We start from the raw sequence: 72,089 nt of genomic DNA on the forward strand, positions 1-72,089 counted from the left end.
TCTTATAGAAGATTTAATAAGATAATATGCACATGAGAGTATTTATAAACACCTGCACATTGAATAAAGGATTGTTCAGTATTTGCTTATGGAGATTTGCATTTAATAAGAACTTTGAAACAAAAACAATGAAAAAAAGAGCTGTCATTCAGTTGTATGGATTAAAACTGTATTTAGAGAATATTCCAGATTTAACATTCTGGAACCATAATAACTTTAAAATTTGTTAAATAAAGGTAAAGAAAAATTAACTTAGTTTTGACAATATACAATAAACAATGCAATAAAACATGCAATAAACTATTTTTATATGGCTGTCATTTTATAAGTTTATTGTACCTGTCTAATGATGAAATACTAAGTGCTTCATTGAGAGTTGATAAACATTTCACACAAAAAGGTTATTTCTTAAACAAGTATGATAAGATAAACACTTTTGAAATATTTCCTTTGCTGTTAATATCAAGGGGTAGGAAAATGGGCTTACTGGAAAATTTCTATTTTAAGTAAGAAAGATAGCTCTCACCCATTCTCAGTAAGCCTGTTCTTTTGAATTGTTTTCTTCTTTCCTTATTTGAACAGCTTTATCCAAGTATTCTCAGGTGAAGAGACTAAAATGAGGCTCCCGATGTATTGGAATGTGAGGAAAGATTGACTCGACCTTGCAGGGTTTTTTTTTTTTTAAATCTTAGGTATGCTCTCCATTGCAGCAACATAGATGGAGCTAGAAGGGATCATGCTCAGCGAAATAAGTCAGAAAGAAAAAGAAAAATACCGGATGGTCTCACTCATAGCAGGAATTTAGAAAACCTAATTAAGAGACCAGGAAAAAGACTACTCAATACAAAGTAAAAATCAAAATCAACAAGCAACTATAAGCCAGAGACACACTGGTTGGGGGGGGGGTGCGGGAGGTGGGGAAAGGAAGAGCAGGGAAAGGAAGGACCAGAGTCAAAATAAGGGGGGAGGTGCAATTGTATGGGGAATATAACCAAAATGAAAATGCATACATTGTGCAAAGATGAAAAAAGATGTAAGAATTATATAAAATAAAATATTTAAATAAAAAAAAAACTTAGGTATGCTGATTTTTACTGGGACTTAAGAAAATTAAAGTAGGAACATTCTCATTCAATGTCTCAATGCTTCTCCATCTCAAAAGCTTTTTTATTATAGTAAAACAGCCAAAGAGACTCCTCATCTTTACATAACAGGCTAATTTTTCTTGTAAAGATACTCTTTGCTGCATGCCAGATTTTTTATTTATGGTAGTCTTGTTATTAAATTCAGAATATTTTCTAATTACACCATGATTCCTTCTTTCATTCATTAATTTTCAAACATGAAATTTCTAGTTAACAATCTGCAATTTTTCACCAAAGTTTTATTTCTGTCAAAATGTGTTTTTATTTAAATTATTTGATATTTATGTGCTAAAATTTGTTCAAATAATTGGTAAATTTTAAATGTTTTAAGCATGACTGAGAGTTGTTTGTTATGCTTTTGGGACTTCAATGTTCTCTATGTAGCCAATTAAAACAAATGTGTTATTCCTTTACTTCCATTATTCAAATCATTCTATTCACACTGAAATCTTGAATCCATTTTCTGTCATTTATTGAAAGAAAGCCATGTCTGTATCTTCCACTGTGAAAATGGAGTTTTTCATATCTTTGAGTAATTCTGTTAAGACCTACATTATATACTTTGAAATCATTTTATATACTGTAAAATGCTTACTATCATTTTGGCATAAAAGGAACATTTTATTTTATTACTATCTTTCTTCTAAAAGCATTCTATACCTTTTTAGGTATAATACTGGACTGTCTTGTTTTAAATTAATATAGTTATATCTGCCTTCTTTTGGTTAGAATTTTCTTGTTGCAGTTTGAGCCATTCCTTTGAATTCAAATTTTGTGCACATCCATATTTTATCTGTACTTCTTGTAAATAGTTTGTTTTTTAAAGGAATATACCAAATTTTTCCACTATTGGGACATTTAGTACATCAAATTAGAGTTATTATAATGGCTAGTACATACATTTGTTCCATTTATGTGTTATTTCATACTGTCTTCCTGTTTTATATATTTTTTTCATTCTTGCACTCATGTAAGTAAATTGTTTTTAGCAAAATCACTCAATTATTTTCACTATTCTTTTATAAGTTATGCTCTTTATTTCATTTATTTAGCAGATAGCTCAGTAATTATAGCAAATTTAACTAGCTTAATTCACTGTGGTGTTAATAATTATCTTTATTTTTCTCATGAGTAAAGCCTGTATCTGAATTCATCATTTTCTCAACATGTCTACCCTCAAATTGTTCTTTATTTTTGTTTAAGGTCCTCACTAAATTATTAGCATTCAATAAAGGGTATGCTTATTTAGATTTATCGATATATTTATCCCACTCTCTGTTCCATCTTCCTACTAGCAAGAGTCATTAAATGTGGTTCAAACTGAAAAAAAAAATGTAGGCAAGGACCACATTAGAAAATATCTTAGACAATAATTGTGTATTGCATATTTGTCAACTGCAAATAGATGAGTAGTCTTAAATTCTCTCCTAGACCATTAGAGGTGATAATAGACACGTTTATATAGTATAAGCTTTGATAAAATTTTATGATAAACAAAACTGTTTAGATTATTAATTTGCTGATAATTCTATTATGCCATATGGCTTGTAATCTGGAAATGATTAAAAGTACTTCCCAATAATTTTAAAAGGAAAGAAACAAGATTTATGTTAAAGAAAATTTAATCAGATCAAGACAGACCAGGTAAGTTTCAATTTTTAGGTCAAAAATAGGAAAAAAGTAGTCTTAATAATTTAACTGACCCTTCAATTAATATACACATGGTAGTCTACTTTTTATGGATATAGATTTGTTATATGAAGTAAAAAGTATTGAAAATGTGGATTATAAGGAGTGTTTTATTGCAGGGAAATAAAACATAAAGTAGAAACTTATGATTAGATTTATTGAACATCATTAATTACTTCTTGCCCAAAACAGTCATGACTCACAAAAACGAAAAATGTAAGAGGTCTCCTCAATGAACCTGACTGACTCCAAGTCAGAAAACTTTTTAACTTAGCCAAGGAGAAATCAAGTATCCTTCAATTTCTTTACATGTTTTCAAGTCAAGATGCCTTTGTTCTCTGCTTTCTTCCTATTTCTCTTATACCCAATTCATGTCTGCTTTACATAGAAAATACATATTTTATTACTGAGGTAGAACAAGGGTAACCATAGTTTGAGTAAAAGCTGTAGTATGCAATGTAAAGACACTATGATGTAGGGGAAAAAAAAGATGATACTCCTCCAAAACAAGGACTTTGAAATCTCACATTATAATACCCCACATGATCTCTTAAATGAAGGACTGAATTAGAATATATCCATTTCATTGCTAATTTTGCTGGTTTCATAAGTTCCTTCATATTGTTTTTGAAAATATTGTTACATTGCATGCTTAGAGTTAAAATGTGCAGCTTGTGAATAAGAAATACAATATAAGTTACTAAACAGGCATGGGATATGAAAATTCCCTTATAGTCTAAGATACTTCATCAGAAAACATAACCACTTGATTTATATATTTTTTTCTATCCATATTGCATTTTAAAAATAATATTTTTAAAAAAATTACTGACAATGTTTTAAAATTGGTTAGTAATTTTTTTATTTTTGTTTTCCATTAACAATGCACATGGTCTTTTTTAGTACTGACATGTCAATACTATTCATTTGTGTGAAGCTTTAATCATTTCTAATGCAATTTGGTGAATACATTTGTTTTCAATGATTCACTATTTGGGGCAATTTATAAATTTCATTCTTTTTCATAAACCCATAATTCTTACAAAACTCTTTAATAGGATTTTTGTTAAATGAAAAATTATTTGTCTAACCGGTAAATAAATATTTCTTCTATATTCTAGAACTATCTCAAATATTACCTTGCAGTAAGATAATTGAGATGAAATATTCAATTCAATGTCTTTTTTTAAAATGCAGGAATTTTTTTTGCATTCCAGGATTGCTATTTTTTTTTAAAGATTTATTTTTTATTTATACAAGAGCTGGGGTACAGGCCAGAGTTGTGGGAGGGTGAGAGGATTCACCAAAGACAGAGCGGGGAGCAGAACAGGCAGACTGACTGAAATACACTGCTGAGGGATGCAGCGGGGAGACAAGAGAGGTCTGCATGGCCATGTGGGATTCTCCCTGGCCGGCCGGGAATCAAACTGGTGCTACAGGGCGCAGACAGCTTCACAGCGCTACGCTCAACCCACTGTGCCACCAGGGAGGTCCCAGGATTGCTATATTATTAAAGACTTTTTCTTTATTCATGCCATTCTATTCTTTATGTGGATGCTATATTCTTTCCAAATTTTCTGAAGCTATACATTGTATTTTTCCAAAATTTAAACCACTTTGATAATGTAATTATTTCTATTTCTAGAAATAGAACATGTTCTCCCCATTGTTCATTTTTATTCTTATATTTTATGATCATGGGTTTGTACATATCTGAGAATTTTCACTATCCACTTACATTTGTGACTGAAAATTTGGGTCGACTCAGACTCATAAAGATAACTGGCATGTAGATTCATATGTAAGGTTAAATGATGAAGATGCACTATAGGGATAGTTTGGCAAATTGGATTCCTATATTTGCAAAATTACAGGAAGCTCTTACCTTATGCATTTCTTTTTTTTTTTTTTAGGATTTATTTATTTATTTATCTATTTATACAAGCACTGGGTACACTCAGAAGCGCAGGAGGGTGAGAGAATTCACCAGAGCCAGAGCGGGGAGCAGAACAGGCAGACTGATGAAATACATTGCTGAGGAGAGCAGCAGGCAGCAGGAGAGGTCTGCGTGCCATGTGGGACCCTCACCAGTGGCCAGGGATCGAACCGGCACTGCAGAGGCTGCGGGCAGCTTCGCAGCCCAACGCTCAACCGCTGTGCCACCAGGGGAGGCCCTTACCTTATGTATTTCTGATATATCTTGTGTCATTTCCTCTGGTCCCATTGTGAAGGCCTAACATTACATTATACTCTACCTCTTTCCCTAGTCCTAATAATTTAGCTTTATTTTAGTATATATACCAATTTATTTAAAACATTGCTAAAGAATTTAAACAGGAATTTAACAAATTCACACCTACCAACTCTTATATGTGGCTATAACACACTATGTCCATGGGACTTTGTTTAATATATTATTTATTCCATCCTTTTATCATCAACACAACATCCTATTCTTTTCATGTCTATCTTCTCCATATGTTGTTTTAGATTATAGGTTTCTCTTACACTGTTTTTCCACCAACCCAAGTCTACTGATTTATTAAAGAATGTCCTGTGATAAAAATAAGATATGTCAATGTAATGTTTTAGCCTTGAGAAGTCAATATAAGCACATGACAGATAGATGATAGATAGGTAAAAAAAAATAGATGGATTTCCAAAATAATGAATGATACAACGGCTGCATTTTTGACATCTCTTGCAGGATTGCTATATCTATATTTTAGAGCATGAAGCAGAATACTCTCAAGGTAGTTAGAATCTTTGCAGGAAGAGTTAAGTAGTCACATGAAAACATCAAAATTATCACAACTACCCTGCTGCATCACTGTCATGACACTATATATAAATATATGCACACACACACACACTTATGTGATTATATGCACACGCACACTCAATTTGGTTCACACACTATTATATAGACTTATGTTTCATACTTCATGTACTGTAATATAGAGAACAAAATGATTTCTGGATATCTGAATAGCTGAGCTATTTCAAAATCTTATTAATACAGTAATTTTTAAAAAAACAGTCTAGATCATGTACTGATATTTTAATCCTGAGTAAGTATATATATTTTTTTAGAATTAGTGTATTCCCTTTCCACAAAATTATGCTTTTGTTTCATTCTACTAAGTCAATGTTCAACTAGGTGATGAATTTTCAGTGTAGTTCAAGTCTGTTAACTTTAACAGGAGCTTACTGGAACAGTCATAGTGAATGATGTAAGAATTGTGCCACTGAGACTCAATTATAAGGTAGGATTCTGCTCAATCTTGATGGTTACAGCGCAACTGGGATTTTTTTTTTTCATCTTTCTTATGTAGTTCTATGTCTCAAGGTGGTGTTTTCATCTAGTCATGTAGATAAATTCACTTATCTTTAACGCTTATGATTTTAATCAATATTTCCATTTTATTTTATTCTTCCTTATCTCTAAAATATTACATGGAAATTGACTAATGGTTTCTTACTCAAACATTTCTAGAAATGCTCTGTTTAAAACATTTTTTTCTTATACTAGTAGGAAAAATTTCAAATGCAATAATAACATCTATTGACATTTTAGTTGCAAACTAAACAGTACCAATCTAGCAAGTTTCTTGCACTATTCATTCATTTGTTGATTCATTCATTCATTCATTTACTTATTTATTGTATTTTTATATTCTAATCAGTAAGATGCTGGATCTATTGTTTACATACTATTCCAAAAATTCTGTGTAAAAAAGACTGATGACTATGTAAGTTATGTTTGTATTTTCTTCACTAATATGGAAATAATAAGATAAATCTGGCTTATGTGACTTTTGAAGTTATAGGAGTAAATGGAATCTCAAAGAGAGAAGATAGAACGGCCTATAGAGAAACTCTAATACACAAATGTAATGAATAAAGTAATTATTGAATAATAATATGCAAAGTACTGATTATGTAATACTATAGGGGATTTTATCAGTGATTAAATATTATGAAATGATTATTATTTTTATATTTTATAATACTGTCACAGATATATAAAACAATAGTCCTATATAAAATATTAGGTGTATCTGAAAATATAAAAGAGTAGAAATAATATGACATCTTGGGTTTACTTTTAAATGATCTGAAATGGAGCACTGTATTAGATGACAATTTTAAAGATGATGGTTACATAGATGTTTGTTAAATTCACCAAAACTTTCATTTTAAATATACCTATTCTAAAATTTTCTAATATATATTTGTCATTCTCATTCCAGGTTTGCTAGTCAAAAGTAGGAAGGATAAAAGATAATGAAATTTAGAGTTAAGGATGAACTTTTCTAGCTAGCATTTGTGTGATGATTATGTAGGAATATTAAAATTTATCTATAAAATAGAAAAAATATAGCTACGTATACTTATATAAGTTTTATTTTTCAAGAGTGTGGTATACCCTATACACCTGCATAAAAGATCAATGAACACTGATGACACTAAATAATGATAAGGGTGTGGAAAAATAAGATTTTTAATTGTCAGTGGAAATGCAAAATAGTACAGTCATGATGGAAAACAGTTTGGCAGTTTTCTAAAAAAAAAAAAAATAAACATATTTCCACCATATGATTCAGCAACCGTGCACCTTGGTATTTATTCTAAGGGGATGAAAACATATCTGCACAACAACCTGCACACAGATATTTATAGAAGCTTTATTCATAACCTGCAAACTTGGAAGTAACCAAGATGTTTTTCAGTAGGCAAATGGATGAATAAGTTGTGTTACATTTAGAAAAAAGAATATTATTCAGTGCTAAAATGAAATGAGCTATCATAAGCTATGATAAGATATGGAGGAAACTTAAAAGCATATTACGAAGTGAAAGAAGTCAATCTGAAAAGGATTCATACTACATGATAGTCTGGAAGTGCAAAACTATGGAGACAGTAAAAAGATCAGTGGTTTCCAGTGGTACGATGGGGGGAAGATCAAGTCAGCAGAGAACAAGGAACTTTAGGCCAATGAAAATAGTCTATGGTATTGCAAAGATGGATATATGTTACGACACATTTGTTCAGACTCAAATTATATGCAACATCAAGAGTGAACTGTAAAGTAAAATATGTGCTAGCTAATAATGATCTATCAGAATAAGTTCATTAATTACAACAAATGCACTATTCTAGTGAGTGAGGTTGATAATGGGGGAGACTATACTTGGGTGGCAGAGGTATATGGAAAATCTAACTTTCAATTTTGATGTGAATCTGAAACTGCTGTAAAAATATATCTTAAATTAAAAAATGTGGACAGTGATATTATGGTTCCACTTAAAATAGAGTTATCACAACTATACCATCTCTTGCACAGAATATAGCTATAATTCCTGAACAGGATCTATAAAATCGATACTTGAGGAATTTGAAAAGTAAAGAGATGAGGAAAAAACCGTCATTCATATACCTCTAGACAATTGTTGAATTTACTAATTTTCCTGTCTTGGCATTCCCCATGTTAAACTTAATGGATCACAAGTTTCAGAGGAGACATTAACATGTATAAAAAGGGATCTAGGATAATACCAGTTGTTCTAGCCTAAGAAGCAAGAAAGGTCTGAGAAAAAAATATAGAATCCCCAATATTGTTCTTTTTCTTTTTAAAATTTTCTCCATTTTATCTTTCAGATTCTGTGTCTCTAGTATTAACATTGGAATCTACTGGGTTAATATAGATTGGGATACTGGGTCAATTTTTTTTTTTGACTGAAAGACACATAACACAGATATACTAGGCATCAGAAATTGGTTTATTTTTAACATGTGACAAGGGTGGTGGCAAGACTAAAAAAATCAAGTATACCTTATTAATTCTGTAATTCATTAACACAGAAGACTTATCAGACCCTTTTAACTAACACAACTTCCGGAATTTTGAGGAAACGGTGTATATTTCCACAGAAGACAGCAGAGAAATAACTTCTGAATGGATCATTCCCTCCTTGCCAATTAGAAGTTTTCATGATAGTAAAGAACTTAAGGTGAAAAAATAGGTTAAAAAATTCTTTTATTTTTTAACCCAAATAAGTGAAGCATCAATTTCAGATTTTAATTCCTTCATATTTGACATTAGTATATTTTCATCTGTAAAATAATTGAATTTTTAGCCTTTCTTTCCCCAGGAATCTGATTAGGGTTTTATATTAAAAAATGAACACACTCAGTGGTTGACATTTCATTATTGGAATATCTTAACATTATAATTTGCTGTTTCCCAGATCCTTTCATAGACTATGCAAGACATTTGAAAAAATGTGAATGGGAAATTGAAAGACATATAGTTTTGATTTTGGACATATTATAACTCCAGAGGAAATAAAAATGCTAGTTCATGCATTATTCTCTCCCATGGAGGTAGGTTAATATATATATACACAGAAGGACTTGCTGGAGGAATGATGTGCAGATGAGAAGAGATCTAGAACACCTAGGGTTTCACTAGCTATCAAAGAAAGTATAATTTTATTCTAAAAAATGGAAATTGTAAGAGTCATCATTAATTGCCCATCAGTTACCCATTGTTGCACTGTATCTTAGTAAGAAAAAAATTAAAATTAGGCCAGGTTTTTTTATAGCATAAGTGATGAAGAAACTAAATTCTGGCCAATAGTAGAAAGAAAAAAGTATTTGTGTAAAAAGCAGAAAGCTGATTTTAAGAAACTTTATTCAGCTGTGAGGAGCACATTTTCTTCTGTCAAACATGGAAGATGTTTGTAATTGTCAGTCCTTTTTCAGTATGAGATGGTATTGTAGAAGGCAGCCAGTGCTGATGATGGTAGAGTAGAAAAATAATATATTATACTTCTTTTTTGAAAGTTATTTATTGTTATTGAAGTACCATTGTTCCACAACCTTGCCAGTGTTTCCACAGTACAAGACACCTCCCCCACCCCCGCCAGGTGTAGTAGCCAGGGCACTCCCACCATCGAGTCCTCTGTGGTCTTCCCCTTTCTCTACTGTCACTCTTTCCCATCCTCCTCTGAAAGCCTTAGATCTATGGTCAGCTTTCAAGTAATACCTTGTTTCTTGATGACTTCATGGAATTACCCAATTCATCTTGATATTTTCAACTGAAAATTTATTTTATGAGGGAATAATTATATTCCTTTCCTTTCATAGAATAATTACATTATATTTCCTTCAGATACTGCTAGTCTTACTACTACTGTATATTTACTGAAAATCACTTAAATATATAAATTCCTTAAAGTGAAATTGGCAAAATGAAGGAATTAGATGAACAAAATTATAATATGTAAGCATCACTTTGATACGTAGAGAAAGACTGGAAGAGAGAAAGAAGCGTTCAGAAAAAGTGGTTACTAAAGCTCTACAATGGATTAGGTGATAAATCACAGTTCTCAGGATCACAGTTATAAATAGAGTGAGAGAGAAGAGAATGGATAGAGAGAATGGGTAAGAAAAATTTGACATAAACGTCCCTCTGGCTATTAGCCAATTCTTTATCAATAAGTTATAACACTCAAACACATAATAATTACCTTAAAGTCATGAATCATTTAAGGTAATTTTAATCTCACAATTCTTACAAGGCTTAAAGAATATGGACTTCTATGTCCTTTTTATTTATTTATTTATTTATTTTTTAATAGAGGCATGCTTTATTTATTTAGTTATTTGTTTGCTTGTTTGTTTGTTTTGTTTATACATGACTGGGTACAGTCAGAAGCGCGGGAGGGTGAGAGAATTCACCAGAGCCAGAGCGGGGAGCACAGCAGGCAGAAGGACCGAAGAACACTGCTGAGGGGAGCAGCGGGCAGCAGGAGAGGTCTGCGTGCCATGTGGGACCTCCTGCAGTGGCCGGGGAGCAGCTGGGGATTGAACTGGCGCCACAGAGGCCGCCGGCAGCTTCGCAACCCAGCACTCAACCGCTGCGCCACCGGGGAGGCCCTCTATGTCCTTTTTATACTGTATTTAGAGTTTCAAAGTATTTTGAGATTCTTAGGGTGAAATCATAAAGTAAAAGATAGCAGCATCATTACTATGGCATAGAGTGAAATAATAAGTATATTTCATTTGGTGTCTGTTAGTAGAAGATTTATTCTTCTCAGGATTCTTGATGGGTACATTTAAAAAGCAAATAATGTCTCTATTAATTTTCAAATACATGGGATGAAGCTTAATAGATGGAATCGACCAAACATAGTGCACATGTGGAGAATAATATATTTAAGCTTCTATATTTCCATTTCCGGTCATTGTTTATACTAATGTACATTATTCACAGAGATGCAAAAGTAGGTACAATTTAAAGAAAATGGAAAACAAAGTTGAAAGTTTTAACTATAAAAGCCTACCCAAATAACTAAAAATCGGCTTTTAGCAACATCCATGTTTTCTCCAAAAATCTGAGATGAAAATCATTTCTTACAATATTTCACATTCTCATACTCAAAAGTTACAGAAAGGTAAAGGGGAAAATTAAACTGCTTTTCAGTGGTTTTGATTGATTTCCTTGAAAAACTTCAGGACTGAGAAACATGTATTTCAATAATGACCTGTTATAACACAGAAACTGTAAGTGGAGTAAATTGCAGAAAAGACTAATAATGAAAAGAATTAGAATATGAAATTCTAAAATAGTTTCAGTTTTATGCATTTCAAGTATTTTTAAAAGTTTTCCAAAATGTTATTTAAATACTACATCAAATCGGCTTGGAAAAAAAACATTCTTAATTTGTTGTATTCTATGAGAAATTTTGGGGATGTAAAAATACCAAAAGTTTAACCTGTAATAATGTTACAGACTTAATACAAAGTATAACCAAATATAGTTAATAAGAGCACAATATAAGTACTCAGAACAAACTGAGTTAGTGTCTGAAATGCATAAATTTATATCCTAAATCTATATAATTTAGGAATTAATGTAAGAAATATTCTATTGTTATTTTAGACAAAGCATGCCTTCACATTTCACATGACCTCTGGAAAATGCTTCTTTTGGTTGTTGAAGGATAAAAAGTAAAAAGGATAAGGACTGAAAGGTAATTTATAATTATGATAAAATATTTGTGACATTCTAACCCCCACTAGGACTTTCAAATTCCAACTGCTTGGAGGACACTCTATAAACAGCTGACATAGACACAAACTGCTAGTTTAGACACCATCACAAACATGTGTGAGGAGTTTTGAAGTGATTTATTATGTTCCAATAGCAAAATGAGAAATTTTTGTCATAGAGTGCACCATGGCTGGATAAAATCAAAACCAAAACCAAAATAAAAAAAACTCTGATTTTGGGATCTTGAGATCAGGTAGACAGCAGAATCTGGCAAAGTAATGAAACTATTTGCAGAAGCTGAAAACTGGTGCATTGTTACAGAGGCTGGAGAAATGATAACCCATATGATATCATCATGAAATGAATACTAAGGCTGTCATTTGTGGTACATTGGAGGATAGAAAAAAAAAATGTACTTAATAAACTTTAGAATTTGAGTGAAGAGCTTTCCTGGCAGAATGTTAATAGATTCTAAGTTCTTACTAGATGGAGAGATACGATAATAGAAGGAAAATAAAAATACTAAAGAGAGAATGGAAGATTGCAAACCAAACTTAAATAGAAAGAGATGGAGTTCCATCCATGTTCCATTCATAGCAATATTTCATCTTTTTTATAAATATACCACCTCTTTTTTATCCAATTATCAATCAATGGGAACATCATGTCTCCGCTATTGTGAATAGTGTTACAGTAAACATATGTGTGCGCATATCTTTTCTTTGTTGGTGGAGGGTTATCAGAAACTTGGTAGTGGGTGTGATGTGTTTTCATACATTTAAAGAGGTGTAAAGTTGTACTCCTAAAATTTATAAAGCATGAAAAACAATTGTCTCAATTAAAGAAAAGGGATCTCAAGACTCCCTAAGTTGGAAAAATAAAACTTTTTCTTATCTGTACTCCCTTTAAACAAAATAGCATGCTCGAAGTAAAATACAATGTGGGGGTAAAACACAATCTGGGTGTAATTACCATATAGGAGGCTGTTAATACCATAAGAAAACTTGAAATAATATGCATTCTAAGACTTCTGGAAGATTTAAGGACATTGACTCATAGATATATCACACGTTCAGAGTAGCAACAGTTAGATATAGATAAATAGGTATGATTTTCAAAAGTTCTTGAATATGCCTTTCGACACTTGGAATGGAATAAATTCAGATTTATGGGAAACACATTTTCAAGGGACTGTATTAGCAAATCTTTTTCCACCTTGGTTTAAAAGGGATGAAAGCTGTGAAAATGAAAATATACTTTAGGTTCTCAAATTGCTTCAGGCTGGAAATAGACTAAGAAAGTTACTCAACACCACAATAAGTCAATGCCTTATTCAGAAGAAGTCAAGTAAGGTAAAAAAAAAAGACTTCCCAGAGAAGAAACACACACACCAAAAAAAAAAAAAATACAGAGAAAAATGGACTGGAGTGTCTACTTCAGAAAGGCTGAAGCATATTATGGACCATTCCCTGCTTCTAGAATGTGGGTGACTGCCAAGTGAGCCTGTGCTGACTTGCAGAATGACTCTGGACTCGTTACAGTAGTTGTTTTCCCAATTTTTTTCCTGTTTAACTGAACTGTTTATAAAGTATTTTCTCCCATAGAAGCCATTGCTTCTTGGGTGTGTATGGAACAGACAACTGGTGTTTTAAATTCATAGCATCCAGATTAAGAGGAAAAAACACAAATGGTGCTACTTCTGGAACAAGTGTAATTAACAAGATTTTGGACTCCACGTTAAATGCTTTGATCTGATGAAACTTTTGTGGATAAGTGATAAGATATGTTATATATGGCAGGGATATAAGTATGATTGACCAGAAGGTGAATTAAGAAAGATGCATTTCAATGACATATCAAAACTTAAAATGTGCTAATCTCAGAAAGCAGGAGTGTTCTTTTTGTGTTATTTGCTTTCACCAATAGGACCTTATTGTTAGTAAAATGATTAGAGAAATGAAATCAGAGACTTGCTAATAGGTACATTCCTGATGTCATTGTTTTCTACTGCTAGATCCATGAGAAAATATCCAGCATAGATGATTTCGGACATGTAATAGATATGTAGAAATTATCTAAAATGTTGTTTCAATAAAGCACTAATTTCATTCTAATGAATAGCAACAAAGATTTAGAAAACTAAAATTTAAAATATAGCATTTTAAAGAACAGCAAAACATCAAATTATAAGAATAAATGCAACAAATATGTATCTTCCATATACATTTACAAAATATTATTTAAAGAATCTAAGAGGATATTATAAAATGGAGGACGAAGTGTGCCCATGCTTTGGAGCACTCAATAGTAGAAGAATTTCAGTGTGTCCTAAATAGAGCTACAAAACCGGAAAGTGCAATGATGTTTATGGAAGTCATTTTATGTGCGTTTGTGTCAAAATGGACAGGTCACTCTGTAAATTGTGTTTAAATGTAAAGGACAAAGAACAGACAACACAATTGTGTAGAACAAGATGTGACTATTAATCTAACCAAACAAAAAATCTTATATAACTTTGGTGCAAGGGTAACTTACTTAGGACTGGAATACAATGGTTGATAACATTGTGAAGAGTGGATAATAGAACCTTCTTCAAAAAGACAAAAAGTGGGGCCTCCCTAGTGGCACAGGGGTTAAGCTCTCAGTGCCATCAAGCTGTCATCAGCCACTGAATCATGAGTTCAATCCCCTGCCAGGGAGCTAACCCAGATGGCATAGCAGACCTCTCCTGTCTCACCCACTGTTCCCCTCAGCAGTGTATTTCAGTAGATCTGCCTGTTCTGCTCCCCACTCTGTCTCTGGTGAATCCTCTCACCTCCTGTACCTCTGGCTGACACCCCAGTTCTTGTATGCATAAATAAATAAAAATGAATCTTAAAAAAGACAAAAAGTGTGGATCATATGGATAGGCACATGAAAAACAAAAACACTTGACCCATAGTTCAAACAATAAACAAAATCTAATCTTGTTCAATTTTAAACCTAGATATAAAGGGCAAAAAAAAAAAAATAGAGTTTTTGTTATATAATATAACTGAATATTTTAAATATCTCTTGCCTAATGAACTTCTTAAAACACTAATTATAAACAAAAAGCTTGATACATAAGGTATATTAAACAGAAATGCTTGCCACCATAACTCACCATTAACAGAGTAAAAAGAAATATAGCAATGTGAGAAAAGATATTTGCAACACAAAAAATATCATAAAGAGGGCTTCCCCGGTGACGCAGCAGTTGAGCGCTGGGTTGCGAAGCTGCCCGCAACCTCTTCAGCACCGGATCTATCTCTGGCTGCTCCCCGGCCACCGAGGGTCCCATATGGCCCGCAGACCTCTCCTGCCGCCCGCTGCTCCCCTCAGCAGTGTACTTCGGTCCTTCTGCCTGCTCTGCTCCCTGCTCTGGCTCTGGTGAATTCTCTCATCCTCCGGCGCTTCTGGCTGTACCCAGTGCTTGTATAAATAAATAAAAATAAGTCTTTAAAAAATCATAAAGATACATGTTTAAAAAACTACAGATCAACAAGATACTGGATTTCCATCAAATGGAATCTGGAAAACTAACCTGAATCAATATTCTTCCAAAGAAGACAGTCAAATGATGAATACACACAGGACAATATTCTCATTCTTACTAGTCAATGGGGAAACCCCCACTCAAAACCACATTTTTAAACAACCTCTCACATAACTGCAGTATTTAGAGTTGAAGTTATTGAGACACTAGGTATCTCATAATTAAAAAGGGGGTATAAAGTTAAAAAAAACAACTTTGATGAGAACTAACTGGCATTATCTGCCCAAATGAAAATGAACATAGGATATATCAGAGAAATTCCTTTCCAAATTATATACTTAAAACATGCAGGTACATGTGAACCCCAAAAAACACACAGAACACAGTAACAACTGTGTATATTATCCCTGAACTGAAAATAATTCCAATATATCTCCTGGATAAATTAATTGTACTTCAAACTAGATAAGAACAATTATGAACATGAACTGCCAAACACAAAAATATAGATGTGATTCAATACACTATTGAGCAAAATAATTCACATAGTGAAAAGGATATTTTGTCCTAGTAATGTATCATTTCTTTAGATGGAGTTGCTTACTTTGATGTCCCATCTTATTATACATCACTAAACAGTGTATCAAAATATCAAATATCTAAAGATGAACCTGACAAAATTAATAGGCAAATAATTTATTAGATATTTTGAGTTATATTAATGATGCTTTTAGCCATTATTGATATATATCATGTATATTAATTGAGTTGATGTGACGATATCAATTCACATTAGCCTATAGAATCAATAAAATTTTAATTAAATTTAGTATAAATTGAAAAAATAATTCTAGATTTATGAAATGGTAATGTTAAAAATAGCCTGGGTAAAATTTACAGAAACAGATGATGGTCAGCAAGAAATTGTAATAAAGCTAAATTAGTTAAGTCAGAGTTATACTCGTGCAAGAATAAACAATATAGACTGCAATAGAGTCCAGAAAGAGATTTGTGAAAACACGACAATTTATCAGCAAACAGATGTGACAATGGACAGATGTGCCATCAATAAATGGTCCTGCAAAAATTGGTGAACCATATCGATTTTACATCACACCATCCACAAAAATAAATTTAAGCAGTAATTTATATAAACTAATAGGGAAACCAATTCCCAGAAAACAGTAATAGAAAGTGAATGCTATGTTTTGATTGTTTAAATATATAACAATTATAGTGCAGTTTCATTATTCAAATAATTTTGGTAAAATAACTAGCCAAAAAGATTTGAAATATTTTAGTGATTGAGAAAATAATATCACTATTGGAAGACTAACTGTGAAAACTCAAAAACTATGTCAGAACCACATTCACAGTATGACATATACAGGCCATTTGGCAACCATAAAAATGGTTCCTCACTAACCAATATGACATCACATTTATTCAACCAGTGAATCACCCTCATTTCTTGAGAGCATCTGACTCTTAACAATCTCTATTTCATCTAATTCCTCCTTATAATAATCAACCACAACCCTAATATTAAATGTGGTCTCCCTGCTCTCACTTTATTGAGGCATCCTTAATATTTCTGGGGTATATTCTCAATGCTACAGGAAACTCAATAAGCCCAGCTTTATTTAATTGATATATTTCTGGAAACTTCATTTCTTGGCTTTAACAACCAAAGAGGAAAATGTGACAGAAAGTATTTTGACATCTTCCATCATAAATAATTAATTTGATTATGTGATTGGATTTTATACTTCAATAGATATATTATTATAGTGTAAATACACGTCTTGTTTATTTTCTCATGAACAATAGAATGTAGTTCATTTTGGTAATTAATTCCATTATTAAAATATTAAACTATATTTCTCCAAATAAGTTAGGCTTTTAAAAGGCACATTTCTGTAACTTAAAAATGTTTGAATTCACAAGAAAACTCATGCCTACCAAATTATAGATACATATTTAGAATACAATTTGTTGTAATTATATGTCTCCTTAGGGAGAACATGTGTGTGCTGCAAGAGTATGTCGGCAATCATTTTCAGTGTTCTGATTATACCCTTTCTAATATGCTTTCCTAATTCAGAGGGCAGGCACATTTTTTTACTATGTTAATTAGTTTCTCTTCAATAATCCAGATGTTTTGTTTATGTAATTTATTCCTTCCTGTTGACTTTTTGGTAATGAGATTAATCTGTCTGATTTCCCTCCTTCTAGCTCAATATTATTCTTCTATAATCATCCCTTTTAAAATGGGAGTGAAAACCTCATTTTACAGGCTTCCCTACTCTTCAAACATGCAAATGTTTTTGTCTTTAGGAAAAGTTCACTGGGCATACTTTTAAAACATTTTTGCACTATTGTTACCTGAAAATTATACAACAAAAATCCCATACAAGTACAAATATAAAAATAGCATTTCATACTGCTATAATAAAATGTAGAATTAGATATTCTTCTTGAATGTGATTGAAAAGTGAAATAAAAATATAAAACCATGTAGAATTCATGTTTCTTCCTTTGCAATTCAAGACTAAGTATGTAGTCATTCTTTGCTTTCTTAGTTGTTACATTTACTCATGAACCCATGGTTTTGTAGGCATCTCTATGACTATAGATGAGATAAAAAAAATCATCCAACACAAATTCAAAAGTAACAGTGTTTGAATCATTTTAGTGTTTATTTATACAGTGTATGTAGTTGAACTTGTTTTAATTCATTAGTCTATGACAATTGAAGAACTGTACACAGAATACCAGCATATTCATACATATTTATCTAACGCATTTTACTTGGGTTGACATGTGCCATTTATAAGTTTCCAAGATTTATTAATCTCTAGATTAGCATAGTAAGCCACCCAATATCTTTTCCCTGTTGATAATAAATCTTCTATATATAATATACCAGATAAAAATCATTATTCTAAATTTAAAGTAAAGATAAAAAAGCAATAAAAACTAAATATGCACTATTCCCCTGCTTATCAAATAATAAAATTTCATTACAAGGCTTAGTAATTTTATTCATTACAAATAATTTTATTTTATTTTCATCAACACAAATTTTAATGACTGCTGTTTTAGAGGCTTTTTTTTTAAAGTTATATTTTTTGAGGTAATGTTGGTTTATCACACTATATATGTATCAGGGGTATAGATTTATACCTCTAAAAATGTATGTTGTTGCATCACAACACTGATGCAACAGTCTTCCCAGATTTTAAATTATATTAAAAAGCAACTTTATTCAAAACAGTATGGTATTAGAATTAAAACAGACACATGTATCAAAGGAATAGAACTGAGAGCTCAAACCACAATTACATGGGGACTTAATTTACAACACAGAAGTTATTGTAATTACTTGTATGGTGATGGTAAGTAGGTAGATTTATTGTGGTAATATTTCACATATGTACAAATATTAAATTATAATGGTATACATCTGAAACTAATATACTGATACATGTCAATTATATCACAATTTTAAAAAAACAGCTTCAAAGAAGAGTAAATAAATAGGGCCTCTCTGGTGGCCTAGGGAGCAAATCTAAGGCCTGGGTTCCATTCCCAGTTGTGGAGCTGACCCACATATGGTGCAGCAGACCTCTCCTGTCACCCACTGCTCCCCTTAGCAGTGTATTTCAGTAGATCTGATGTTTTGCTCCCCACTCTGACTTTGGTGAATCCTTTCATCCCCTGCACCTCTGGCCTACACCCCAGCTCTTCTACACAAAAATAAAATAAAAAAAGAGTAAATAAATAAATATAATATCTCTTGAATTTTTTTAAAAAAAGAAAAGATGCATATAGAAAAAAAAGTAGGTGAGATAGGGATATAAAGGAACAATCAAAAAGTCTTAAATATTGTTTGGTCAAATCCAAGAATAGGAGAAAAAAAGAGAGAATTTGACTCAAGCAGTATTTAAGAATGTAGTCATTGCATGTTACCCAAAATTCATGGGGACTCAAGTCAAAGATTCAAGAAACTGCAAAATTCAATCAGACTAATACAAAGAAAACCAGAGTCAAGGAGAAATCTCTTCCAAACAAAATGTATCATGCTACTTTAAAAGAAACAAAACCAAAACTGAAAACTGAATTTCTGAAATTTTGGAAATCTGAAGTTAAAAGAATGGCGTCTTCAAAATAAACCATATGAAGAATTATACACCCAAAAAAGAAAATGTCCTTCAAAAATGAAGTGAAAGTAAAGACATGTTCAAAAATCAAACAAAATCTAAAAGCCAATACTAACAGATGTGCACTAAAAAAAAAAAAAAATCTTAAGAGAGTTCTAAGAGCTCAGGAAGAACAGGCATAAATAACATAAAAGACAAATACAACTGTGAAATAATAATGTTGATTGTAAAATAAATAGAAATTAGTAATGGTGTGCTGGAGTTAACATAAAAGCAAGAATATAAGAATGTAGTAATACTGGAGAGATAGCAAAAGTGATAATATTACTTTGTAACTAACAAAATATGTTTTTCTCATTAAGGAAACTAAACTGAGAATTGTTTTTAAAACTTAAAAATATGTAAATATAGTAAAAGAAAATAATTTGAGTGATATAAAGGTTATCTACCTATGATTCTCAGCAACTACTGATTTTGAAATGATTGATTGAAGTATATGAATGACTTCTTTGAGGCTAATAATTAACATTTAAAGCAAACTCTGTAGTAATTTAAATTTTTATCCAAAACTAATGAAACTTTTCTGTTAATATGTTTTTATGTGACATCTTTGAACATGTACTTGTGACAATCACATTTTCTCATATATAACATGGATTAAAAATTTTCTGCTCCTGAAGTCTATTTTAATCATGAGAATTATTTTTTGATCCAATAGGTTCACTTCATACATCTTTTAAGCTACATTGTAATCTTTATTAGAATGAATAGCTAAAACTGATCCTATTATCACAAGTTTTCAGAAAATCTGACAGTTGATAACTAGAGGGAGATTATATTAATTTACTTGCCATCCGCTTTTGACATAAGTATTTCTTTAGCATTTTGCCTCTTATTAAAGTAAGGCAAAGCTGGATAATGAGGCTTTCATTAAATTTTTCTCAAGGGCCAATGATAAAAACTCCTGTGATAATTTCTCTAGCTTTAAAAACTCATAGACTTGATTCCACTCCCCTATCACATCTATGTTATACCATTTTATCAGATTGCATTTCTATAGACAAAAAAATAATATTTCAGAGCTTTTCCTATAAATACCAGACAAATTTAAATTCAAGACAAATATTAAATAAAGTACAGGAGGGGGGGCCTCCCTGGTGGCACAGGTGGTTGAGCACCTCACTGAGAAGCTGTCTGCAGCCTCTGTAGTGAGGGTTCGATCCCGGCTGGCCAGGGAGAATCCCACATGTCACAGCAGACCTCTCCTGCCTCGCCCACTGCTCCCCTCAACCATGTATTGCGTCAGTCTGCCTGTTCTGCTCCCCACTCTATCTCTGGTGAATCCATTCACGTTCCCACGCATCTGACCTGTACCCCGTTCTTGTATAAAAATAAATAAATCTTTCAAAAATAATAATAAAGTACAGGAGGGCACAAAACCTACATTCCACAAAAATGCTTTGATTTCATGAATGTTTAAAATTCAAATGTAATAATATGAAAATGTCATGAAAAATCTATAGATAGTATACAAAGAAATGAAAAGAAATTCAGCATTACCATCTCAAATACTGCTATGATAAAAATAAATGCATAAAATGTATATTATATGATGCAATGATTACTAGTATTGATCCACAAAGTAAGTTTTGAATTTTTATTTTATATTAGATAAAAACTTCTTTTTAGGGATACAAGGAAAACTTACAAATATAACCACATATTACACCAAAACAAAATTTATACACTTTTCAAAAGGTAAAACAATATAGAAACCTTTTTCTAAATATAATGAATAAAAATTAGAAGAAAACATTCAAGTTCATTATAAGCACACACATATCAAAATAGTCTGTACATTGAAATCAGAATCAGCACTTTAAATAACTTTAAGGTGAAAGAGAAAATCAAAGGTGGTAATCCAGAATAACGAGAAAATAAAAATGAAGTTGTAAGTGTAAATGTAAAGTAAATTGCAATATACCAATACAGACCACCAGAAGCCCTATATATGTATATATAGAATGACTCAAATATAGGGGATTCAGATAATTGTTTCTATATTGTCTTTTTAAGATATAATATTTAATATCTTTAATATATAATATATCTTTAATATATAATATAAAGATATAATAGATATAATATAAGATATAATATATCTTTAAGATATAATAAGATATAATATAATAAGATATAAGATAAGATATAAGACATAATATATCTTTAATACAATATAAGATATAATATATCTTTAATATATAATATATATCTTTTTAAGATATAATATATTGTCTTTTTAAGATATAATATTTAAGGTATAATATTTTAAGATATAATATAAAGTGTATATGTGGTGGGTGGTTGTTGAGATGGCATTGCAAACCAAAATAAACACACAGTAGTGATACTTGCTGGAAGAAAGGAAGGGAGAGAGGAAGAAATGGAAGGAGGGAACCCATTCAGGCTAATGAGATTTAGAACAGTTGATAAGAGAAGATTAAATGTCTAATTTTTAATCAGTAGTCATGCGAGGATCAACTCTTAATTTTGGTGTAAAATGCCTAGGGTAAAGAATTACAGATGGAGGGAAAAGTACAAAGAAGCATAAATGAAATGAACTTGAAGACTAGAAAACTATATTGCTTTGGAGAACATAGTGTTGATGGAATTAGAACTGGCTGATATCATTCAGGAATTCATCTTCCATAAAGGAATATTGGAGGGCCTCCCCTGGTGGCGCAGTGGTTGAGCGCTGGGCTGCTAACCTGCCCGCATCCTCTGCAGTGCCGGTTTGATCCCAGGCCACCAGCGATGGTTCCACATGGCGCGCAGACGTCTCCTGCCGCCCGCTGCTCCCCTCAGCAGTGTATTTCAGTCCTTCTGCCTGTTCTGTTCCCTGCTCTGGTTCTGGTGAATTCTCTCACCCTCCCCCGCTTCTGACTGTACCCAGTGCTTATATAAATAAATAATCTTAAAAAAAAAAAGCAAGATTGGAAATATATAAATCCCCTCTCATCCTTTACAAACCACCTTTCTTCTCTGTTTTATTTTATTTATGAAAACAATCACTTTCCAAAGAATATTTTCACACATAGTACGCAAACCAAAAACATGTAATTTCAAAATTGTGCCATCCTGATAGTGAAGATATAATGGTAAAAATATAGTATGATAATTTATCATGGTATGCTAAATGTAAAAATATGATAAAATACAGTAAAGCTATATATTTCTAAAACATAAAACCAATTTCATTCAAAAATTATTTTGTTTTCAATTTTTTCTAGTAAGTATTTCATAGTGGTCAATGGAACTGCACTTTTAAATATCAAGGTTCTTTTAAATACAATCACAGAGGGTTGAAGGGACCCTCCATGAGTAATCATAAAATCTTTGTTGTGTAACATGGTGCTTTTTTTTTTTTTAATGTTAACTCTCAGCTTCTTCTAATTAAGAAACTGAAACGACCATACTGAGTCCCTCAGGAGGCTAATGCTTTTTCCACATGCCATTTCATGCCCAAGGAAATAAAACATGGAGAGTGGTCACACAATAGCAGTTAATACCTAGATAGGAAACTGTGTTAAGGAAGCCTCATGCCCTTGGTTGAATTTGATGGATTATCTCTGTAGTATTTCAGGACTTTGTTCATCTATAATTGACCAAGAAAGTGATGAGCTACAGATGGTCCAGGTTTTTTATGGCACTGAGGCAGAATGCAACAGTTTGTTTGCTTTCACACATATAGCAGTTAACTTTCACAAGTAAAGTGTAAAAATAACTTCTGTGCATAGATAACAAGGTTCTGTAAAATTTTGGGGTAAAACCAAACCCAAAGAGATTTTCGTTGAACAAACAAGGAATTATAATGAATAATGTTGCTGCTCTATAACAGATGTAGGACAATGACAATCTGGCTGATAAATGAGCATAAAAACTTAGACAGTAAGCCACAGGGCACTGCAGTTTCTTGTTAATTGTTTTTTAAAAAGTTAAGAGTGTAAAATAAAGTTAGTGATACTTGAGAATCAAGTTCCCACTGTTGGGTGTCTGGGGTTTTATTCCTTTTTGTTTGATTTTGAACCTGAGATTTCCTTAAAAGTAAAATTTTGTTTTCCAAATTAAATAAAGTTTAACATTTACATTAAAATTATGTATAAAGCCTTCAGACAAAAATAGTATATATTCATTGTATTTCTAGGTTTTCAAAGGCAAGCCAAGTGCTTTGGTAACTGTATGTTCCTTTTGATAAAGTGTCATTTAAAATATTTTCCAAACTGAAGAGTCTGGTTAATGAAAACAATGTTGGCGATGTGTCCATTTTATTTATACCTGGTAATCTCTGCACTTAGATTGCTCTCTAAGAATTCAATAAATACCTTCCACTTAAATGAATACATAGAATATAATATAGTCATTGAAATGGTATTAATATAATTTTGTTTATGTTATACTATAAAGAAGTAAGATAGAATAGTATGTGTAGATCCTGATGAAAAATACCATCCATAGAAAAAATGAGAATAAAAATAAATTAAATGTTCAAAATATATATTTTCACTTGGAAGGAATTAGAATGTCTTTTATTTTCTACATTATTTCTTGAATTTTGTATCTCTATAAAGAAAACATTAAATTGCATATGTATTTTACAAACAGAAAGGAATTTTAGTGTTTACATAAAAATATGTAACTCCCTAAGAACAATGCTTTAATTTTATTTTGTGTAGTTTAAATAAAATCTATGGAAAAATACGCAAGTGCAGTAATTATTATCACAAGGTATCTAATAAGAAGAAAATAAGAAAATGACTTCTTAGGTTAATTTAATTATTCACATGTAATTCAGATAATTTTATCATTTCTTATAAAGGCTAGGCTTTTGGTAACTTTTACTTTTAGGTCACACTACATTATAGTACATTTATTTCATATATAATATGTTTATTTTATATAATTGAGAATTTTAAAACATAAACATTTCCTCATTTCACTACACTGATATTATAATTCACTCAGTCTGAGAAGAATGCGTCCTTTGGTTGTTTGCCTGAGAGTAATGGTAATTTTTGTTTATCCATCCTGTTCTCTTAAAGAATTTCCCTTGACTCAAGCATAGATTTCTGAACATACTGGTTATGCATAAAAGCCTAGACAGCAGTAATACCTTTAAAGACCATTCCCCTTCAGAACATGGATTCATTATTCACTTATTCATTTAATGAACAAACATTTATTAAGGCTCTATTATGTGTTGTGTACTCTGCAGATGTAAAAAGTCCCCACAGGAAATGAACCTGTAGATTTGGTTTCCTAAGTGCATTGCTTTAATTAGCTGAGCTGCTCCAGACAAATTCATGAATGTAATCTACAAATATCCTTACACTGAGATCACATACAGAGGCACTTATCCATTCATAATTCATATATTCAGATATAAAATCACTACTGGCAAATATACATCACCCACTTAAATACGTCCCTTGACTGAGAAGTTTCTCAGTCATCATCCAGTCTATTCACGCAACAAGAAGCATCAGCAGTTTTGGGGCCCATTATCAGTTTATGTAGCAGTTTCAGGATATGAAATCACCCTGTCCATCCAAGCAATGTTCTGAATAAAATACTTAGCACCTACAATCAAGCAATTGATACCGAATCCTTCATGCAACTCAAGCTTATTTTTATATCTATGCTGACATGGGGACTCCAACTCCTTGACCACATGTGCTTTGTTTTACCATTCCTGCATATTGACATGTGTTTCCTTTACCTTTAAACAAATGTTCTTTTCCTCACCTAAATGCACATCCACAATCTTTGTCCTCTGAAACTATTATGCCATAGTTAATCAATTTTTTCTTATCCCCAAGCTCTTCTCAACAAGTTTTCATTGTGTGATATTTTGACGGAACTCTGACTTACTCATGCAGATGCTACCTCCTGAATTTTTTCCCTTTTTTTTCTTTTATACCAGCTTCTATCCTACCTTAAGAAATCCTGGTTCAATGTTGCATTCAATTCTAAACAAATGGGGTTATTTCATGCTTTAGTCCCACATTTTTTGTTTACTTATTGTCATTAATTTTCCTTTGATTTTCAACCATGCTCTTTAAAATCTAACAACTGACTCATAACTCTTATCCATAATCTATGCAGTCAAGTTTTGTTGTTATCTTTTACTTTTATCACCTTAACTCTTAGCTTTTAACTCCTTTATCTCCTCAAGAAGGTAAATATTGGATACTAGTGTATGCTAATTGGAATGTACAGTAGGTAGGAGTAATGGATGCAATGGTGCACAGAAAAGACAGAAATAAAAGTGCTGTCCTCAAGAACTCATGAGAGGATGGACTGCAGAACAGAAGAAATGTTACAATTTTGGATTAGAGCCAGAGTTCTTCTTCATTTGCTACAGATGGGAAGGAAGAAATGGAAGTGAATGGGCAGAATTGATCTGGGGAAGACAAAGAGCCATCTGCTTTTAGCGAAAAGCCATTAGGTGAGAGTGGCTAGGGCCTGGAGTTATGGCCTTGGAAAGACCTGGGAAGATATTACTTAGATATTGACTAAGCTGTTGTCTCCATTATCCTGAAACACAATGACTTGTACACTATCGGTGTGTTTGTGTGTGTGTGTGTAAAGGGGTTCCAACACATTCTATCTGGACAGGTGGGTGGGCTCTCCTGTCTGCAGTCTTTCAGAGACATGGGCCCAAAGCACAGTTCCACCAGCCTCAACACATAATATCCACCACTATTTCAGCCATTATCACTTCCCAACTTGCCAGAAGAGGTAAAGCAATGGTCTAGAATAGATAATTTCTGCTTGGTGAGGAGTTCATATTTCACTGTTCATGTGGCTACTGCCAGCACAAGGATGTCTGAGAAATGTAATATGAGAATGAACAGCCATTTCCCCATAAAAAATCTAGGGAAACATATTCCAATACTGAAAGGGGGATGACAAAAATTCAGTGAGAGTAGTTGTCTATACCATAGTATTGTGGAAAAGAAAACTTATTAAGAAAAGCTTTAAGAATATAAAGCCAGAGCCTTCCCTGGTAGTGCAGCAGTTGAGCGCTGGGCTGTGAAGCTTCCCAGCAGCCTCTGTAGCACCAGTTCCATCCCCAACCGCAGGCAAGTGTCCCACATGGCTCAACAGACCTCTCCTGTCTGGCCCACTGCTCCACTCAGCAGTGTATTTCATCACTCTGCCTGTTCTGTTCCCCGCTCTGGCTCTGGTGAATTCTCTGACCCTCCCGTGCTTCTGACTGTACCCAGTACTTGTGTAAATAAATAAATAAATCTTAAAAAAAAAAAACAGAATATAAAGCCACATTGTTGATCCATTTTAGCTGTATGATCATGAATTAAGAGTCAGTTTAAGGGCCTCTCCTGGAGGTGCAGTGGTTGAGCGCTGGGCTGCAAAGCTGCCCACAGCCTCTGCAGTGCCAGTTAGATCCCCTGCCGCTGGAGAGGGTCCCACATGGCGCGCAGACCTCTCCTGCCGCCCACTACTCCCCTCAGCAGTGTAGTTCGTCAGTCTGCCTATTCTGTTCCCCGCTCTGGCTCTGGTGAATTCTCTCATCCTCCCGCACTTCTGACTGTACCCAGTGCATAAAATAAATATTTTTTTTTAAAAAAAAGTCAGTTTAAGTTATGCTGTTCTGTTGCTCTCTTAATTATGTATTATAGAACAACTGTAAACCAGGGGATGATAGGAGACAGTGGAAGGAGTAATTCATATCATCTTTAATTCTAGGAGGTAAGGCACTTGTACACCAGCACACTATCACACGAACAACAAATATATATCAGATAATGACAAGCACAATGAAGAAATTACTGAAAAGTTTATAAAACACTTCCTGAAATATTTAAGGTGAGATGTGAAAGAAAAAAAGAGGTTAGTCATGCAATGTGAGGATGATGGAACAGAAAGGCCTTGGAAGATATTATTCAAGATATTGACTAAGCTGTTGTCCCAGTTACCCTAAAACACAATAATTTGTACAACAGAAGTGGGGGGGGAAGAGAGGGGAAGAGAGAGAGAGAAAGAGGGAGAGGGAGAGGGAGAGAGCAGTGGGCAAGACAGGAAAGGTCTGCCAAGCCATGTGGGACCCTCGATGGCCAACCGGGATTGAACCGGCACTGCAGAGGCTGCAGACAGGCCCACCAGGAGGAATTTTAAATGTCTATTTCTAAGTGAGAGAAGTCAATCTCAAAAGGCTACATAATATATGATTCCAACAATATGACCTGCTGGATAAGGCAAAACTATGGAGACAACAAAAAGATCAGTGATTGCCAAGGGTTAGGAATAGTAGAGGGATGTGTAGATGGGGTACAGAGGAATTGTTTAGCAGTGAAAATAGTCTGGCTGATACTTTAATGGTGGATACATGTCATTATATATCTTTCCTAAAATATACAGCACTAAGGGTGAAACCTGTTGTAAACTATGAACTTTAGGTGGTAATGATATATTCATGTACATTCAGTTTTGATGGGGGAAGTTTAATGGGGGCACTATGTAAGTCTCATGTGTTAGTTTTTCATGTGGGAATTTTGTGAAATTTAATGTTTAGAGATGTAATGTGGTTTTATTTTAAGATCCATAAACTGTGATTTTGGTTTAGATTTGCTTCAGAAGATACAACCCAAGATGTTATAAGCAATGTGATATGAAGACAGAATTAAACGATGACTTTAACCGATTTCATAAAATTCAAACCTCAACTTTTTTTCATGATTACATTTGCTTTTTTTGTTTTATAATTAGCACAAAACTTGACTGAGTTATGCAATTTATTTTATATACGTGTGTACTTATGTGTATGTATATAGTGATATTAAAATTGCAGTGTTTAATTAACATCATCCCAACAGGATTAAGTCCTCCTTATCTTTTAATCTTTTCTTACTTATTTTAACTTTGCTTAGGATGTGCTATCATCTACAGTTAATCCTACTTTAAGCAATGTTTATATTTCTTTAAATTATTTCATTCAGTCAACTTTTACCTCCTCTAGTTTCATACCACAATCACACCCTATACTTAAATTAGTAATATATTTCTCTTACCTATATAGTAATTGTGTCCAGTTTATCTATTCATTGGCAACATCCTCATTTTAAATTACAGTACTCTTTATTTTTCTCACAAAGATATTCAATGAGATCCTTTTCTGTTTTGAGGAGTACCATTTTCACTTTCATAAAGAATTCTGAAACTGGTGCCTCCCTGGTGGCACAATGGGCTAAGTCTCAGCACTATGAAGCAATTCCCAGCCACTGCAGCACGAGTTTGATCTCCAGCCAGGGAGCTACCCGTATGGTGCAGCAGACCTCTCCTGTCTTGCCTGCTGCTGCTCCTCACTCTTGTCTCTGGTGAATCCTCCCACACACCCCACCTATGGCCTACACTCCAGCTGTGGTACGCATAAATAATTCTTTAAAAAACTGTGAGACTGTTAACTATAATGGCATGGTGGATACATGCCATTATATATTTTTCCTAAACCATAAAATATGTATCTCCAAGAGTGAGACCTATTGCAAACTATGAACTTTAGGTGGTAATGATGTGTTTATGTACATTCAGTTTCTGGTAGGGGAAAGTTTAGATCTTTAACAGTAATATTATACATAAACTACTTTTGAAAGTATTTTCTGTCTTATTTTCAAGTATAATAATAGTTCAAAGTAGTTTTAAAAAAATCAAATATCAAGAAGCTACTTTAAAGATCTCTAACAGTCCATTTCACTTAGAAATAACATAGTAAATTCTTAACATGGAGAGCAAATCTCTGAATAATCTGATTCATGCCTAACTGTGTAGTATAACCTTCTCAAAGTTATTTCTTCAACACTGAGCCCTCCTTTCTACATGGTGTTCCTTTGTAAAAGAAGCTTTAAAATCCTTTATCACTTAGTTAATACCTCTTCTTCAGAATTCACATTAGTATTCACTTCCTCAGGGGAATAAATTCACTTTCCTTATAAGTTAACTTCTTATAGAATATGTTCTCAACACAGAATGCTAAAACTCCTTGGTTAATGAATGCCTCCATTAAATCATCAACTCATGAAACAAACTCTCTTTTTTAAATTATCATACCATCATATTACCAACAACTAATATAGTATTTGGCAATTATTTAAAAATATTTCAGGCCTCCCCTGGTGGCGCAGCGGTCGAGTGCTGGGCTGCGAGGCTGCCCGCAGCCTCTGTAGCGCCAGTTCGTTCCCCGGCCACCGGCAAGGGTCCCACCAAAAAATAAAAATAAATAAATAAATAAATAAATAAAAATAAAACTATTTCAATCTGGTGGCGCAGCGGATTGAGTACAGGGCTGTGAAGCTATCCGCAACCTCTGCAGTGCAGGTTTAATTCTCGGACAGCCGGGGAGATTCCCACATGGTATGGCAGACCTCTCCTGTTGCCTCCGCTGCTCCCCTCAGCAGTGTATTTCGTTTGTCTGCCTGTTCTGCTCCCCGCTCTGTCTCTAATGAATCCTCTCACCCTCCTGCACCTCTGGCCTGTACCCCAGCTCTTGTGTAAAAATAAATAAATATTTTTAAAAAGTATTTCATTGACTATCATTTCAATGACTATCATTGACTGACAAGATATCTCATACTAAGCACATAAGACTGCATTGCTTAATTAACTATCTTAATTAACTATCTGAACATATGCTAGATATTCATATAAAAGAGATTTTGAATTTATCTTAACTAAAGGAGAAATCAGGTGGTACATATTTACATAATAAAATAGCTATTTATATAATAAAATAGAATTATATAATAAAAGAGCTGTTAAAATCATAACAGTTACATGAACTGATACATGAAGAATATGGATTGGCAGCATTATAGATTTTACATGGTGAAACATCACCATTTAGAATCACTAAAGAAAGCCATTTTGAATTTATCTTTTTTAGAAAACTTTCTGTATGATGCAGTTTAGAGTTATAAACACCTGAAAATTGAACAATAACTAAACAGGTGACAATAGTGAGAGAAAATTTCAAGACTGTGTTCAAAGTGAAAAACTCAAATACAAGAGAAAGCAAAGAAAACTAGATCTCTCTAAACTAAGTCTTACTTTACCTGTCTAAAAAGATAATATAAGAAAAGAGATGCAACTAAAATAAGAAATTACTCTAAATATTCTACTGACTCAAGTCTTCTAATTCTCAAGTGATAGTTTTGAATGATTAAAAATAAATCTAGAAATATAAATTTTGTATCCATAGAAACCTCTTTATGAATTTGGTTGGGATAACGTTTGGCTGTTTATATTTTTGGTAGAGGATGAACTCTACTACCTGTGAAAGCAATATTAAATGTCCCCAAGGGAGAGCTAAATAGAATGAGTGATTTTATGTTTTTATGGCGAGATTATAGACATAAGTCTTTTAGCTGAAAATAACCTTGTCTTACAGGAAGTGGAAAAGTGCACCCTCAATTATTTGGTAGCTCTGGGACTACAATTTCTTTATTCAAGAATACTAAGGACTTTCTTAGAAAAGTTGAAATCTAAAACATGGGCATGGTGATGTTTGCAAAAATAATATACATTTTATTCTAAGTACCACGTAAATGCTAATGATTTTGTGACTAGTTTGTACACCTTATGTGTCATCTCAATTAAAGACTATTTTCTAACATTATTACATATTTACTTCTTCTTTTTTTTTTTTAGTGCTTCTTGGTAATTCTAACCATTCTTTCATTCTGTTATAACATACACATTACATTCACTAAATATCCACTGTGACATGGCATGCTCTACTTTTTTGCAAAATAAATGAAATGACATGAAAAGGTTTTTTTTTCAATAAATTGCGGAGCTAAGGTAGACATAATTATGAAGGTTTACAAATATTGAGTATTAGAGAAATTTCTAAATTCCCCTTTCAAAAAAATATAGTGACTGTAATGTAATGAGTCTTTAAAGAAAACAAATAGATTTGATATTCATGGTCATTATGTTCTACAGAAGTCACTGCTAATACAGAACTAGCAAATAATGAAACATTGTTTCTGAAGGGGAAATACCTATATGCAAAATTTGCGTAGATTGTAATTTAAAATCTTAAAAGCAACACATCTTGAGGGTTTTTATTTCTTATATATTACAAGAGAAAACTGGGTATAGAAGTGTTAAGTGATATGCCTGAGGCCAATCTATTTATAGATGTTAGAGTACTTATAGATGCTAGAGTTGTCATTCAAACCCCATCCAGCTGGCCCCATAGCCGGAGCTTATGCTACACTGTACCTCTCTCTAACTGTCATCTCCATTTTCTTATTAACTCTGTATGAGAATTCAAGACACAGAGATATCCTGTAGGACCTGAGCTGGGAACATGTCTTGGGGTAACTCAAATTTTCACGCCTTTCTACATGTCCCTAAATGACCTCAGTAGCCCATGAGTATTGATTTGGAGGCAACCAATATATTTTAGCAAGGATAGCAAGGATAATTTGCAAATCTAAAATCCAGGTATACAAAGATCAGCTTAGTATCTTCATGAATTTGATTCTCTCATCATGATTTCTAGTCAACTCACTCTGAGAAATTGCATCCATATTTATGGAATGATTATTTTCACCATTGGATGTTATTCAATTCTAAAATCTCATGCATATTTGATTTACTTTCTATAGGCAGATCAAATCATGTACCTTACACCAAACTATTACAGAATAATGAAGTCTTTGTTGATTGGAAGATTATCTGAATGCCCCTCTATCTCTCCTAGATTGAGTATCATAGGTTTAGTGACATTAATTCGTTAAATCATTCTCCAGTGGCATGAAGTATACTGGGTTAATTCTGAGATCAACATTTGATCTTTCAATATTTATATGTGAATAGCTAGTCAATCAAATGAAGAGTATATTTACAGTTTATTAAAAATGTAATATATCAGGTGTTTCTAAGATAAATAGAATATATATAGAGTTTAAACAAAAAAAAACTTCAATCCACGACTGAAGTTGAGAAATACTGTTTTTCACTAACGTATGCTGGGGTAGAGATTGAAACTTGGACACCACTTCACACTGCTTTTAGCCACACTTCTTTTGCAGAAAGCAGTGATTTAACAGAAATATTATGAGATTCAATGATTCTCAGAATCTAGTATTATCTTTAATAATTCATTTTAAATGTTAATTGTGAAATGATTTTCATACAATTTAAGACAAATTTTAATGTACCCTTATGAGTTTGATAACAGATTACTCTTAGCAACAAAGATTCCAATTATGATGTCAAATATTTCTATAACTCCAGAAAGTTTCCAATGCCATATTTTTGTCAACTTTGCCAACAAAAGTAATCACTTTCTCATTTTATCATCATTAGTTATAGAACTTGAAATACCTAGAATATTTTTAAGTTTTGTCTTATTTTATCTTGCATAATGTTTTGATATTCATGTAGGTTATATATGAAATGTTCATTTTTTGTTCTTTCCCTGTTCAATTTGGATAATTTCTATTGACATATCCCAATTCATTAAACCTTCTTTGTTGTATGTGATCTGATCTTTACCCATACTGATGTTTTTTCACATGTAGTTTTTAATGTTTTAGAACTTTCATTTGATTCTACTTTTTCAATTGATGAACTTCCCATAAATTTTGCTCTACAAAATCTTTAAAATATTTATCTTAATTATTTTTGCTAATGTCAACATTTGAGTTAACATTAAGTTAATTTGATTGGCTTATTCTTTCAACTGGGTCACATTTCGTGTTTGTGCTTTTCCAGTAAGTTTTTATTTTTTTACAGTATTTGAGAATAAGTATGTAGTAGAGAATCTGGGTTTTATTTGCTGCTCCTGCAGATTGTTCTGTTATTCTAAAAGATAGTATACTGGCAGTGCAATTTGTCCTGTGTAAGTTTAGGGTCATTGCAGCAGGGTACCAGTCCTAGGATGTGATCCTTTTTCTAAGTAGTGACCTTTCAGTGTTTCAGTGTTTTTTTTTTGTTTGTTTGTTTTGTTTTTTTAATATTTTTTTCTTTCTTTCTTAAAGAGGCATGTTTTATTTATTTATTTATTTGTTTGTTTGTTTTGTTTATACAAGCACTGGGTACAGTCAGAAGTGCGGGAGGGTGAGAGAATTCACCAGAGCCAGAGCGGGGAGCAGAGCAGGCAGAAGCACTGAACTACACTGCTCAGGGGAGCAGCAGGCGGCAGGAGAGGTCTGCGCGCCATGTGGGACCCTCCTCCAGTGGCCGGGGAGCAGCCGGGGATCGAACCAGCGCCGCGGTTGCAGCTTTGCAACCCAGCGCCCAACCGCTGCGCCACTGGGGAGGCCCGTTTCAGTGGTTTTAATAGAAGATTGTTACCAAATCCTTTTAACTTGTTGGGACTCAAACTTCCAGTGACTCTTCCTTATGTTAGAGAGCTACTTAAATAACTGTTTAGTCTTAAAATATTCCAGTTGCTGTTTGTTTCCTGGACCCTTGTATTTCCAATTTAGTGACAATGAAATGACTGATGGAAATATAAAGATTTGGTCCTCTGTGTGTGTGTGTGTGTGTGTGCACTTGTGTGTCTCATCCTCCTGGAGCTGTCTTAATTTTCAATGACTTTAGTGATTCCAAATTCTATCTTCTGATTTCTGACATCCCCCTAGCTCTTTGCTTGACCTCTGCTCACTGATCACAGTTTTCACGGAAATAGTCATATAAATGCAGATCTCAACAAATGTGTTCCCTTCTTGAAAGGATTACATTTACTCCAGTTTCTGCCTGCTTTTGACCTGCTTTCAGATGTCTCCAAAAATTATTTCAATTTTAGTAGGAATGTTTGTTCAATAAATGCAAACCTAACATTACTGGAAATCTAGTGCATTTTTCAAGACCAAATAGCAATTGAATTGTATTCTAGACTTTCCATCTGACAGATGTTCTAACGCTTAACAATTTCACCTTAAGAGGAATATTACAAGGTAAACTGAGATAATTTAGGGAAACATGCTTGAAGTTATACAGAGAAAATTTGGTACATTAATCAAAGCCTCATTGTTACTCTTTTTCCAACTCTCTCCCCTCCAGCCCTTCAGTTTTCTAAAAGAATTGCACACCATCTTCTAAGAATGTAAAATAAGTTGAGCTAAATATGCTTCAAATATCAAGACAAGGTATACAAATAGGATAATATAATAGGAATTAGTAAAAGCGCCTTTTCAGCTGCTGCAATTGTACAAGTGGTGTTCAAAAATAACCTCGATATATACAAGGTGATTAAGTTTGCTCATTTTAAAAACTACTAGGCTTAATCATTTGATTATTTAGAAAAGAGCATATTAATCTTAGTTTTATTCCTACTCTACAAGAGTGACTAGTTTGCTCATATAAAAAGTTAGCTTGTTGACATATATTTCTATATAAAAAATTAATGACACCATGTCTCAAGCACAAAAAGAAGATTCCCCAAATGTCATGAGGATAACAATATTGTTTTCATAATAATTTGAACTGTCAATAATGTGTCACGGTTTACTCAGACACAGTTTTAAAATATTGTGGGTAGTTACATGGCATTTTAAAGCAACAGCATTCTATCATTATTTTTATAAATTAAGTATCTAACATAATCTATTAAGTCTTGGCATTTGAGTTCAAAAGTGAAATTTTTTATAACTGGGAAATTATTTTAATCACAAGAAATTAGGCTGAGATGATCTGGGAGTAACTGACTAATTGTCTTTATTATAAAGTTACCTTTAATAAAGTGAGAGCTTTTCAGTATTCATTTATAGTTTTTCTTAAACACTTTTACTAGCTATATAAAACATGACTCTGAGTTTGGACCACGAGATATGTTATCAATCAAAAACAGTCATTTTCTCTCACGTATATCTAAAAACATCCTCCACTACATACTATTTTTTTCTGTTTTATTTTCAGATTCGACTCTTAGTCTATTCTTCCCTCTCCTCAACTATTGTAAAGCTAGAAAATTACATTTTTGTTGGGCTTTTACAATTTCTTTTTGGTGAAAAGAGTAAAGGTCAGGCAGCATTCTATTTCAGAAGATAGTTAAATGGCTGGCATTAAAGTGTCTGCCAAAATGATGGAGTGGTATTCATTTTTATTTTTCAGCAAAACTATATGAAATTGAAAATAAAACTACTCACTACCTTTAATGTCAGAATTTAAATTTAAAAAATCATGTTCCTGCCTCCTAAATCAAAACTTATTATGAGTGACTCATATTGACTTCACTGTACAGAGGAAAGATTAAGTGCAGGGTAAAGACTGATGAAGCAAATCTGCATTTGAGTTCTGACTCAGCCACATTCTGCCAAATGCTCATTTTAGCTCTTTATTTTCAATTCAGTTTATTTCTTTATAAAGATAATTTTATTATTGTGCTCAGAGCAATCGGGGAGCAAGAATGCTATAAACCCAACAGATATGGTAAGTAAAAGACAGCATGACTGGCTATTTTTCTGAGTGTGAAGAATAAACAATTTGGTTATGCTCATGGGTTTCCACTGTGCAGCAGTGACATGTACCTTCCAAGGCACTGAACAAAATGACCATAAGTCTGGTGGTGAGCAGAAAAAGCTATCTTGAAAACATCAAATTAAGTAAAGATGTATTCTTAATTGAGTTTAGACAGTTTTAGAAGATCCCATACAGTATTTATCTCTCTCCCTCTGATTTATTTCACTTAGAATAAACTCCTCCAGTTCCATCTAAATCATATGCAATATTGTGAACCAATGTTACCTCAATATTAAAAAAAAAAAACTGCAACTATTTTTAAAAAGGAGATCCTTATATAACCATATATAATAAATATTATTTTATGTATATAAACATAAATATGTGAGCATACACATTGCTTACATTTTCTATAATATATGAATATCTAACTGATGAATTTAGATTCATCTGGTATGTCCTCCTGCTACATCAACATCATCAACATCATGAGTACATGAGTTTCCTTTTTTTATTTGTTTTCATAACAACAGTTTTCCTTTTTTTTTTTTTTTTTTCATCCATTAAAGGAGATGTCAATGCCAGTGTTATCCTGGACATAGAGGCAAGGAGTATTATATATTTCTTACCTTTAAAAATATAAAATCTAAGTTATAACTCAAAATTTAGAAAGGAAAAAGAAAAGCAAACAATGAAATTTGTATATGATCAAATCCAGACTTAATGGCACCAGACTTAACTACCCAGATGGAGTTTCCTTATTTTTTTTTTTAATGATCCATCTCCACTTGATATAAACTTTCTTATATGAATGTGTCACAGGGAAAATTTGCTTTTAAATAATGTACCAACTGATTGAGCTATCAAAACCTTACAGAGAGAATCTGTTTTATATGCGGTGCTATTCCTTAGGGAGAAAGCTATAAGATGTAGAAAATGTTTGCCATTATTACTAGATGGTAAGAGTAGGATATAAGCTAAAGACAATTATTCTTCAGCTTTTACCTATCTCTTGGAATAGCTTTGTTAAATTCTATATCCCTAAGAGCTAGAACCTCCAACTACTAACTCTAGTTACAGGAGTGGGAGAAGAATCCAAAAAAAAAGTCAAAATGGATCTGGGTGCTTTATAAAACTCACTAGGGAAAAAAAATGGAACAAGAGGTGAACATACAAGACAAAATTATCATGGTTTATATGATCTGCAAGGAGTTTGAAATATGGGTATGGAACTCAGAAGAGAGGTAGCAAACTACAACCTGCATTGTTAGTGCCAAGTTTCTGTGAAGATTTATGACTGCTGTGTCTACAATCCAGCTGTTATACTGAAAACTTTTTGAGAAATAACATTTTCTATTTTTAATTCTATACCTAGTTGCAACATGATCGCTAATGAAGGTTTGAGTTTGCATGTATATTCATTAAACACAAATAAAAAAAATGAAAGGGGTCACACTTATAAATCAAGCCCTCTTCTGAATCTACATAAGGATTAGATTTGTGTGTGTGTGTGTGTGTGTGTATGTTTATGTTTCTGTTGAAGGGAAAAATGGATGTGTGGCAATGACTTTGACCTTAAATCCATGGAATAAAGTTTGTCTTTACTCCCACCTAATCAACCAGAGAATAAAATAATGTGGAAAGTAACTGACAGGACTTGATCACAGTTATAATACTCATATTTTAATAGTGACAATTTTGGATACTAAAAAAATGTAGAATTAGGAAATATTTTACCATAATTTTATTCTTGTTAAAAGTGTTTAAAATGAAAAAGTATATTTTGTACCTCACTTTCCTGAACAATTTTTTTGGCAAGTCTGAAAACATTTTTTCATTGTACCCATGAAATTTTTATTATGTTTTCAATGCATTAATATTTTATAGAATTTGAAAAATAAAGAATATAAGTGATAACAAATATAATTATCATCATTTAAGAGGCACAGAAGATGAGCAATATACCTATATTTTTCTCAGTATGGCTAGAAGAGATCATGTTTTTTCTTTACCCAGTATTTCCCTGCATATGCTTCTACATTAATTTACATACACACAAACATATATTTTATTTTAAAAAGATTGTGCACATTGAATTCTGTCCATGTTTCCATATCTATTTTAGCTAACTAGACACATATAATTCCCCCTAAGTAGACCAATAATTATGTGAATTATTTATATAAACATATATTTGTATTTGTACATGCATATTATATATATTCATACTTATTATTTTCATGTATATGCTTTTTTAAATAAAAAACTGTGTTTTTGAACACCTGTTTTAAAATAAATCCAATGTAATAAGGAGGAAAAGCAGTGTACACAAGAAAAGTATTTTTCTTTTTCTCATAGCTGTCAAGTGTAGTTTCCAAATGTAAGACAAGAAACTCACTTTACTTTTGCCAGAAATTGCTAATGTTAATATATGGGAAATGTTCTTCAAAAGTAAATTTAGGGTCTCTACACTCTAAGTTGAAATATTAGACATCGATCTACTTGAACTCATATAATACATATTACTTTTAGAAGAGAATAAAGACATTTCATTTTGATATTAACAAAATAGAAGGGAAAAAATCACTCATAGAATCTAGCTATTATGGAATGAAAAACATGCCAAAATGCTTTTAAGTTTAAAAAATACTGCTACCTAAAAAGATATCTTTAAGAGGCGCAGTATAAGATCCTAGTGGAAAATCTGTTGTACATCCACAATCTAAAGCTTAAATCATAAAAACTTTAAAATATCCATTATTTCTTTGGGAAAATAATCTACAGGTAAACACACACGTAAATATGAATTATATGCATGTGTGGCTAAGCATATATAAATATATTTGTGTGTATAGATAAATTATGCATGTGCATAACACATAACACATGTGCATAGCAATGCAAATTTTACTATTTACCTCTGTGAGCTCTAGCTAATTTTAAAGTTACATAATTTTCTGATGTCTATTTAATCATTGTACTAAATTAATAAATTAATAAAAATCCCTTTAATCATAAACTTGGAAAGTTCTACAATATATAGTTGCAATAATTATAAATTTATATTTTTATGGTTTAAATTGATTATGTATGAAAAATGTTTCTCTAATTTCATATTGCCATTGTACTCAAAAGAGAACAGGAGTGGCCATAATTTTATAACACAAAATAGGATTTAGGGAAAACATTGTCACAAAGGACAAAGAAGACATTATGTAGCAATAAAAGAGTCAATTCACCAGAAGTTAAGAGAGTTGTAAATATATATTTAGGTGCACGTAACAGCAAAGTACCCAAATATATGACGTGAACATGACAGAACTGAAGGGGAAAACACATTGTAATAAAAAAAAAGGGGGACGTAGAAATATCCTACTGCTTAATAATGAACAGAACTATCAGAGAGAAGATTGAGAAGGAATTGGAGAACTAAATTACACTGTAAACAATTGAAGCAAAAAGTATATACAGAAAGTTCAATCAACAACTGCAAAATACACCCTTTTTCTTCTTTTTTATTCTAAGATTTATTTATTTATTTATTTATACAAGCACTGGGTACAGTCAGAAGCGTGGGAGGGTGAGAGAATTCACCAGAGCCAGAGCGGGGAGCAGAGCAGGCAGAAGGACCAAAGTACACTGCAGAGGGGAGCAGCGGGCAGCAGGAGAGGTCTGCGCGCCATGTGGGACCCTCCTCCGGTGGCCGGGAGCAGCTGGGGATCGAACCAGCACTGCAGAGACAGAGAGCAGCATCGCAACCCAGCGCTCAACTGCTGCGCCACTGGGGAGGCCCAAAATACACCCTTATTCTCAGGCACACAGGCTATTTTCCTGGGTAGACCACATTCTACACCACAAAGTATTTTAAATTTAAGAAAACTGACATTGCACCAAACATCTTTTCCAACTACAATGTGTAATTGTAGAATTAATTAGCAAAGATTGACAAAACTGACATTCTTAACAAAAATAAGAATAAAGAGAAGACTCAAATAACAAAAACCAGAAATAAAAAAGGAGACATTATGCTGATGCCACAGAGATAAAGGTGAACAAAATAGGCTACTGTGAACAATATATAATAAATACCTCAAGGTCACTGTGTTGTACACTTCATTTTTATTTTTTATTTTTTTTAGGATTGTGATGCAATGAATTTTAATTAAAAGCTATTTGGATTCACAGATAAGAAATCAATAAGAAAATCGATACAGGAAATCAATAAGGAAGTTATTGATTATAATGAAAGCTTAAAATTATAAGGTGGCTTAAAAAAACTTAAATCTTAGGCTTTTCATTAATCAATCAGACTATATATTCTAGGATGTAAGTAAATTATAGCTTTTTACAAGGTCATAAAACAGAAGTTTCAGCCACTATCCTAGAGAACTATACACCTTAGTTAGATGGAATTCATACACATGCACACCAGAAATATCTTGAGGAAAACATAGCAGCTTTATTAATTGAGTTAAGGACAACAAGATGACTGGCAAAAAAGAAAATAAGCACTTTTTAAAAATATGTATTTATTTATGCATACAAGATTGGGGTACAGGCCAGAGGTGGGGGTGGGTGAGAGGATTCACCAGAGACAGAGTGGGGAACAGAACAGGCAGGTTGATCAAAGTACACTGCTGAGGGGAGCAGAAGGCAAGGAAGGAGAGGTCTGCTGCACCATGTGGGTTGCTCCCTGCCAGCCGGGGATCGAACTCATGCTGTGGTGCCTGCGGACAGCTTCATAAAATGCATGTTAACCTCTTGTGCCACCAGGGAAGCCGGGCACTTTTTTTTTTAACATAGTGTTTCTCATATGGCACACACTTTAAAATAATGAGTGTTAATGTATGAAAATTGCAGTTCCATAAAAAAATAAAATACACATATATTGATATATTGTTCCAAACATTCTAGATTTCACTTAATCCTTTGCCTTCAGTATGTCCTTTTAACTATCAAAATCCATGCACATAATTTTTGTAAGATATCTAGCCTTTATACTGTCTATATAACATTATCCAGAGCATCAGATATCTAAATAAGCCCAGCTGCTCAATATTTCCCATTCCCTCCTAAGCTACTTTGTACAAATTACACTCTAGACTTTTTTAAGTTTATCATAATTAGAACTATAGATTACAGTGGCTACTCGTACAAGCTCTACTTAATCTCTCATTTCTATGCAGAGTAACCATGTCAAAGAGATTAGGATTTTCACATTTAATGCTCCTTTTCCCTAATCAAATTAAAAGGATTATTAATTATTTCCCTTATTTCCCATATTCAAATAATAAAAATATAATCAATATGTTCTTATTTAGATATGTAACTAACACTTCTCTGTTTACTAGTTTCTTGATGGAGACATAATTTGTCATTCAGAAATAAATGATGTAAGAGTAATTCACTTTAAATAATGAGTTTAAATAATAAATAATGAGTTTACTTGGAAAGTACTACTATGAGCAAATTAAGATAAAACAAAGTTATATACAAGTCAGAAATTTCTTTAACAAGAACCGGTGAACAGACCAGATGTGCGGGAGGGTGAGAGGATTCACCAGAGACAGAGCGGGGAGCAGAACAGGCAGACTGACGAAATACACTGCTGAGGGGAGCAGTGGGCAAGACAGAAGAGGTCTGCAGAGCCATGTGGGACCCTCGCTGGCAGACAGAGATGAACCAGTGCTGCAGAGGCTGCAGAGAGCTTCACAGCACGGCACTCAACTGCATGCGCCACCAGGGCAGGCCCAGAATAATTTTTTTTTTTTTTTTTAAAGAGGCATGTATTTTTATTTATGATTTATTTATTTGTTTGTTTGTTTTGTTTATACATGCACTGGGTACAGTCAGAAGCGCGGGAGGGTGAGAGAATTCACCAGAGCCAGAGCGGGGAGCAGAGCAGGCAGAAGGACCGAAGTACACTGCTGAGGGGAGCAGCGGGCGGCAGGAGAGGTCTGCGCGCCATGTGGGACCCTCCTCCGGTGGCCGGGGAGCAGCCGGGGATCGAACCGGCGCCGCAGAGGCCGCGGGCAGCTTCGCAACCCAGCGCACAACCGCTGCGCCACCGGGGAGGCCCCCAGAATAATTTTTTGAAGTCATCTTTTACAGTAAATATGTCAAAAACATACTGATTGCTTACCATGTCCCAATAAAGTTTTAAGTATTTAATTTTTTAATATTTTATTTTATATAATTCTTACATCATTTTTCATATTTATTTACTTTTAATGCCATTTAGTCATTATAACAATCTTGCAAACTCTTATAAACACTTCCATTTTACAAATAAGACTTCTGTCACATAGAAATATAAAATATTTGACTAACATCACAAAATTACTAAAAACTGGAACATGAATCAAAATCTATCTACTCCTCTGATACTGGAGTTCTCCCTTTTCTTGAATGTTCTCATGAAGCTATTTTAGAGAATTTATTTGAACAGCCATCATTTTCCCCAGTAAAAAATGAAAAAAAAATATGAAAACAGAGCAAAAAATAAATCTTTTCCAGTCAAGTCCAATATATATAATTTAGTCCTCATTTCTGCCAGTGCTACTAGAAGTCATAAGACCACACTATGTTACTGAGAAAAAAAAAAATTCTTCTTCATATACTTAGCACATTAGTGTATATCATTATGATAGTATAATATGCTACTAGAAACTCCAGAAGGATGCCATTAATTATATTGTAATGTAGCTATTTTGATTCAAAATTTCAAGTGACTGTATCCAATCTTATGGCTAACCACAGTTGCTCTATGAAATGGTAGAAAATTGTACTAAAATGAATGTCAATCACAAACATACTCAAAATGGAAAGGTCTAAGAAGTTTTCACTCCATCACCAAAGTATGTCATAAGTGCTTCAATTTACACATATTATGTTCGTGAAAATTCATGCAACATTTAAAAAATGCTTTTAAAACTTACCCTGGAAGTGATTTTTTACACAGATTTTTTTGAAATCTAATCTACAGTAAGTAGTTGTTTTGAATATCATGGTTTCTTACATAAAATTCACTTCAGCTTCATAGATCATTAGTTATTCACAAAGTATTCAGAAACAAGTTCCTACTGAAATATTCCTCTGTGGAAGTATTTACAAAGGAAACCCACTGAAAATAAACTATCCAGCCCCACTCACATTTAGCATTTTTAGTAAGTTGTTTAAACATAGATAAAAGTGATGAACAGCAAATAGTTGTTCATTAATTGATATAGTTCTAACAAGTGATCCCCCCTCCAAAATACTAACCTTAGATTAATGCTTAGTACTAAGTTATTATGTCAAGAATACATACTTGCAAATACGTGTATAGAAAATATTTCTGTTAAAAAATATAAACCATCAGAGATATAAAATTTTATCATATTCTGAAACTTCATTATAGAATATTATTGGTTTAGTTTAAGTGAATGTATTTATGCAATCGCACTTTATAAAGGCTTATTGACTATTGTTAGCAGTTTGAAATTACTGTTAACTAACATTATACTAGCCTCCCTAGTGGTACAGGAGTTAAAATTTCAGTGCTATCAAACTATCACCAGGGCTCCCCGGTGGCGCAACGGTTGAGCGCTGGGCTGTGAAGCTGCCTGCAGCCTCTGCAGTGCCCTTTTTGATCCCTGGCCACCAGCGAGGGTCCCACATGGCGCGCAGAACTCTCCTGCAGCCCGCTGCTCCCCTCAGCAGTGTACTTCGGTCCTTCTACCTGTTCTGCTCCCTGCTCTGGCTCTGGTGAATTCTCTCACCCTCCTGCAATTTGTATAAATAAATAAATAAATCTGAAAAAAAAAAAGTTTAAAAAACAAATAAAAAAACTATCACCAGCCACTGAGGCATGAGTTTGATCCTTGGCCAGGGAGATACCCACATGGCACAGCAGACCTCTCCTGTCTTGCCTGCTGCTCCCCTCAGCAGAGCATTTCAGTAGATCTGCCTGTTCTGCTCCCCACTCTGTGTCTGGTGAATCCTCTCACCCCAGCGCCTCTGGCCTATACCCCAGTTCTTGTATGCATAAACAAGTAAAACTGAATTTTTTAAAAAGGTAACATTATACACTATTTTTTAAATATGTATTTATTTATTGGGGTACAGGCCAGAAGTATGGGGGTACAGGCCAGAAGTATGGGGGCGAGAGGATTCATCAGAGACAGAGTGGGGAACAGAATAGACAGAATGACTGAAACACACTGCAAAGGGGAGCAGCGGGCGAGCCAGGAGAGGTCTGCTGTGCCATGTGGGTTGCTCACTGGCCAGCCAGGGATCAAACTCCAATTGAATTTGTGCTGCAGTGGCCGCAGACAGCCTCACAGGTTGCATCTTAACCCCTTGAGCCACCAGGGAGGCCCACCATTATACACTATTGATACCAGCTATTTGCATAAACCTTTCCTCTAACTGAATGTGTAACTTGAACATCAAAGTTCATTCCTAAGATTTGAAAATAAGGTTTATGTAGTAAATGTGAAAACTGAGTTCTACATATTTTAAAATTGCTTATTGCCCATAAAGCTAACACTGTCAGAATATGTGGTATGTCCAGATGGCTAGACGTCAGTAGGATATTGGGAAAATTTGTAGAATCAATTACAATTGCAGGTAAAATTAAACTTGGAAATGGAATGATTAATATGTTTAATATGCATCTGGTTACAATTTTTGAACCACTTAAAAACATTTCTATCTTATTCTAACTCCTCAGCCATTTACATGTTGTAACAGCTAAGCCTTCTCTATCTGAATTAAGACCACATGTGAAGTTTAGTCTTATCCCTAAGGAGTCCATCTGGAACATAAGATGTCAGTCCCACTGTTAAATCTCAGGGTCGGCACATGAGCCTCAGGGAGACAGGTAGAGAAATAAGTTGATTAATCAGACATTCTCTTTTTTTTTTTTTAAGAAAAATAATGTTTATCATATCTAATATTTAAGAAGTTAAGATTTAAGATAATTTTTATTTGAAATAAAAGTTGTCATTTTTATAAAAGCATCTAATTTTTAGCTAAAATGCCTTTCAAAGTTTTTCTTGGAAATACATTAATTCTGTCAGAATATACATACTTTTCAGAGTATCAGAATATAGAACCAAGTAAATTAGAACCAATAATTGAACTATGTAGACTACTGAAAGATTTCTTAGAAAAATTATATAAAGTGCATATTGTTTAATATTTAAGGATATATATGTGAAAGTATTTTCTTTTCCCTAATGCTCTAATAGTATTTTGTGAAGCAATGATATTTAATGTAAAATCTTGCCCACAAGTATATAATTTTATTATAGTTACTGTAAAAGACTTGAGATGAATATTAAAATATATATTAAAATGTACTATACACAAAGACATGTTATTGATATAAACATTCATGCCAACCTTCATATCTATTATTTCTATAGCACTGACAATTTTGTAAGTTCTGCAACTTTTTAATTTGAAGGGCAAAAAAAAAAAAACAAGGAAAACCAATCACACCTTGATCTGAATGTGACAGCATTGAAAACTCTTTTCTGATCTCTTCTTTTAAACTTTTTTTTACTAGTGTTAACACCTAACTGGTATAGGACTATCTGTTTCTATTACAGCTCTAAATTATAATCCTTCCTGGATCTTGGCACTAATTGTGATGGAAGTTCTGAGAGTTCCCAATTCAAAACCAAGGGAAGTTACTTGATAACTTCCTTTCCTCAGAGTTACTATGAAGTTGAAATTTCTCTCACATTAAATGCACAGAGGTATAAGTAATTGTTTTGTGTTTCACATACACATTGTAAGAGTAATACATGAACATGATTGAAAAGAAATTTAATAAAACCCTTTCCCTGTAACTATCCTTTTCTCTCTGAGATAACCAATCAGTCTTCTAGTATCCATCTTGTAAACTTTTCTTTTTGTTTTTATAATTACATCAATTACATTAACATCTATAACTTAGTTCTTGTATTTTTGGGGGACATCCCACCATACCTGCTGATATTACTTTCAGTACTATAATACTTAACATTCAATATGACTGATGTACAGGGTGTCTCAGAAAAGCTAATCCCTTAAGTTCCTTATGTAATTGTATTTCATTTTATCAAAACTATATTTTATTTACCTGAGAGTATTTTACCCTGGACATAGTCCATTCAAATAGCTCTTTTTGCTTTAATATTTGTGTTTTGCACTCCCATACCTGTACACATACATTCCAGACAAAGACTTCAGAAATGTGCATCCTTTACACATACCCAGGTCTCATGTAGAGAGCTTATAATGAACACAAAAGAAGCACAGAAAAACTAGATTTGAGAGATGGGACTTTGAGAATGTGGATCATAATCTATAAATTATTATAAAAATCAATTCAGTCACACATTACTGGATTAAACATTTTAAAGAGAATCACAGAAAGCTCCAGAGTATAAACATAGAATAAGCATGATTATCATGCAAGCTCGTTAAATTTGGACAGTTCAAATTTACTGGATTTGGTAGTTCTTACTCTGGGGCAGTTAAAAAAAATGTTGTTAGAAGTTATTGAACTTGATAGAGGAGTTAGGCTAAAGGTCTAATAGACAAACAGGTAGAAAGAAAATATAATGTTTTGTTACATAGCATTTCTGTCCCCAAATACACTAATTATTGTACCACAGCATCCATCATCTAGCAAGCTGGCATCATGAAAAGTACAATCAAATTAATTTGAATTTCTTTACTAGGTTATATTTTCTGTGAAAATTTTTTCTTACAAAACCAAGCACATATTTTAGGCTTATTTTTAACCTTCAAGTTATCTTGTTATTTTCTAAAATTTACTAATTTTTTCCAGAATGTACATACGAATGCATAGAGTGTGTTAGTATTGAAACTCTTTGGTAGAGTTGACCTAGAGCTCAGAACACAAATACTTCAACTTCAATTATTTTATTTATATCTGTGGAGATACACACACCCTTGTATACAAACACACACACACACACACACACACAATTTTAAATAGGACAGTCATTTGGGGAAAGCAGTGAATTTATTTTATTTTTATGGCCTTCACATATCAGTAGTGATAAGATGATTGTTCTGGAAGTATTGGAGGTACAAGATAAAATGATAAAATGAAAAGTAGAAGTCACTTACAGACACACTTAGGGAAAATTTCAGAAACTAGAGCAGGGACAGAAGTATGGAAACTAGGATAAACCGGTGGGAAAATTATATAATTCTTTTTCCCTCATGGATGTTGAAAAGATATTTTATTATTTTTTAATTAAAAAAATATTGAGATAATATTGGTTTACAATGTACATGATTCACAGAAATACCATCACCCCCTTCATATGTAAGTCACCTCACCACACCCACCACAAAGGCACCTATAAACCTTCACCATAGTGCATTGCACCCTATTCCCCACCCCCTGTGCTGGCCTCAATTCTGCAATCAGACATCCAAGGTTTTGATTTAGGTATGGTTTTGCCTTATCCTTTGTTGTTGTTGTTGTTTTTCCTTTATATTCCACATATGACATCATAAATTGACTAATTTAAAAGTAAAGTAGCATTTTCAAATGTTTTTTCACTGAATTTTCAAACTCAGAGAATTTCATACTCTTTAACATATGCATGGTTAATATGATCATGGGCCATATGGATATAGACATTTTGAAATCAGAATTCTTACAAGAATTCTTTGGCTTGAAAATTAAAATGTACTGAAAAAAGCTAGCTCCTTTCTCCACTATACAAAAGAGAGAGCAAATACAAATGATCATTGCTCAAATAATATTAACATTAGAGGGCCTCCCCGGTGGTGCAGCGGTTGAGCACTGGGTTGCGAAGCTGCCCGCAGTCACTGCAGTGCTGGTTCAATCCCTGGCTGCTCCCCGGCCACCGGAGGAGGGTCCCACATGGCGTGCAGACCTCTCCTGCTGCCCGCTGCTCCCCTCAGCAGTGTACTTCGTCAGTCTGCCTGTTCTGCTCTCCGCTCTGGCTCTGGTGAATTCTCTTACCCTCCGGCGCTTCTGACTGTACCCAGTGCTTGTATAAATAAATAAATAAATAGATAGATAGATAGATAAATAAATAAATAAATATTTAAAAAAACATTAACATTAGAATATTGTATTATCCTTTTGTTTACCTAATTTCATAAACATTTTTATTCTCAAAAATCTGCTAGTAAAAGGGGTGGGAGATAAGAAAAAGAAAATCTACCAGGAAAAGCTGAATTTTACAAAAATTCTGTTCTATATCCATAAAACTGAGTTGATGTTGTTGTATTTTCACAAACCTAATCATTTTGTAATATTAATTGGAATATCACACAAACTCCTTGGATCCATCCTTACTTTTAAAGTTTAAAACTTCATCCACACTCTCAGAAGCAAATCAATGACTTACTCTTTGTAGAGCATTTCTAAAGCAGAGATGTTCAGAGGTTTCTGGCTCTTTTGTGATATTCTTTGACCTGGTGTCAGTTGGTCTATCACCTCAGTCTTTTTCAAGAATAACATGATGAAATCACACTATCAGTTTTGCAAACAATCATAATATAGGTCATATTTTCCTGGGTACTGTTCTCCTGGGTATGCCAGTGTGGGAAGGGAATGGCAGGGGGTAGTGGCATAACCATAGCAACTTGAGAGAAGAGGAGATTCTAATGAGGGGTTGTAGAGTTCTGAGATATAAAACCTTTCTAGAAGATTAAAAATGCATCCAATTAACAATGTCAAGGTCTCTCTGCATCATCAAGCATAGCTGAAAAAAACTGATTGCATAGAAGTGGCAGTTCTGCTATATGCAACTCATAGTGGGAAATGGATCAGATAAAATCTATTCAACACTAACTCAACTAGCAATTCTATCTTGTAATGGTCTGTATATTTAGTGTCCTTAGCAACCACTTACAGAGATGGGTATAAAATCCACAAAGAACTGGAAGTTGAAACTCCAGTAGTGAATGGATTATGATAGAAAACATTACAGAGTGAAAGAAGCCCCAAGGATATGAAAATGTACTTATCTATTGTGTGACTTTAAAAAAAAATCATTGAGGTAATATTGGTTTATATTGTCCTTCATATTTTGGAAGCATAGGCTCCCCCACTTTCCAGTGCTGTTACCATAGCACCTCCATGACTAAAGTACCTAGAGTCCAGCACTCTAGTCCCCGTTGCTCCCTCCCCAACTCGTCTCAAGGGTGGTACAATATCAATAAGAAAAAAGTAAAGGTAGGATTTTAGGCTAATAGGGAAAATGGCAAAGTTAATGTCAGAAATCAAAGAGAAATATTTGTAATGGAGAAGTGTTCGACAACATAGAAATTTCATAGAAAGAGGAGGTAAACACAATTGAGAGGATATTTATTATTAGGATTTATTAGATGTGCATTCTAATAAATAATAGCATATTAATGAACTAAGCTGAAATGCAATTACTTTCTAAGACGAGAAAGAAATATAAAATACAAACTCAAAGAATGTTTTTATAGTTATTCTTCCCACTGTTAATTAAAATGTTTCTATTGATAGTAATTTGTGATTTTATCTCCAATTCATTGAAGTTTGTAATTCCTATTCTAAATTTGAGGGGTGTAACTCCTGTTTGAAATCATGCATCACATGGAATGTATAATGCATAATTATACAATGCACATAATGTATACAATAGATAATGTTAAAATGTTCATTTGTATTTAAAGTAGTCAAAGACAATATATAATTACATGTGCAAATCAACACACGGTAGTTGTACAAATTTTTGAGGAAAAATTTTTCCCAGAAATCTTGCTTTCCCAATACTACCCATCCATGACTCCTTCAAAAATTCTTCATCTGACTAGATCACTCTATTCTTTATTTGCATTTAGATAATAACCCTGTGCAAATGTTAAATTCAGTCTAGAAAATAATATTTTCAATCAAGTCTTCAGGGAGAGAATGCAGTACTGCAAATAAGAGTTCTAATCATTTTATTTCCTTCAATAATATCTCAGATTATATTTGCTCTTTAGCAGCCATATTACAATATAATTTATACTGAGTTTAAAATCCCTTGTTAAATTTTATGTAATCATTTAAGTATGATCTCTACTCTTATGTGTGTTGTTGATTATTTCTGAAACAGAATTTTCAAATATTGCTTAAATCAATTCCATTTTCTTCAAGGTTTGGATAATAATTGTAGAAAGTTCATATTTATTTAATTTTTGATCACTATCACTTTCCCAATTGCACAAACTTCAAATATAAAGCATACAAGGGCTAGCAATGTAAATCTATATACATATATATATATATATATACACACATATTTGAATCCATAACTCCATTTTATAGTTTGAAAAGTTTTATATATTATGTCTCCATGCTTGAGGTAGTGCATCTATGTGTTTTTGGACATTTTCTAGTTTAATTTTGTGATTCATATTCATCAGTGAGGTGAATGGTCTACAGTCAGTAAAATTTGTCAGTAAAATATGTAACATCTACTGTAGGGTAAATGATTTTCAGGCTTTTCTGCCCTCCTGCCATTAGGATTGCCCTGCTTGATGAGGCACCTGCATTATGTTACATTGTAATAAGTTATGTTGTTTACTTCTGTGGGCCATGACTGTAGTATTGATATATTCGCCAAGAGAAGCAGAGGCAGGAGAGAGAAGGGGACAAAGACAGCCAGAGAAGCCCAGAGTGAAGACTTGCTGGGGGCTTGGAGGCCTGCCTGCTGTGTACCTGTTTGCTGCACTACACGTAAAAGCTCCATAAAAGCCTGAGAAAACCACTAAGGGCTCCAGAACTCCTCCTTTACCAGGTCTGCCAGATCATAGATATCCTGCACTGTGCCCTTCCTGCCACCTACTTTCACGTATCTCTCTCTCTTTTTCAAAAGATTTATTTTATTTATACAAGAGCTGGGGTACAGGGCAGAGGTGCGGGAGGGTGAGAGGATTCACCGGCTACAGAGCAGTGAGCAGAACAGGAAAACTGATGAAATACACTGCTGAAGGGAGCAGCGGGAGCGACAGGAGAGGTCTGCTGCACCATGTGGGACCCCTGTGGGACCCTCACCTGCCGGCCAGGATCTAACCATCACTATGGACAGCTTTGCAGCACTGCGATCAATCTGCTGTGCCACCAGGAGGCTCATCTTCACTTCTTTCTGTCTAATTCAGCAACACTGTGCGTTTCTTGTTCTTTTTTAATTTACATATTACTTATCCACAAATTTTTCTATATTCAGTAAATATTTAAGCAAATTTTATTCCTTCAATTAAAATGGAATACCTCCTTTACCTAAAGTCTCCATATTTTTGTTTCATCTGCAATTTTCTAGTATTACTAAGTCAAAAATAGGGGTATTCTCATCCTCAACTGCTACTTCTCACCACTTTCATAACACCTTATTGAACAATCTGTCCACACTCTAAATTTATACTATTTCTTATCACATATAAACTTCTAAGAGACACTTCTCCCTACATTTCTTCAAGTATTTCCATTTTCAATAAAAATTGCTCATAACCCTGATTTCACTTCTCAGACTTTTATTATTATTTTATAAAATTGAATAAACTGATGGAAGTACACAACCAGGCTTGAACCCAGTAACTTATAACTCAGCTGCTTATAACTTAAAAAGAGCCCACCTCATTCCCTCACACCATCTTTATTCTTTATTCTACTGCTACTTCCATAGTTCTGCTGTCATTATTTTATATACTAATTTGACAACTAATTTCTCTATTACCTCTTTTCTAAACATTCTCCCTAACTAATCTGTACTACAGATACATTAAATAACCTTTTATTGACTACATTTACCAATTCCAGCATTTACTAGTTTATTTTTTTTTAATTTAAGATTGATTTATTTATGCATACAAGAGCTGGGGCACAGGTCAGAGATGCAGGATAAGAGGATTCACCAGAGACAAAGTGGGGAGCAGAACAGGCAGACGGACTGAAATCCACTGCTGAGGGTAGCAGCGGGCAAGACAGGAGAGGTCTGCCTCGCCATGTGGGTTTCTCTCTGACCGGCCAGGGATAGAACTCGTGCTGCAGAGGTCTCGGATTGCTTTACAGTGCGGTGCTCAACCCCCTGCGCCACCAGGGAGGCCCCAATTCCAGCATTTAAATGATTATATTTTACTCTTTTGCCAATTTCAAATTTCATATAAATTTATTATTTTAATTTTTCTTCTACTTTTTTCGTAACTATTAAACATTGAAAGTAAAGGTCACCTTGCATTGATGTACTTTATTAAAAACTAGCACATAAAAAAATCTCTAATTCATTCTCTGCAATTCTCTTAGGATCTGATTAATCATTTTATTCAAATCAACTTAACTATTATTCTCATCAACGAAAGAGTTGCTTAGAGTTTCCAGGTAAAATTAAAGACTTACAGTTAATTCTGAGTAGCAGGTAACCAAAAAAAGGAATTTTTAGTGGATGCATACACACCACACATCTTGCACAAGTTTAAAATAAAAGCATAGAACAATAGACTTTATAGTACAAAAAAAAAGTTATACTACTAACCTGAAACTGTTTAAAAGGAGAAAATCAGACTAAATCAATTTAAACATAGTAGATATGTTCTTTTACTTTTTTGAAAAAATAGAGAACCAATCTCAGGGTCAAAAATACTGGAAAATAACTGGAAAGTAGGAGTTTTTGAACCCTACCCACAAAACATGATGCATCTATATTGAAAATAGAACTGATATGATTGGTATCAATATATAAATTTATGTTAGTTGATGAGTAGAGGTTGACAGAACACACTAAGTTCACACAAATTTATGCTAAATTTGAATTTTAGCTTTGCTAATTATAAAATTTCTAAATTAAAGCATAACAATTTCTACAAGTCTCAACTGCTAATTTATTTAAAATATAATGATAATAATAATACAAATTTTATAGTTTTCTTTTGGAGATTTGATAATATTATGCATGCAAAATATTTAATTCATACTAAATATGGCTGTGGTTACTATTTTGAGGTGCTGAAGAACTCCATATTTAAAATTTGAATTTTATGAGGTTTACTAGTTTATTTGCAAGATTATTTCAACCCATGAAAACTTTAGGTTTTGACTAATGCATTTTAAATAACAGTGAGCACACTTTCTTCACTAAAAGAAAAATAAAATTTGGCATTTCTAATTTAGTTCTATTTCATTAATTTGCTAGCATTTCTCAAATATAAATACATTAACACATGTAGTATCTTAAATGTATAGATTAGTGAACCTCTAATAATACCCATACTTGTATACATTTGCTAATACTCCCTCAAATTCTATTTTGGTGTAGAAAAATGGCCTATGCTGTTGATTAAAAAGTCAGGCAAAGTTGATTAAATAGTTCAGACAAAGTTGGGATGAACTTGAAAATAAATTCAAAATCTTGTGAATCTTATATTTCAAGATACTTTGAAACTAAATTTTTTGTCAAGCTATTGCTATATAAGTTTTCATACTCTTACCCAAACACCTTGCCCACATTTAAATTTCTTGGAAATGGATGTAGTTCCTTTAGCTTAGTTGATTAATTTTCTGACCTATTAATAGAACTGGTTGATCTACATATTCCTTTTCTTACCTTATTTGTATTTCTTGAATATGAACCCTTGCATGACTTAGTCTATTTTAATGTGAATTGCTTTCAACAATTGAAATTTCTCTACCAGGTAGATTATTAATCTATATTTTCCTAATTTTGATATAAGTTGGTTTTTTTTAAGATTTATTTATTTATTAATACAAGCACTGGGTACAGTCAGAAGTGCGGGAGGGTGAGAGAATTCACCAGAGCCAGAGCGGGGAGCAGAAAAGGCAGAATGACGAAATACTGCTGAGGGGAGCTGCGGGCGGCAGGAGAGGTCTGTCTCGCCATGTGGGACCCTCGCCAGCTGCCGGGGACCGAAGTGATGCTGCAGAGGCTACCAGCAGCTTCGCAGCCCAGCGCTCAACCACTGCGCCACCAGGGGAGGCCCTTGATATAAGATCTTTAGAGGTAGTTCTCGATCTCTATGCTATTTCATTTCATTCATTATTATTTCATTGGTAAAAAAAATCTAAGGAACATCCAGACTTCCTCTCTAATCAATTTTCCTTCTTACTTTCAACAATATGGAAAAACAAAGATGTCAGTATTTTTCAATTGTATGAAGCTAGCAAATTCTACATATTTGCTTTGCAGCTTTTCTCCTCTTCCCTTAAGCCCTTAAAAATGAAAAAAAAAATAAATAAACTTAGCATAAACTACAGTTACAGTTTATTGTATCACAACTGCAGAAGAATAACTCCCTTGTAAGAAATAAGTTACTAAAATAAGCCATTCATTTCCAAATATATAAATGACATGACAAATTAGCAATAGAAAGATTAAAGACCCTAGATAAAAGAATGTGATCATGTATATTCAAAGAATTAAAATATGTATGCAGAGAAAAATTCAAAGTATGCATTAATACTGCTATATGACCATATATTCTTGCTATATAGCCACACAGCTACTAGACTGTTTGTAAGTAGGCCAGCAATTAGCACATTAAATTATATATATATATTTTTTTTTTAAAGATTTTTTTTTCTTTTTATAGAGGCATGTTTTATTTATTTGTTTGTTTGTTTGTTCATTTGTTTTGTTTATACATGCACTGGGGACCGTCAGAAGCGCGGGAGGGTGAGAGAATTCACCAGAGCGAGAGCGGGGAGCAGAGCAGGCAGAAGGATCGAAGTACACTGCTGAGGGGAGCAGCAGGCGGCAGGAGAGGTTCTGCGCACCATGTGGGACCCTCCTCCGGTGGTCGGGGAGCAGCCGGGAATCGAACCGGCGCTGCAGAGGCTGCGGGCAGCTTCGCAACCCAGCGCTCAACCGCTGCGCCACCGGGGAGGCCCTATATATTTATATAATTTTTCAAATCCAGCAAGATTAAATAACTCTTTTGTGTGCTAATGCATTAAAATGAATCTTTTATTCTTCTGAAACTTTAATATACATCACATTATTTCAGCATGTTTTGTAATTCAGTCTTGATAAATTGATAGAATGAATATGAGTTGAAGATGTCAAACCCAAGGGTGACACAGAAAAGAAATTTTTAAAAAGTTGTGATTTAATTAAATTTTCATTCAGTACAATACTTACGATAGCATGTTTATTGCTCATTCCATGTCCTGCTGTGCAATGAGACATAAGAGACAGTAAATATGGAATTAAATGCCAATGGGTTGCAGCTTTGTAAACACATAAAATGCAAAATGGCATGAAAGCACTTGAGTCCTGCTGATTTCTAATTGTCGTCTGTGGCATGCTTTATTCTACATTGCTTTAAAATAGCTGACATTATATTAATTCCTAAATACCTTGTACCTAAGAAAAACTATTTTTTTTAATTATGAGATCCTTAGAATTCATAACTGATTTTTAATATAGTTAATAAAATGTATACAAAATAATTACTATAAGTCCCAAATTTCAATACAAAACCCTTTATAGGGATTAGTTATGGTTGAAAAATTTTAATAGCAAATCATTATCACTTAAAGTACTTCCCTTTTATTAACAATCATTTTTATATATAAATTTTAATATAGGAATATTTCTCTCATTTCTTTAAGTTCAGTTTTCTTATACTTACTGTGTTTAACCTCACAATCAGGAGAGATATTTGGTGGGTTTAAAAAAGATATTTTGTGACGTGATGTCAATATAAACTCAAATATCTTTACGACTTTCTTCAGTTTATTGCCTAGGAAATGCAAACAGCATTGTGGCTATTGATAATTTGGCTCTTATGATAATAATAAAAAAGAAAAAAAAATGATACTTGCTCTGAATTAGATAAACTAAATCCTATCTAGATAAAATAGCCCAAGAGAACATTTTCCTCACATCCTGATAAACTTCATGAGAATTACCAACTACTCTCCATTCCCCTGAATGACCTTTAACCATCGGCAACTACTGCTCAATTTTTGAGTTTGATTTTAAGTAATCCATTTTTTTCTTCATGAAGTTAAAAACTGAATAGAGCTTTTCAATTGTTATTTATTTACATATAAAAAGGTTCTTACCTTTTCTCTGATATAGCAATCATTTAAAAAAAAACCTATAATTATATTTCAAAGGTAATGTAATGTCTTAGTACCAAAGCAATTTATCCAGTTTCCTATTTGTAAAATTGGGGTGTAGATAGTGAGAGGTGAGTAAATATTGAGTTACTTATTTAACAATGATAGATTAAGGTAGACATTCAATAATTTTTAAAAAAAATATTTATTTATTTATGCATACAAGAACTAAGGTGTAGGTCAGAGGTGTGGGGGATGGGGGTGGGGATGAGAGGATTGACCAGAGACAGAGTGAAGAGCAGAACAGGTGAATTATATCATTATTACAGAAACACACTGCTGGGAGGAACAGCAGGCAAGACAGGAGAGGTCTGATGAACCATGTGGATTAGTTCCCTGCTGGGGACCGAACTCATGCTGCAGAGTTTGGGGATAGCTTGATAGCGCTGAGATTCTAACCCCTGCACCGCCAGGGAGAGCCTTAATTAATTTTTTTTAGCAATAGACTAAGGAAAAGTAAAAAGTAGGGAGCATAATAATCTTTTAGTTTCCTCCCAGTTATATTTAATAACACCTTACATAAATGTAAAATTTGACCTTGAATAGCTTCTCTTTCTTTCACTTTCAGACTCTTATGCTTTTGACCATTTCTTCTCTTCTAATTTAAGGAGTAGGGAGACATTATGGTGAACCTGTTCAATTTAAGTGGGCAGATACACATTTCTATCAAAGTAGTAATATTTTAGAAAAAACATAGACCTAAATTTTTATCTTCTACTAAAAATATATTCTGGATGCTACCATGTAAAATTTGTGCTGCTTCATTTGAGCATTAAGAATGAGTTGGCTTTGTTATCTATGGAAGTTCCAAGTTAAATGGACTCTCAGTTACTTCCAGGTAACTTATATTGGTGTCAAGATGTCTTAACCTTCATTACATTTGCAAACTAGCGCACTGCAGCATGAGCCCATATCTTTCTTGCAGAACTCTGAAAAAATCTTCTAATAAATTGCAATTGCCAGAATGTGTTCTGTAGATTTTCCTGGTGATGAAAAGGACACCTGCTCTCTGCACTCCAAAGTACCGCTGATAACAGTTTAATCAAATATTTTGTCACCTTATAATAAGAGTTGCTTCATTACAACATGTGTTGCTAGGCTTCTAGCCTGAGATACCTGCTTTATTGCCTGCTCTTCAATCACCAAAATAAAGAAATAATATACACCTTTTTTTTTTCAAATTCTGCCATTTATAGTACTTTAAAAGATCAAAACATTTGGTAGAGGAGAAGGGATGAAGTATACTTTTAATTTGTTCATTCATAAATATATATATATATATATGGCTTTCAATTTTCAATATCAGGAAGACAAATTTATGCATGAGCCTGAAATATAGGGAAGACATGAGCAAGATAAGATTTTATGAATCATTAATATTTAGAAATATGGAATTTAAAACCAACAAACTATACTTTCCGGGAAAGAAATAGTGGATGACAGAACATAATAAAATTTTTACTGCATTTTATACAAAACTCCATCAAAACAGAAGAATCCAGAAAAGTTGAAAGGATAAGAAAAGTTTGCCTATTAACATAGTAAACATTGTATTCACACAACTCAAAATAACTGCAGAACAAAAAAGAACAACAAATGGATGACATAGTTGAGCCACATAAGTAAATTTCCCAATGTAATGAATGTATTTTAGAATTCTGACTTCAATAGAATACATGTTTTTCAGGTATTCATAAAGCATGTAAAATCTTACATTTAACCATAGGAAAATCTTCAAAATACTTTAAAATCTCAATAGGATACCAACCCTTTGATCACGTGCAAATAAGTTAGGAGAAAATGAGAAAAAAAATTTTCAGACTCCTGAAAATCTTGGGAAATAAAAGATCTAAAATATACTTACAAGGAATCCCAGGACATTAATTTCTCCATTCTCCCATTCCGTAAATATCATACACCAAACCTCTTGTAAAAATGAGAAGAAACTAAATATAACAATGGTTCTTGCAATATGTATCACACACATAATAGCCAGCAATTATTGATCATAGTTTTCTGATTAAAATATTATGAATGGATTTAATTTCTGAAATATGCACTTCACTTTTTGTCCTTTAATGCTATCTGTTTTTATTATAGTAAAGTGACATGTGTAAGAAGCCAATATAGGCAAGTAGGACTTTATCAAGTATACTTTATGACAGAGAATATCACACTCATTGCTACAGTATAAAAGCAGTGGGATGAAATTAAATTTATTTTTCCCTTGAAGGAGTGTTAGTGTGACCTAGAAAAATAGGCATAAGCATACTTATAAAAAAGTATTTTTCCCCAGTCAGTTCACTCACTTCAGCAAAGGTATTGGTAATCACACTCTAATTTTGAAATAATCATGTAGAAGTACTACACCAGGTTTGCAGTGACTTGTTACCTTCCAAGAAAAAGAGCAGTGAAGCTTAATTATTTGAATTTTAATTATGTTATTCTTGTTATTATGTCTTTACTTCTTACTTGATCCTGTCCAAGAAAATTGATAGCAAATGTTTTCTAAACAATTTCTCTAGATCTTAAAGCAAATTATTTTGGAAAGTAAAAAAAAAAATATGTGTTTTTTACAAGTTTGAATTTTATCCAGGTACAAAAACTTGGAATACATAAAGTCATCATAAAATCAGTAACAAATGAATTAGCACTGTAATTATTAAATGGAATTCAGAGTAGAAATTTGCATAGAAAAAATAGACCTATATAAGTGAATAAATACTGTTAGTTTCATACATTTTAACATGTTCATGTTAAGAGTTCATTGGCAAATAATATAGTTATAGATTTAAGTGAAAGCATGTATTATTCAAAGTGTGAGGGACAGTATGAATGCATGGCAAGATCAAGAAACAAAGGACAGAATGCCTTGTGAGAAAAATTCACTTTTAAACTCCATAAGTGTATTTAATAATGATTTGTTTTTATTGCTATATACAGAATTAATAAAAGACAGACATTGAATGTGGAGAGGGGATAGTATAGACTGTAGCTAGAATTTAGAAGTCTCTGCATACTTAGCTGAAAGATGTAAATAATGTCCTATAGTCAGAAAGGTGCTTTGTAAAACTGGTAAGGCTGTGAAAGTAATTGTGACACACAGACTGAATGAAGTGATAATGGTTTTATGGAAGCTAATGAAGGCAATTTGGAGATGGCTTTCCATATAAGTATTTAAAATAGAATAATAGAGGTAAAGAGAAAACTAATATTTTAGATATAGTAATCAAATAAAAGGGCCAACATTGTGAATTTTTTGTATGTGATAGTCATCTAATTATGTGGAAAAGACACAAAAGATACTGAAATGTCAAAATTGTGGATCTAAGAGGACCACTCTAATTTAAACCCTATTTTCACATTGTTTTGTGGGCAATTACTTTACATCTTTATATCTCATTTTCCTTATCTGTAAAATGGGTATAATAACAGTATTTCTTGATAGAATATTTGTGAGAGAAAAGAATCCTAAAGTATTAAGTTAGTTCATGACTTATGGGAAATACTAAAAGTATGTTATTATTGGTAACATTACTTAAACATTATGATAACACAAAACGTATCACATCACATTCATCCTTAGGATATGAATATGGACTATCTTTATTCCTATATTTTACTTTCATTTTCCTAAAATTGCTTTACTTCTGTTAGTTGCACTTTTGCATTTAAAACCTAGTGATTTTTCTAATGTTCTTAAAACAACATAAATTTATCATTTTACAAACAGTTTAAAAATTGCTTTTAAAATCATACAAGTGATACCTACTAAGCTGAAATTTTTATATTGGCAACTTATGGTATGAAGGATGAAAGATGAATAATAAATCAATGAAACATTTGACACAGACTTTTTAGAGAAAAATAAAAATATGAATTAATCAATATGCTTTCAAATAGGCTATGTTAAATAAAAAAAAATGTTACTAAAAACCATATTTGGAATATAGCAAAACTATGAATTATACTCTTGGGGTACAGATACAGAGCATGTAAGCTTTCTTTCTCAGAAGAAGTGGCATTCCTCAAACCTATTCCTCTGTCGTATTCCTAAGTATACAAAGTGGGCTCCCAGACCTTAATGGAACACTGTACATCTACCATTTTTTGAAAAACAGAACTATGCACAGTTTAACAGCATCAACTCTATTAGAATCAACTGGAATAGCAATATTTTGTTTTTTTTTAAATGCAAATCCATAGGTTTTTAACTTAAATCAGTTCTAACAACTGTCTCAGAGGCAATGCTGAATAGAAGGTCATAAGAAAAACAATGTTTCATGGGAAATGATTGGGTTTAAGGACATTCTAAAACTGAAGATGCAGAACACTTTAGCTTTTGTTGATAGAAAGAGCAAAAACAAATGATATTTACCTATGTGTTTAAGGAGAAAAGAATCACTTTCTTTTTGAAAGGATTATTTATTATAGTCTCACTGCTCCTGTGATGTATTGAATGCTTGACATTGTTATAGAAAATCAATTGGATTCAATCTGAGAAAGTTGTGTTATATGCATTCAAACCTGACAGTCACATAAATCAGTATTTTTGGTGAAAAAAGTCAACCCAAAATAAAATGAAATTCATTTGTTTACTTTCTTAAGCCAGATGTGATTGCTACTTTATTTTCCTTTAGAAGGGATTACAATACAAATTGACTTTGAACTGCCCAGTAAAGTTGAGCAGAGGAGGAAATCTCACCATAAAAATCTGATTAGAAAACATGTTTTCAAAGCATTTGCATCTTGTTCATAGAATAAAAAAAGGGGAAGATATTTTTCTTTTCTAGAAAAAAATGACCTTTTTAAAAAGCAAAGTACTCAACAAGGACTTTTATCAAATGATAATAAATAACTAAAATAAATACTTTTTGACACTCATGTCCATCCATAATTCTAGTTCAGAAAGTTGAGATTGTATCAGCTATTGTTCAGTGTCAAAATTTAACTTAAACTAAAATTTTAAAATTAAAAATCAAACTTCACTATATTTTCCATTATGTTTTATTTATGTAGATACTTAAAAAAAATCACAGTGAAGCATACTGACCTATATTTATTTATTTGTTTGTTTGTTTGTTTTTAGTTTGCAATTAAATCATAATTATGCACATTTTCACACATAAAATAAATACATATAATGAAACCCCATGTAAACATTTACCTATTACAATAAAAAAGTTGGGCATTCCTGGTGGCACATAGATTAAGACACAACCTATGAAGCTCTCCACAGACACTGCAACACAAGTTCGATCCCCGGCCTGCCAGGGAGCTACCCACATGGCACAGCAGACCTCTCCTGACTCACCTGCTGCTCCCCTCAGCAGTGTGTTTCAGTCAATCTGCTTGTTCTGTTCCCCACTCTGTCTCTGGTGAATCCTCTCACCTACCGCACCTCTGGCCTGTACCCCAGTTCTTGTATGCATAAATAAATAAGTCTTTTAAAAAATAAAATAAAAAATAAAAAGTTAAACTCTTGCCATTTGTAACAACTGGCATGTAATAAGGAAGTATAATGATAAGTGAAAGACAAATACCGAATGGCTTCACTTACATGTGGAATATTGAGAAACAAAATGAAACGTCAGACGGAAGCAAACTAATTACAAATTCCAGAAGTTTGAGTATAGAATCGATGGTAGCATAGGGGCAGGAGAGGGTGGAAAGCAGGCTGTGCAGGAGTCCCAGTGGACTATGGTGTAGGGTTACAGGGTTCCTTGGTTGTTGATATGATGTGGTACCATACATCTGAGAATGTGTGATTCTATACCTCTGAATCATTTATGGTGTTATAAAGCATTGCTACTTCAGTAAAAATGAAAACAAACAAAAGAATATTGTCACTATTTTTGCTAGTCTATTTCAACTATGTCATTCTATGATTTTTCTTTGCTAAAGTATATTATCCCAAATCTAAGACAACATTTCAATTTATTCATAAGTAATTTGATGTATATCTCTAACACTTAATAACTTAGAGAAAAGTTGCAAGAGTAATATAAAGAATTCCTACATACCCCTTTTACTCAGAATCATCAACATCAATATTTACACTTCTTATCTTCATTATTTTATCAGTAGAAAATCATTTTTCTTCTGAACCATTTGAGAATGAATTACAGTTATATCTCTGCAACCCTAAATAGGTGTATGCATTTCCTAAAAGTAAGAACATTCTCTTACATAACCAAAGTATAAAGATCAAAATCAGGAAATTAATACTATTGGTTAATCAATAAATTGTATAGGTTTCTCCTACTATGTGAAAATAGTGTTTCCATGAAAACTTAAATGAACTAAATGCATAAAGAAGAAATTTCAATTACAAATGGGAAAAAATAGGGTTCACACTCCCCCAAAGTAACTGACCAAATCACACCAAAAAAAAAACACCCTAAAATAATAATAACATATAGCAAAAAATGAATAATTGACTATTGCATATTTAGTGCAACCCAAGAATGACTTAGCACTCTCTCTCTGAGTACAGCCTGTGGCTCAAGGATAATTAGGGGTTGAAATAGGCTGCTTGGTTTGGTTTACTGCAAAACCATAGGCCTACCTCAGATCTAATCAGGACTGGCCGAATGTACAGCAGAGTATATGAATTGTTAACAAGCTCCCCGGGTGCTTTTTATGTTCACTAAAGGTTGAGAACCACAGTCCTACATATTTACATGCATAGAACATTTATTCCTCTTTGTAATCCCCTTGTACCTTACCCAAGTCAGCCTTTAAGAGATTTTTAATTTCCAGTGTCCTCATAGAATTGTCTCCAACACTCTCAGGCAAACAATACTCTCCTGAACTCCAATAACTTTAATTTTTTCTGTATGTTCTTTATTGCCTTAAAATAAGAAAGTGTTAATTTGAACAATTATTTGCATTTTATGAATATAATGAACATTTTTTAGTATACAATTTAACATTAGTTTTCATATGTATACACTCACAAATGCTTCATCATAATCATGGTAATGAATAAATGTATGTATGACACCCAAAGTTTTCCTTAAGTTTCTTTCAATTCCTCCTTCTTCTCTTCCTATTTTAGTTGTGGACACTCAGTTATCTTAAAAATTAGCTGGATAGGTAGGAGGATTTTAACTTTCTTATATTTTAATTTTAATTTTTTCTTCACTGTTTCTAGTATGCATGACTGAATGTTTATTATGAAGAAACCAGTGTTTAATTTTGTTCCGTATTTCCCCAGAGTTTTTAACTATGTCTAATATATATTATGTCCCAATAAGTTTTACTGAGGAGAAAATTAATGAGCAGGCAGTTATGAAAATTCATCATACAAAGAAATAGTAAGGGAATACTAATAGCATTAAAACATAGATTATGAATATTTGATTAGTGTTCAATAATAGCACAGAGTATAAAGGCTGACCAGTAACCATTCCATATATAAATAATAAATAGGCAATTATAATGAGTATTTATTTAAACATTATAATGAGAAAAATAGTTATACTTTTGGTCTATAAAAAAGGAAGTTAGAAGTCTGAATTTAGATCAAGCTTTAACTTAATTAATTTGCACATGTATTACTCATTTGCTAGTATTACTCAGTTCAAGTGCCTTTTTAAGGCACACACTTCCTCCAAATATTTAAGAAAATGCCAAGTATGCAAAAACAAATTAGCTTTTAAACAGAAAATGTGAGAATTAAATCAAACCTTAAGTATCAACTCCCACTGTACACAATTTTCATGTAAATCAGGATATCTCATAATCAAGAATTAGTAAACAAAGTGGCAAATACAATGTTTAAAGACAGTGCAAATTTTGGTTTTTTGTTTTGGTGTGGTTGTCATCACAAAGTTATTCTTTCCATATTAGCATTAAACTTTGGAACATCAGTCTAGTTGGTTTAAAAAGCTAAAGTACATGATACCATATAAAAAATGATCTTGACTCTCTTATCTTCTAGAACAGCTTTTAGACATTTAATGAAAAAGAGTTGAAATGAAAACTTTTTCCATCATTTAATTTATTTGAAACTTTCTTCAATTAAATGCAGTTTCATTTTCTTGGAAGTTTTACTTAAAATACCACTCTCATTCCACATTCTTTGGGTGCCTCTGATCTATAACAAGTGATAAGTATGTAAATAATTAATATATAAGGTTTTGTGTTAAAAATGCAGAAGAAAGAAAAACGTTGCTCTCTAAGTATAGAAGGATGAATCTTTGCTAAAGTGAATGAATAGTTATGACATCAGCAAGAAAGCAGTGTTTGAAAAGGTAAGATTTGAGATGACAATGACAACAAAAAAATGCATACAGTGAATGTTGTAACCATTGATCACAGAAAAAAAGTAAGGAAAAAGTAAGGAAAATTCATCACATTGGACTTGGGTCCAATAAGGGAATAGTTACAGATAATGAGACAGTAGGAACTGCAGATTGTAGAAAGCCTAAATCTAAAACTGACAAAGCAAATTTGATTGCATATATAATACTAGATGTCATCTTGGTCAAACATTATTACAGGAATCATGCCAGTCTCTATTTTCATCAGTAAAATACTTGACTTGTAAACAAAAAATACATTAAAAAGATAAAGTTATATCACCATACCCTAGTTTCAAAATTAAAATAATGAAGACATTATGTCTTAGAGAAAATTAATTGACAATTGAATTGTGTAGGTATAATGTAAGCCTGCTATTTAATCTTTGTCAAGAAAATATCATCTGTGAATTTTTAAAAATACTTTTTGGGAAGAAGCAGTCAATATTACAAAAATGTATCACAATTAAAATATTACCACCTGTGTTTTTTAGAAACATTCCATCCTTTGATTTAGCCTGAATTTTTTTTAGCTATTAAATAAAACACAATAATATAAATTGCCTCATTTTATTTTTACTTGTGCTGCTCAATTGCTCTTACATGAGGGTTACAATCTAGATCTCCAGAGACAAAACACCTATGTCCAAATCTGAATTTGGTCCCTTTCTTGTCCTGTGGCCCTGTGGCCCTGTGAGCATTTCTTGGTCTTTCTATGCCTTTGCATCATCATCTCTAACATGTTTAAAGAAATAGTACTTTCCTCAAAACTTCTGGAACTATTAAAAAGAAACTCATGTAATATAAGAAAGTTGAATGCCAACTTCTCTATCAGAATAACTTCAATGAGTGTTGCTAAGAGTAAAGTTGAGAAAATCAAAAAGAAAAACAATTTCCATAGACTTCCAGTCCTGCTGAGACCCAAAAATGGATTTCAGTTAAGGTCAAATTTATGTCAGGTTAAGAAAGAAATAATTAGGGCTTTGGCAGACTTTTAATCTATAAAATAATTATCCATGTCCCTTTCATATGATGGCATGAAATCCAGATATAATAATTTTTAAACATCAAATAATATATTTTTAATTATCAGTTATTCTAACATATAATAAGCTTCTAAAAATATATACTTCAATGGTGCAAACCAGAAAATATTACATCCTACACTAAAAATGCCTGTCAAAAATCAATATGCTTATATATATATATATTTTTCCTCAATACAGAACAGAATACCTGTGAATTCCCATGGAAGCAAGGTCAACCACAAAATGTACAAAGACCCCTCTTTTTTCTACCAGCATAGCAAAATGCAATTTTACCTTTTTAATGTTAGTTGAAAATGCCATGACTCCTAGGAAACTGTGACTGCAAAGCATCAGTTCACCAATCATTAGCCTCTGTGACTGTCAGCCACAGATACTCAACAGGCCTGCAGTTTTATGTGGCATAAAGGTTAATATTGAATCCTTAGGTAAAATTTGAAAATGTTCTTGATCTTTGAAAGCCATGGGGAAACTAATAAAGTTTCAGCATGGAATTTTGACTCAGCTCAACCTTATGATAAGTGGAATAATAGCTGAAATGTCTAGTGACTAAAAACTAATAAGCAATCATATATATATGGTGTATAAATATACATATACATACATAATACATATCTATTATGTTTGAATATTTTTGTGTGGGGCAATGTGTATGATAGGTAATAATTTTCAAATATGATGCTTTAAAGAAACAACTACATATTTTCTTCTCTGTTCTCATTTACCTCTAAATATTTTTCTAATAAATCTGCTAGAATTCCAATAAAATCATAAAAGTCATGGAGACATATAAATGTCTACATTTCCAGTAGTTTGTTAAAAGTAAAATTATAAAGATTAAATATTTTTCCAATTCAATTTGCAAATTTAAGAACCTTTAGACTTGAGTCCCCATGTTTTGCTATATTTAAAGGAAGAGGCAGAAATACAAAGTGAAATCAACAAAGCATGAAAATTTTGATCCAGTATATCATATTTGGCTCCAAGACAAACAAAACGAAACAAAAATCTCCAAGACTTACTAAAAGATAAAAACAACTTGAAAAGACAAAACAGTCATCAGAATTAGACATGGCAGGAATGCTAGAAGTGTAAGACCAAAAAAAGTATCATGTAAATTTTCAATCAATGTGCTCTTTCATACTGAGTGGATCTAGAAAAATTAAGTGCCAAGATATACCTGCTTTTATGAAGAGCCTTATGGATATGAATGAATGTTTAAATATTTGATCATTAATACATTACATAATTTGTATTTAAGAAAGAGAGGTAATACCTCAATGTGAGTATAAGACCCAGAGAGCTATGGTGAGAAATATTGTTTAAAAAACAAGCTTTTTTACTTTTCTTATTTTTAATTAACAGTTAACATTTTGTTCAAAATAATATCTACTACATATTAAATGGAGACATCAATCAGATGGTCCGATAAGAGGCATGTGACTTGCTTTCCTTTTGTGAACTAATCAAATATAAAAGCACATATGGATCAATTCCTTCTGAGAGAAAACTGGAATCCAAAACAGGTAACTGTGAAAATACCCACATCCAAACAAGTTGGGAATCATACTCACACCACAGTCACCACTCAGGACACAACTCCTTACAATTGGCAAAGAACCCCCAAATCCTAGTTTCTTGAGGAGTGAAGGCCTTGGATCACACACACACACACACACACACACACACATAGTTGCCTAATTTTTATGGCTTCCACATATGGACTGGCACGCAAATCAACTGACTCTAAGTTGGAGAGATAGTGGGACTTGACACCCTAAGCCTTCAGGACCATATTAAATAAAGGGGCAGATTTTAAACAGGCAGTTGGACCCCCCTTTGCAATCTCCCCAGATTCAGCAGAGGTGGTAAGCAACTATGTAAATCCCCAGTTACTCCCAGCACACTCTCCCAGGTATTCCCTAGAGTCAGGCTTCTAATCCAGTCCACAACTGGGAGCTGAATGGGATCTTCCTGGGATTTGAAAATGTGCATGGGCACTTCCACTGCTCTCCCTTAATTCATTATAACACGAAAGCCAAGTCTTCAACTTCTCCCTAGAAGGAGCTTGTCTACACTCCAGTGTCCCAACTTTTACAGCTGCCATCTGGGTTATGGGCTTCTAAATCCCTAGTTCTAAATACTAAGTACCAATTTCCGAGAGTCCATGGGGTTCTGCATATGTGAGTTCCCCAGAACATTAAGCTAAGAGGACATTTTCAGAAGATGGGCAAGCACTTTCTAAAGCTATCCCCCAAGTTCAGTGTCGAGAGAGAAGACAAGAAGATTCCCACATTCTCCCTGGGAGATATGTGCTGCATTATATTACGTTGTTTTCAAGGGTCAGTCTTCCAATTTGTCTACATGCAGGAGTTGACAGGGCAATGTGAGTTTTCCAGAATGATGAACAGATATGTTGGAACTTCCTGAACCTTCTTTCCCCCTGAATGCACCAGTGATAAAACCAAAAATCTCCAGCTGCTTCCTGAAAGGAATTTGTCCACACATCTACTCCCCCAATTTCTATGGCTTCCACTCAAAGGATTAGTCCATAAAAGACCAACTTTTAGAAGTGACAGACGCTGGTGTTTGAAGGTTCCTGAGACCTCTTTTTTTTTTTTTTTTTTTTTGGTAAGGATTTATTTATTATTTATTTATACAAGCACTGTGTATAGTCAGAAGCACGGGAGGGTGAGAGAATTCACCAAAGCCAGAGCAGAGAGCAGAACAGGCAGACTGACGAAGTACACTGCTGAGGGGAGCAGTGGGCGGCAGGAGAGGTCTGCACGCCATGTGGGACCCTCCTCCAGTGGCCGGGGAGCAGCCGGGGATTGAACCGGTGCTGCAGAGGCTGCGGGCAGCTTCACAACCCAGTGCTGAACCGCTGCACCACCTGGGAGGCCCCAAGAGTTGGTTCTTTTTGGGTACACAAGCACTCCCAGCAGCTACTGCCTGTGTCTCAGTAGAGAACCACAAAAACACCCAGGTATCAGTTTCTCCCCATTAAGGACTAGACTGCATATCTAATGCATATCTAAATTGTTGCCTGAAGGCTGGGTTTCCAATTAAGCTGAATTTGGGAGTTGTAGGGCAGGAAATTAGTAGTCCCCTGGAGGTCAGGATGGGTGTGTGGGCATTTCTTCCAAGTCCAGGGCACTGATAGGACTTGGCACACTCCAAGCTCCTGGGAGCCAACTGCAACATTACAACCTCAGTAACACAGTAACCTTAAGTTTTCTACAAAATCCTCCTAGAATCATTTTCTAAAAAGAGAACATCAGGCTACATATATTGAATCTATCTCATTTTCATATTTATCTGATGTACTTACTATGGGCTTCAATGATTTTCCAAGACATATACTTGTTAAAAGCAGAAGTATATAAGGCTAAATATTCTATATTAGGCATCAGTGGTAATGAACAGAGTATTGCTTTTCTCATTGTAACTTTCCATAGACTCACCACCACCAGGAATAAAATGAATTTTTAGTGTTAGAAAATGAGAAAGATTTGTTAATATCATTTTCAAAAAATAAGTTCAAAATCACATTTCTTGCAGAAAAATTTGAGATATTCTGGCATCTGCTTCATGAGGTCTCGTTGGCTTCATAATCATATTAAATATTGTTTGAGGCCCATTAGCCTTTTCTTTTTAAGTCAAATTAATAACAGGAATAGGAAGAAGCAAAGGATAATTCTGCTCTAAGGGCAACAAGCTTTTAAAATATCCTGTATCTGACCAAACTTCTCCAATTCACATAATTCAATTTTCTGACTTAAAATTCCCCAAGTCATCTTAGCTTCTTGTTCACAATGTAACTGAATCCCTCTCTGAGATCTCTCAGGTATTCCTGGTTTCTGCCTTGACTTTCTACAGTGTTTACACATTCCCAGATGATGCAGTGATATTTCTGAACCTCATTATTTCTTATGCAAATTGTCATCACTGTTTAGCTAATTTCCATGGTCCTCGTGTGTCTAACAAACATTATTTTTTTCTTTTACTCATCATGTAGTTGTCTTTCTATAACATGGACCTGATCATCTGCAATATATTGTTTATTTTTAAAAATCAGATGGAGACCCCCCCCCCCGCCCGCCCCTGGTGGCGCAGTGGTTGAGCGCTGGGCTAGGAACATGCCCGCAGCCTCCGCAGTGCTGGTTCAATCCCCGGCCACTAGCCGAGGGTCCCACATGGCGTGCAGACCTCTCCTGCCACCCGCTGCTCCCCTCAGCAGTGTACCTCGGTCCTTCTGACTGTTCTGTTCCCCGCTCTGGCTCTGTGGAATTCTCTCACCCCCCAGAGCTTCTGACTGTATCCAGTGTTTGTATAAACAAACAAATAAATAAATAAATAAATAAATATCAGATGGATGATGTTATTTTTTTTTCCTAAAGGGATCAATTTTAGTAATATTATAGGTTTCTAGAGATCATATGAATAAAGTCTCTGGAAAATCTTCCTTGACTACACTCTGCTTTTAGCAACCCGGATCTGTTTTGGACATGATGAAAACAACAAATCCCTATGCATAAATTATGGGAATCATAAGAGAGATTAGAACTGGAGATGGAGGATGTTATATTACTTAGTTAACATGAGTTATATAAGTTGTGTATGAGGTCACATAGGAAGATATATAAAAAAGGTAGTAAATGGATACATTTGAAATTTTAAGACCAGTTCTGGCAGACTTTGCCAGCTACCCTCCAATATTCATCCTCCCCTTCTTTCCAATAGCAGTTTCCCATAATAAATTTCAACAAGGTACTTGCTTACTCAGATAAAAACTACATTTCTCAGTCTCCTTTGCATTAAGTATGGACATGTAACTAAATTAGGACCAACGGAATATAAGTAGAAAGTATATATGCAATTTCCACATAGCTTTAAATAAAAAAAAATTGCCTTTTTTTTTTATGTTCTCTATCTCTCCCCACTAACTGAAATTGGAAATACCTGTAATTATGACAAGACACAGATATGGAATATATTAAAAATAAGAAGATAAAACAAAACTGACTAGCTGGATATCCTTTTGGGAAACTTCCTTATCCACTGGGACCACCACCACCCTCTGAACCATTCTATAGAGAAGCAAACATGCAACTTGCTTGAGCCAATGCATTTGCCATTCTGTTAGAACAAGATTACCAGTACTCATTCTATTAAAAGTGTGGAAAAGAAAAGAGATGGAAGAGATGGAAAAGAAAAATTGATGCAGAGCTAAACATTCAGAAGACACAGGAAATCAGATTAGAAGGTTCTCATGGAAATCAACAGAGGACAGAATTTTTACTAAGGGAGCAGTAGTTATTAAGTACCAAATAATGAAGAGATATTGCAAGAGATAAAACATTGGAAATATAAACTCAAATATTGGTGAGGTTAAAAACTGTGGATCCTGTTAAAGAGGGAAAACTTTGGATATGTCACAGTGATGAATCTGGTAGTCATAGTGCAACTACAGCCACTCAATCACATTCATTTATTATTATATTCTTAGCATTGCTTATTTCCAATTTACTATTAAATTGAAGGGAAATTTCCTCTGGACTAAGACCAGCCAATCATTCCCCACAATTTTTGAACCCACTGCAGCAATTTGTGATTTGACATAACTCACAATCTTCTCCCAGATGCGTAAAACAGTCTTCTCCTAAATATTCTCCAAAGAGGACAAGCATTTATATAGAAAGAAACTGGTGATAGTTTCTCTGTTCTGGAACAAAATGAAGTTCTACAGATACCTATGAAGAAACTGGAAGATGAAGGTCTGATTTTGTCTACAGAATAAAGAAGGAGCTTCTTGGGCCTCCCCGGTGGCGCAGCAGTTGAGCGCTGGGTTGCGAAGCTGCCAGCAGCCTCTGCAGCACCGGTTCGATCCCCGGCTGCTCCCCGGCCACCAGAGGAGGGTCCCGCATGGCGCGCAGACCTTTCCTGCCGCCCGCTGCTCCCCTCAGCAGTGTACTTCGGTCCTTCTGCCTGCTCTGCTCCCCGTTCTGGCTCTGGTGAATTCTCTCACCCTCCTGTGCTTCTGACTGTACCCAGTGATGTATAAATAAATAAATCTTAAAAAAATATATTAAAAAAAAAGAAGGAGCTTCTTGAATGAATTAATTAATTGAGAGGATAGACTACATTTTAAAGATTGTTCCAAAGTAAACTTAAACACAAATAAACATTGGAATGTATTTCTTCAAATTTTGTGTATATGTCTTTATTTTTACTACTTTATTTATATTTTATAATTTCAAGATAATCACGTTCCCTCCTTCCCAAATTCCTTATACCATCATTATAAGCTTAGTACATATGTGAACACTTATGCAGGATTCTAGTACACAGAAGTTTTATGGGCTCTAGTAAAACATATGTTTCCTTCACATCTAAGTTATGAGATGCATGAGGACTACACACTGGTTCAGACCAGATCAGAGGTTTGGTATAAATATTTTCAAATACATCCTCTGTCAAATGATCTATAGTGCTTTAAAGAGCAACTCACAGGATAAATATTTTTATATAAAT

Source organism: Talpa occidentalis, unplaced genomic scaffold (genome assembly GCF_014898055.3).
Source record: "Talpa occidentalis isolate TD23 unplaced genomic scaffold, MPIMG_talOcc4v2.1 talOcc4.5, whole genome shotgun sequence".
Classification (NCBI taxonomy): domain Eukaryota; kingdom Metazoa; phylum Chordata; class Mammalia; order Eulipotyphla; family Talpidae; genus Talpa; species Talpa occidentalis.